Source organism: Strigops habroptila, chromosome 1 (assembly GCF_004027225.2).
Source record: "Strigops habroptila isolate Jane chromosome 1, bStrHab1.2.pri, whole genome shotgun sequence".
In the NCBI taxonomy this organism is placed as follows: Eukaryota; Metazoa; Chordata; class Aves; order Psittaciformes; family Psittacidae; genus Strigops; species Strigops habroptila.
The window spans coordinates 56,849,886-56,920,053 of NC_044277.2; the positions used below are offsets into that span (position 1 = coordinate 56,849,886).

The 70,168-nt window shown below is 37.6% G+C and overlaps 1 protein-coding gene across 4 annotated transcripts; it reads right to left on the bottom strand.

The window, feature by feature from the left end:
• Positions 1-27,750: 27,750 nt before the first annotated feature.
• TMX3 (thioredoxin related transmembrane protein 3) lies at positions 27,751-54,845 on the bottom strand. 4 transcript variants are annotated; one of them, XM_030497348.1, is made up of 16 exons: positions 54,770-54,845; positions 54,464-54,518; positions 50,871-50,910; positions 49,490-49,613; positions 45,726-45,771; positions 44,022-44,102; positions 42,574-42,673; positions 42,249-42,326; positions 40,057-40,123; positions 39,056-39,154; positions 38,469-38,526; positions 37,578-37,631; positions 37,202-37,258; positions 34,230-34,359; positions 31,946-32,106; positions 27,751-30,799 (listed from the first exon to the last, which is right to left on the bottom strand). In XM_030497348.1, exons 1-15 carry the CDS (start codon positions 54,813-54,815, stop codon positions 32,077-32,079), a joined length of 1,065 nt encoding a protein of 354 aa, XP_030353208.1. In that variant the 5' UTR covers positions 54,816-54,845; the 3' UTR covers positions 27,751-30,799; positions 31,946-32,076. The 4 variants fall into 4 exon arrangements, with proteins under 4 accessions (XP_030353208.1, XP_030353215.1, XP_030353199.1 ...); XM_030497355.1 differs by lacking the exon at positions 45,726-45,771 and having other exon boundaries at positions 31,946-32,014; positions 54,770-54,842; XM_030497339.1 differs by lacking the exons at positions 27,751-30,799; positions 31,946-32,106 and adding an exon at positions 33,055-33,639.
• Positions 54,846-70,168: the final 15,323 nt, after the last annotated feature.

A 70,168-nucleotide genomic window follows, 5' to 3' on the forward strand; every position in this document is an offset into this window, starting at 1 on the left:
TTAATAATGATACCACAGAATTCACAGAATTACAGAATGTTTGAAGTGGAAGAGACTTCTGGAGGTCATCTGGTACAGCCCTCCACTCAAGCAGGTTCAGCCAGAGCTGGTTGCCCAAGATCACATCCACATGGCTGTAGAGCTTCTCCAAGGATGGAAACTCCACAACCTCTCTGGGCAACCTGTGCCAGTGCTCAGTCACCTTAAAAAAGTGTTTCCTGCTGTTCAGCGGCAACCTCCTGTATTTCAGTTTGTGCCCATTGCTTCTTGTCCTGTCAAGCTATTGTAAAAGGGGGGGGGGGGGAGGGCGGAAAAGGGAAATATACGACATCTCTACTCCATGAAGAAACCAAATCAAAACACTGGCTTGAGACAGTCTTGAACTTGGAGAAAGAAAAAATTAAAAAAATAACAAAACAAAATCCCTTCCTGTTTCTGTGACTCCATCCCTTACTTATAAGCTAAGTAATACGTATGCTCAACATTTTTACTCATCACTAGAATTTTTCTTAAAACTATGTGATCATCACTAGAGTTCTTACCTGCACACCAAGGGTTAAAAAGGACATAAAAATCTCCAAGACATCGCTGATATGTATGCCCACAAGATGTGATTTGCATATTGAGAATGTAACGGCCAATGCAGGCATTGGAGGGAGGAAACACGCTGATATTGATGCATTTTGGCTGATGAATTTTGTAGGAAGCACTCCAGCAGGTTTGATCTAGACATCTGCCCATTGGGAAGCTACATTTTGTCTCATTTGATTCACAGGGTCTGAGGCCTTTTCAGGAAAATAAATACAACTTTCATCAGACTAAACAAAGCACATGTAAAAAGCAAGTAATTTGTTTAGGCATCATTTGCAATGCAAAGCAAAGGGTGGATTTCTTTTTCACTTGTCACCTCTGCAGCAGAGTGAGAAAACTTTAAAAGTTAGCAGAATTGCCTGAGTTAGGGGAAGGTAGTCTCTTTGCACAGAAGATGCCTGAGCAGATATTATTTGTCACTGAAAACTACTGGGAATATTACATAACAGAAAAGACTGGGAAAGACTACACAGAGTTTGGGTGTAACTACCTGTCTCCACAGTGAAAATGGCCTTGTCCACGGAGTCATCCCATTCCCGATTTTGAAAGCAAGCATAAAAGTTGAAGGCTTGCCCTCTCCTTATTATCTGTCTGTCGGTTCCAAAGAAATGGGTATTATGAATTTGGCAGTTTGAAGGACAGTTCAGGTTAACTTCTCCCAGCTCAATGACTGCAGGATGGAGAAAGGAACACAAAGGAAAAACCAGATAATTGAGTTCCCATCATGGGCTGAGGTCAAGATTACATGAAAGAGGAGATAATGATGAAAGACAGAGATAACTGTTTCAAAAAATTAATTCAGGAGTTTGTTTAAAATTCAGCAACACTGAGATTGACACACACATCCATAAAATTATCCTTACAAGTTCACCACTTCCCTAGCTTGCAGGTGGAAACTTGTTATAGTTCTTTGATTTATAAAACTGTGCCACAAGTTTCACATCTTTTATATAGTACCTTCTTGCTTTATAAATACCTGATGCTGAGGGATGATATTAGTATCTCTACTTGAAAAATTGATTTTGCACTGTAATATTCTTTCCACATTAAAGCACACCGTCTACAGTTACTTTTCAATACCATAGCTAGACAGCAGATGTTTTGCACATACTATCAGTTGAGAGGTTTTTATACAAGTAATAAAATAATACAGTAAATTGAATAAATAAAAGATTTTATAAAAAAATTAGGTGTTTGAAAGCTTCAATGGCACTCCAAATGAGTTATTAAAAAAAAAATAGAAACAGATATCTCCCCCCAAAATTGTAAGTACTGTTAAATATGCATGAAAATGTCTCAATCTGCATGTCCCAAATTCATAAAAGGTTTGCAGACATCTTTGTGGAACTTAATGGAGAAAGAAATATTAAAAAATTAAAAAAATGCTGACAATCTATCCCAAGTGTTGTGATTAGCTTAATAAAAATTTTAGCTGATTGCCCCTGAGGCATCCTTCCTGGGTATCAGTCATTTCACAGGGGTAATTATGATCCTGGTGCCAGAAGGATGGGTGGCAACCCTCATTTTTACCTATTTGCATCCAACGTTTTATTTTCAAAAGTGCTTCGCTCTAATTGAAGATAATGGGAGCCACAGATTCTCAGGAGTTTTGGAAATTGGCTTACTGGACTACAAAGTCTTGTGTATTACTTTAATTATAAAGGGTTAAGTTTGGTCTTGCTAAGATATGGAAAAACCAAACAATGCAACTTCTCTAACTATATAGGCACTAAGATGAATATAGAGTTGGTATTTAGTGGAAACTAATTTTTCCCAACCAGAAACAAGGGTATATCCACATAAAAGGAGAGTCATAGCTAAGCCCATGGGACCAGGACACTTCCAACACAAACCAGGGGAGTTTCCCAGGATCACATCCTGAAGTAAAACATAATTGAAATTAATTGGGAGGGGAGGATGGATAAGAGAAAAGAAGCCAACCAACAACAAAACCAACCAACCAAACAAATAAAACCCAACAAAAAACAACCACAACCCCCCCAGCTTTTTCTGGTTTCGTTCCTTGAATAAAAATGATCTCAATTTTCATCTCGTCATTTAAATGAATTGATCATTCAGCTCTTCAGCAAAGATCAGCAGATAAATGCAGACCTGGGCATTACCCATGTTAAAAACATGCACACCATCAACAACAACCAAAAAATATAGAAATGCATTACATCATTATTACTCATGAATGCATTATACCTGCTGACAAGAAAGAGTAACAGAGCTGAACTGAAAATCTCATATCTCAATGAGATTTTTCAACCATCACACAAAATGCTCTGTTTCAACAGAAAGGATTAGAAGTCGTTATAGCACACATGATGAATTCCTGTGGTCAAGAACACTGAAAGAACCTGGCAAGTCCTCACCCATTCTCTGGAGGCGTTTACAAACCAAGACAACTACACCTCATCCACTCATTAATCCAGCTGAACCAGAACATCAGGGAGTTGACATATTACATGTTTCCCAGGGAATTTCTTTAAAGTCAGCCCACAGTTTGCTTATCGGAGTTAATTATCACAATTGGATCACAAAGGCGCTAACAATTGCCTTCTTGAGCAAAGGCATTTTAGAGAAAATACTAAAGGCTAATCAATTTCACATCTCTTACTGGCTTTCTCTCTCTGGTAGAAACCCAACCTCCCATACCAGTCACTGGGTTTTCTCTATTAATTCACATTTTACCTTCATTCCAGAGAGAATACTTCAGGTATCTATTGTGAAATAATAGCTTCTAGCCTGAGAATACTGAAAACTAGTACTTTTATCATTTATGCTGGAAATTAAATGTATTCTTTTCCATGCTCTTATTCTCAGAATTTTTTGTTGTTTCACCAATTCTTTTCCATGGTTTTTCCTTTATGAAAGGAAAGTTTTTCTTCCAAAATTGTTTTTCATTTCTTTCTCACTAAGTCCAAAACCAAAATCTAAACCATAGAAGTAATTCCTAGACTTGATTCCACACAGCAATATGTACTTTTTTTTTTTCTGTCCTTACACCTGACCATTTAATTATTTCCATTTTCAGTACTGAATCAAGTGATAGTAAAGTTTCAAGACACTCACCTTCCATTTTTCTTCTACATGTACTAGTTTCTGAAGCACAGTACTGGTGGAGATACCCGCTTCTCAGCAAGATGTACTGCAAGGTCTGGCTGATCTCCTCCGCGAACCAACCTAATTTCTTCTCAGTAACATTTATATTCAGAACTACAAGGCTGTCACACATATTGCATCAACAAAATACCAGTTTACAAAGAGGCCCCACCCATGTGTCTACTGATGCTCATAAATGATTCATTTTAACTTCCAGCATTATTAGGGAGAGTCCTGAGGCTGAAGGGAGGGAGAGATCTTGGTACCTCACCTACAGCATAGTACTTTCAACGTCCCACAACTTACCATGTCTCAAAAATATTTTAAGACCAGGATGAATCTAAACACATTTCAGCGTAAGCCATATTTTTTACCATTTAAATTTCCCATAAATCCCAGCTCCTACTGTGCCCTTCTGGCTGGACATCTTCAATCACCTATTTGAAAACAATAAAGAACACCAGTCTTCAGCTGGATTTAGACTCTTTGAATATGATCACCAGTGGACATTTGTATTATAAGCAGAAATCCCAGCTTTCAGAAAGTCTGCATACCACTCCCTCCAAGCAGAGGTCAGAGTAAAATGAGCAGTTGCAAATTTTTCTAGCTAAACTGTAAAATAAACAGAAGACATGCATAAAATATTTTTGAAGTTGACAGTAAAATTTAATCTAAAAATTACAGAATTTATTTATACTTTGTGTATATTTATGTTCTAGCACACAATCAGTTTTGCAGCTTCTTAGCTTACTCCATCTCCCTTCCCCTGAAATCATGAAAACCATTTGAGATTTTTCCAATAATTTGTGTGAACAGAAAACATTTAAGTATTTTGACACAAAAATGTATTATTTTAGTTAGGTTCCAGGCATATTTAACAAAAGAACTACAAAAACGTTCTCTCTGCGCACCCAGTGATAAGTACATTGGCCTGCAAAGAGGAGATATTGAAATTTCCTCTCACAAAACCAGAATGAACATTTTCTATGCTGCCTCATATCTTTCTTATGCCTCTATGCCAAGTTTTACTTCATGAGATATCCTTTGAAACCCTCTAATTTATTCTATTTTGGATTAAAACCCACCCCTCTGCCCCCCCGAAAATAACATCAAAAAACCAACAACAACAACAAACAACAAAAATAAAACAACAAATAAAAACACCAAACAAAAAAATAAAAAAAAAAATACACATTCATTGATACAGAAAGAACACAATGACTGACGTTCAGTGATTTGCATAACTGCCTGGATTCTAGACAGTGCTTTAAGAAATCATAAAATGAAACAGCTTAACTAGCAGTGAAATAACTTAGTAGGCATAACTTAACAGCTCAGGTATTGTGAAATAACTTCACAGAAATTAGAGCAAAGAAAAAAGTCAGCACATCAGCAGCAGGTTTGGAAGAGAGTGGTTAAAATATTTGTATGACTGATGCATATGAAAGTGAACACAATATTCAATGTGTTCATTTTTGAAATTTGTAAATATTTGGTGGCTAGTCAGTAGGTAGACATGAAAAATAAGTGAATCTTACATATTTCATCAATTTCTCATATGTCTGAAAACTTTCTTTTTTTTAATATTTATCATTTGAGTATTAAACTTGAACTCATTGAAAAATGAAAAACAATACTATTCCACAAGAAATAACCTAGAAGCCATAAACACATAATCAACCTTAAATCAACCTGTAAAATAAGAATGGTAGTGATCCAGTCACCCACCGGAGACCTGCCTACAAATGTATGCCCATACTAATATCCAGAGAACAGCACAGGAAAGTACCCAAATTGGTCACAGTTTCCAAGAATAGATTAAAATCCCCTGAAATACCTCTAGTTCAATCATCTGACTGAAATATTTTGGTAAATGAAAGCCTGTGACAAATAGAAGAAAACAAATAAGCACCAGTGAGTGGCTGCACCTGTGGGTTCAAAGAGACTTAATGAAGAGTTTAAAATAATAAAGGCCTGGTTCAGGAGAAGAACACTTTCTGTATGGATATGAGTCACTGACTTTGGTAAGCATGCTTGCTTAGGTCCTTGAAGCTCCTTTGGTGCCTGTCTCTGCAGGATCACTATACAGATACCCAGCCCCAAAGCAAAGCCTCCCAGATACTCAAGTTCCTGCCTATCAGTGTTTGCAAAGCCATCCAGTTGCTGTTGCCAGCTCACAGCTGCCAGACTGGTTGGTCCTCTCATTCAAGCCCAAGTCCCAAGTGCCTGAAGTAAGAATCTTGAACAAGGTAGAAAATCATAGCATACTAACTCTCTAGGTGCACTCATTCTATTCTTACCTCTCTTGCCTTCCAATGCCCTGCATCATGTAAGTCGGACTCTGGTAGTCCACGCAACAGGGCCACCACCCTAAAGAACGAGGCATGGGAGACTGAAAGCAAACAGGAAACAGAGATATGGTTCAAAGAAAGGTTCTACCTCTCACCTTACAGCCTAACTGAACAACTGATGCATCCAGATTGCTGACCTCCAAGAGAGGTTGCTTCCCTCTACCTAATGAGTCTCCTCCTGGGTAGAAACAGTTTCCTGCCCTGCCTGACAGCAAGGTATGCCAAGGTAAGGTTCATAGTCCCTAGGTCCCAACTAGAGGTGCTTTTCCCCTCTGCCTCAACCTTGTTCCCTAACACTTCACTCATCATTCACCCAAGCTGTCCTTTCCACATTACTACAGTATCTCACACATCCAACATTCCCTAAATGTAAAAAGAGGCCGATATCCCTGATGCAGGCCTGAAAATTCTGCAGGATAACACATTTATGAGGATTTAGGCACTTCCAGAATTTAAGCCATTTAGGTTACTAAGTTTCTTTCAAGACTTTGACTTTGGCCCTTATTCGATAATAGTTTAGGGAGGACTTTTTAATCCCTGGAGTAATTGGTACTTACAATGCTACAGATTACATTTACTTTTTACAACAGTTTTGTTTGTTGTTTTTTGGTTTGGTTTGTTTTTTTAAATATTACTCGTATTACAATAGACTGACATATGATTAGCTTGCTAAGGCTTTGAAATCTTCATAGCTTTCAATTACCCTTATGCCAGTAGAAAGGGTGAGGACTGAAGAACAGGGCATCACAATCACAGAACACCTGTGAACAGCACTGATGCAGTTCTGCCGTACCACTCATATATCTGGGATCAATAGAGAAGTTGCAGTAATCAAGCATCCAAGGAATCTTTTCAAGAAAAAAGAACAAAATGAAGCTCAACAAGGGATAAAGGAACAAATCAGTAAAAATGTGAATCGAAGTGTTTTGATGAAAGTGCCATCTAGAGAAAAGCTGGTGTAACTACAGTGCTTAAAAAAAGTAGCTACTCAAGTTAAGCATGTGCCAATAGGCAGCCCAAGTTCACTTTTTGCACTTGGTCATATAATTGTATTCCTTTGATTGCTGGACCTGGAGTTCACCTTATTAAAAAAGCTTACAATTTTGTAGGAATAGTAATGAGTGATGGTGTAAAAATTTACCTGTCAAGTTGAAATATTTAAAGTCATTAAATGGCATTGCTATCTACTCACAAGAGTACAGGAATATTCATGTCTAACAAGGGGATAGCGAAGAAAAAATTGGGTGCCATAGGTTAACTCTAAAACAAGCACATTTGTTAGGAATACACATCCAACATTTAGAAACTTCATATTACAAGGGAAATAGGCTGGCAAACTAACATGAACTCTGTTACAGAACACACCCAGAAGTCTCTTAAAATTCATAAATCAATTTGCAATGAGTGTGCCTTTCATTAAGGAACCTGAAAGCACTGGCAGCTACTCTGTTGAGCGTAAGCAACTATTACAACACCCTATTTACAGATGAATTAGGACAAAGAAATGCTTCAAATGAAATCTTAAATGAGAAGCCTGTGTGTTTCAAGGAGTACATGGCAGCTCTGTCTTTCTAGAAGCTGAAGGAAATTAGTAGCATTAAATAATTATAGGTGGTTTCTGACACAACAAAATCACCAGCCTTCATAAAAGAAACCAAAACCTCCTTCAAGGCAGCTCCCATCCATGCTGGTCCATAGGACTCACTTTGCATTCCAAGTTACTTGTCTCTCAGCCTTTTACTGGGTTTCCATCAACTGTGTAAGCCATTTTTTTTGTTCCATTTAATCAGATGGTTTTTTCCCCAATATCCACAGTGCCGATGAGAAAGACACACATCTCTAATGTTGCAGTATATGCAGAATGCAGAAAAGTCAATTACAGGATGCGTACCTCATAAGAGCAAGCAACATCATTTGCGCTTAAGGCAGGTAGTCATCATATTTAGAACAGAACCCAGGTAAAATGCTAGCCTGAATCACACTGTAGGCCTTACTTCAGTACTTCACCTTTGCTCTATAGCACTTCCATAGTAATTTTTTTTTAATTGGTTCTTTTTTAATGTAACTTAATAACAGTAGCAACAGTGACCGGGTTAAGTTAATAGAATAAAACTATAAACATTCCATAAATAGCAATTAATAAGTTTCAATAAAAAGAAAAAATTAATTTGTCTATCAAAAAACCCCAACCAACAACCCCTTTTCACAAAACGAAGCTAGAATTTACAGCTGAGTAATTTGCCAGGTAGCCTACTCCAAGCACAGTAAGTTCACTTTCAAATGAGCTTGTTCACAACTTTATTTAAAAAACGGAAGTGGAATAAACTAGCAGTACTGTAAATTCAAACCTCGGCTCACTGACCAGTAACTTTCCCACACAGAGAAACCTACAAATCACCAAACAGGCCTGTGAGTATAACCCTCCAATCTAACTGCCCAAGCAATGAAGTAGATACCATGGATCTTTTATCTGGACAGGCAGTGCTAATTGAAAAAAATTCAGTTTGAGCAGTATAAGTTGAAAGAATAAAACAAGGAGGGACATTTACTGGGCTGGATCACAGGAGGTTTGGGGCTCTCTGGAAGAACAGCACAGCAGGTTGGCTTCTATACTGTTCATTAATTTAAAGTTTCAACTTTTAATGAAGCCTGCTTGTTGTTTAAAGGAGAAAAGATAAAATACATGTTCTCCTCTAATGCCTATTCATAGATGTTCATTTAAAATGTCTTTATATAAGAGTGGAGCTCAACATCTTGAAGCAGGAGTCTAAGATATAGACCTCCATCCCAGCAAAAAAGTAAGAGTCCTGACTACTGATATTTACAGTGTAAAGATTCCTTGCTTTTATTTGGGAACTACCTAATATTAAAAAAGATGATGAGGAAATATTTTGTGAATATATTTTTTTTTTTAAATATTTTCTGGCAAACTGAGTTGAATACCTGCCTGCTGTAACTTTTTCAAGATTTCTAAAATTTCTCGTGTATTGCTTATTTTGGAGTAAAAAAAAAAAATGTAGTTATGCTCTGTTTTTATTTTAAGCAGTTGGGAATATAAGACTCAGAAGTTAAATTAAAAGGAACAAACTCTCAAAATTCTTGGCCATTTCAGATCTCTGAAGTGAATATCTTACAGATACACAAGCATGGTATACCAAGAAGATAGTATTGTGTATAAAGAGTAAGGAAGACCCCATATCTCAGAAAAGCAAATGCCAATTTTTGTTCTTTTTAAAATATATGTGCAGACACACACTTTCTTCAATGAGAAATAGCATAGTAACTCACTTCTAGGCTCTATATCACATCTGGGTAGGTGCTGGGGGGAGAGAAATACATTTCAACTCCTTTGCAAACTTTAAATTTTTTTTTTTAGATGATTAGGCCTGACAGCTGATGATTTCTTTGCTCATTCAGGAACCATTAGCAGGTTTGGGCAGACAAACTAGCACATTTGCTGGGCAATGACATTGCTCTAATGGTATTTGCCTCAGTTTTCACAGCGTTCCCAAAACTAGGGGATTAGCAATTGGTTTTAGTGAAAAATGAATCTCCGTTTTCAGCAGTATAAATACAGCACAAGACATAGTGTCAAAAAGGGATAGTGAGCTGGAAGTGCTGGTTTAGACGGAGGCAGGCAGTAGTGCAAGTCAAAGGGATAGCTACTATTCCCTCAAGTTGGAAGTATCTTTGTAGATTGGTTTTAGATGTGTAATAGGCTTCACTCTAATTCTGAATTCTCATCCAACCCAAATTCTGCTCCTTCTAGTTCACTACTGTGTCATAAGGAATCGGCAGCTCAACTCAAATACATATGGCGATGTATGAAATGTCAAAACATAAGTCAGGACTAGCATGAAGACAGATGTATCTCAGTATGAAGGAGTAAATACTTAGAGCTCCTGTACAAGCATGGCATACAAACATAATCTTAGAATGATGTAGCAAATAGTTCCAACTCTTTTACAAGAGCACCTGTACAAACACAGGTATAAGTGCCAACACCTTTCTTTGAAGGGCTTTGTCTCCCTTTACTAGAAGTTCCTGAGCCAGTAGGCTTTCTTTACTTCAATGAACATTCTTGGCTTGCTTTGAGATCTCTGCCTTTTGGCAAGATGATTCTTGATGTGTCATGTAGCAACTTAATACCTAGTGGCCATAATCAGATTTTTAACAAGACCATTCCATAGTATTTTATCTTTTCTACAATAGGTTCTGATATACACTTCAGTTTATACTTATTAAGCTTTACTAAGCTTATCCATTAACATATTCTATAAAGGCTATATAGGTGCTCCCATCTTAAAAATGAAAAGATATCATAATGAAAGGAACTAATCTAGCTTAATTTAGATTCAATACAGCTTTCATTCCATAAATATTAGACATAGAAAAGCTGTAGTACACACAGTGCAAATGGTTTGGTAAAATATTGTGGCAAAACATCGTGCAGTTATTCTTGATTCACCATCAATTTATACTATCTAAAGATATTTGAGAGTTCAAAAAAAGATAGCTGGTTTGGTTGGTTGGTTGGGATTTTTTTAGCAGGATGCAGTATATACTGTCTTTATGCTCACTGGACTGAATTTTGAGTAAGTTAATGATCTAAGTTAAGAAAAGTGTAAGGTGCTAGCTTCATTTAGCTATGCTTTGTTTTGTTCTGAAAATTAGCATGGACAATTTGCTTTCGCAACTCTTAATGAAATTACTTCACACATTATAGGAAAAAAAACCCCAAACCAAACAACAAAACAGAATGGGACTGATTACGCATCCTTTTATACCAAGATGACCAGTAATTCAGATATGACTGGCTAAGTACTGTTTCCCTTTATCCATAGGCAACTTCTTCATCTAGCGTATCTGAACAAAGCTTCACGTGCTGAATTTTTTATGTACTGAATTATTTTCAGTAGAAAATCCAGAGTAAAGTTCTGCTTTCAGTTACTTTTGTAGTTGTTTTAATACATTTCTAAGTGCACAAACCTTCCAAATTTCAGCTGATACACAGCAAGAAAATTCAGCTCACACCTTTCTGCTTGGCACTTCACTATCAGAACAGCGAAAAATACTTCATTAACCCAGTAAAATAAAGTGGAATGACAATTTATTTGCATCATGAAAATAAGCATGGAGACATCTACACACCCAGGTATCACATATTCCAAGCAGCACCTTCCAGTTTTTCTAGTCAGCTTTTAAATAGGACTATATTTTAAGGACATATTAAAATGCTTTGGGCTAGTTTATTACATAGAAGCGCGGATTCTCTGCATGCTGAAGTCACAGTAGCCGTAACCTTGGTTTGCTGCATTTTATGCTGAAGACAGCTGTCTTCAGTAATGTCTTTGCCTAATCCTGCCTTCAATTATGTTTTAAAATCTGTTTTCAATATCTTTTCACATTTTCTGTGCAAAGAAACTGAATATTCACAAGATCTATTGCAAATAATTTTGCTATGCTTAGAAATCAATAAGAATATCAAGTCTATTCTTTGCTGGTTTCGAACACCACACATTAAAGAGTGCCATCCTAACATCCTATACAATAATCTGAAATTAGTTTTTTTTCATAAGCACACATTCAGCTGAGCAATAATTACAGTGAAATGTGCTGTCATCTTTCCAAAGAATAGTAATTAGAAATATGAGCCTGGACGTCTTGTATGCTTATGGAAACATTTTTTCTTCCCAGCTAATGATCTTCTAAATAGTAAATCATTAAAAAGAAAATGGTAAAAGGTGTGGATAGTGGCTGTCATCAGCCTTGTGCACCAGTTTCAAACTCTGTCCTCTTATTTTGGAAGAGAAAGCATGATGATGCAAAAGTTAAAATTCTTCATGCTTCTTTGGAGAAGAAAACAAGTACAAGTAATTTATCTTCTTATTTATTATTGGTAATACTTAAAGACAAATCTCCCTTGTTTCTCTCCCTTTATTCATCTGGGAAAACATCTTTGTATTAGACTATCCTTATTATGCGGGTCAAAAAGAGTCAAAGACCATCTCATACAAAAAGTAGTTGTGCATCTTTGATTATTATAATAATTTAAATCAACACCTAAGTGCACAAGCATGTAAGTAACTCTCTGTCTGAAACCTTAGAATCATCACCAGCTTTCCTGCTTCTAGTCAGAACAATATTCAATACATACATGCTAGTATGAACTGATTGCCAAGAGAAATGAAAAAGATCTGGGCTGTATCACTGCCGCATTGCACTGGAAAAAGGAATCATTCCTGTTACGTACCTAGGTAACAAGTACTTAATGAACAAGAACTTGGAGCTCTTTTTTGTTTAATGTCTCAGTGTCAAATAAACATTTAAACAAAGTAATTACTACCAACTCTTGGTATTGTTTTTATTACTTTTCAATTAACACCGCAACGGTAACTGGTACCTTCTTTGTAGTTTTCTGAGTGACACACATCAATCTATCTGTTTTATGACCGATGCACCAATAACAATAACATTTTCTTGCGTCTTAGGAGAACCATCTTCCAGAGATATAGGAGAAGCTACTTCAAACTTGAGTAGGTGTGACTTTAACTCTTATCTCCCAAATCATATGTGATATAATCTTAAAGCCCTTACAGCAAATTTTTCTCCTCTCCATTTAGGTGAAAAATCATAGTGTTAATTAAATAAGCTCCTCTTGCCCCTCCCCCTGCCCCTTTTTTTTAACCTCAAGTGCAGCAAATTTCTGAGCATTTCCCCCTCAATGAGTGAGCACATACCAATGAAAACCATTATATTCTACTGCTAATTTTTAACTTGTTCAGGAAAAAATTTTTTAGAACATAGGACAAGTCAGCACTGAAAGAAACTTTGATAAAAATTGTGAAGGAGGCAGCAAAGCAAGACTGAAAGGCTACTGTTCAACTAAAAAATGCTCCCTTCTTTTCCAAATACTTTGACCAATTTTTTTTTTTGTTATTTTTTTATTTTTTTTAACAAGTAAATGTCACCAAATCTATTCAGACTTATTCCCCTATCAAGTATCTGGTTTTTTCCTCCAAGCAATAATACATTTCAGGTTTTGCACTTGTTAACCAATATGCTGCATACAAACCACACGCATGTTAAGACACACAGCAACACATTAGATTTCATCAACCTCACTGTGACAAAGCAGGTTCATACAAATTCCTGAAGCGTGATACTGCCTACTTTGAAGAAATTCCAAAAGTGTTATGGCTGCTACTCATGCTCAGGATATAAAAAGTTTTAAAACTGATAATGTTCCACAGCAATATAATTTAAACAAACCACCAGTAAAATATTATAAAATATAGAATACAAGATTAGAACAGTAATGTTTTAGGGCATTATGTAAGGTTTACAAACACCTTAGTTACAACCTGCATTAAGCACTACAAGCAAGCTAATAATACACAGCTCATGGTTTAATCCCAACACAATAACCAGAGATATATTTTTTTTAAATGTTTGATGTTTGACATACTAAACTATAATTATAGGGATATTCCCATTTACCTGTGCGTAAGTAACAGCGAACACTTTATAAAAGCCTCATGCACCAAAAGAACAGGCCTAGCAGCACTTCAAAGAGCATGTCTATCTAACATTTGTCATTTACAACAAATCACTCTTGTAGAACAGGTTACACATTTGTACTGAAATTCCACTGCCTTCATTATGACATCAAAGAGCTTCCAATCTGGGAAAACATCAGGTCTGATCTTAATCTCAGAACTGGTTTGTCCTTACAACAGTATTTTTCTTTAACCATTTTTATTTTAATGAACAAATATGTATCATAAATTACATATTATATGTTGTACTAGGAAAGATATACACTTTACCAATCTTTTCTAATATTGAATATATGCCTAGCTCCCCCATTGGCCTTTTTCTGCCCCTTTTGTGTAGAAAAGTTCCAACAGATTTTCCACATTGAAAAATGGAGATTTATTAGATCTTTAAATTAAGTAAATCCAATACATCCGTTAAATTCTGCCTATATCCCTGACCAATGAATTCTTCCCATTATTTTTCCCATACACTTTCAATTTGTATTTACGATTTCGGGGAAACTATGATGAAGTTATACTCACTTGTTTCGGAGTCATTTATAATCTGATGAAAATTAGTAATGATTTCCTATGATTCAGTGCTTATTGATACAAATTAATCTTGCTTATATATCAATCCTTATTTATACCATGAAAATTTTGCTATATTTACAAAGCTTTAGCTATATCTGGCATGTTAAACACCTAACATTCTGAAATACTCAGCTGAAACTCAAGTTCATTTTAAGAAATATATTCAGAATTTCTTGGAGTAACAAAAGTAAAAATGACAGGAAAATAGCATTATTCTTTACCAGGCTCCTTAACCTGACTGTGATTTTCCCTTCTCACATAAGAGAAATTTCAACAGATTAAGCAGTCGATTTTTAAAAAATATAAGCTATTCCATTAAACAGAAACCCCCACATGACTTTAATGATTATAAAGATTTTCATGTTAAATGTACTTAAAGTTAGAATCTATGTCTAACTTAACTGAAGTAAAATACCTTTTCTTAAAATGTCATGATACTATAAAAAAGGTTCATTATAATCAGAAATGCAAAAATGTAGCCAAGTGAGGTACATATGGCACATTGTTGAATCTTTTAAAAAGTGACTTCTTTGTCCACCATTAATTAGTTAATGTACTATTATTTTTAAAAGAAATAGGCAAAGAGTAATCATAACTCAGCAAGTGTATTATCGGGTCCTGGGTTTTTTTCTTTTCTTTTTCCTGTTACTGAAACTGGCACAGAAAAGATACATTAAAATAGCAAATGTTGGGAGGGGGGACATAGAATCATAGAATAGAAGGGTTGGAAAGGACCTTAAGATCATCTAGTTCCAACCCCCTTGCCATGGGCAGGGACACCTTGCACTAAACCATGTGGCCCAAGGCTCTGTCCAACCTGGCCTTGAACACCGCCAGGGATGGAACATCCACAACCTCCTTGGGCAACCCATTCCAGTGCTTCACCACCCTCACTGTAAAGAACTTCCTCCTTATATCTAATCTGAACTTCCCCTGTGTAAGTTTGAAGCCATTACCCCTTGTCCTACCACTACAGTCCCTAAGGAAGAGTCCCTCCCTAGCATCCTTGTAGACCCCCTTCAGATACTGGAAGGCTGCTATGAGGTCTCCACTCAGCCTTCTCTTCTCCAGGCTGAACAGCCCCAACCCTCTCAGCCTGTCTTCATATGGGAGGTGCTCCAGCCCTCTTATCATCCTCGTGGCCCTCCTCTGGACTCGCTCCAACAGCTCCATGTCCTTTTTATGTTGTGGACACCAGAACTGTACACAATACTCCAAGGGAGGACTCACAAGAGCAGAGTAGAGGGGCGGGATCACCTCCTTTGACCTGCCGGTCACTCTTCTTTTGATGCAGCCCAGGATATGGTTGGCTTTCTGGGCTGCAAGTGCACACTGGCAGCTCATGTTAAGCTTCTCGTCAACCAACACCCCCAAGTCCTTCTCCACAGGACTGCCCTGAATCTCTTCTCCACCCAACCTGTAGCAGTGCCTGGGATTGCCCCGACCCAGGTGTAGGACCTTACACTTGGCTTGGTTAAACTTCATAAGGTTGGCATCGGCCCACCTCACAAGCGTGTCAAGGTCCCTCTGGATGGCATCCCTTCCCTCCAGCGTATCAACCGAACCACACAGCTTGGTGCCGTCAGCAAACTTGCTGAGGGCGCACTCAATCCCACTGTCCATGTCGCCGACAAAGATGTTGAACAGGACCGGTCCCAACACCGATCCCTGAGGGACACCACTCGTTACAGGTTTCCAACCGGACATTGAGCCATTTACCACAACTCTTTGAGTGCGGCCATCAAGCCAGTTCTTTATCCACTGAGTGGTCCATCTATCAAATTGATGTCTCTCCAATTTAGAGACAAGGATGTCGTGCGGGACAGTGTCGAATGCTTTGCACAAGTCCAGGTAGATGACATCAACTGCTCTGCCCCTATCCATCAGTTCCGTGGCTCCATCACAGAAGGCCACCAAATTGGTCAGGCAGGATTTCCCCTTAGTGAAGCCATGTTGGCTGTCACCAACCACCTCGTTGTTTTTCATGTGCCTTAGCATGTTTTCCAGGAGAAACTGCTCCAGGATGTTGCCAGGCACAGAGGTGAGGCTGACTGCTCTGTAGTTCCCTGGGTCTTCCACCTTCCCCTTCTTGAAAATGGGGGTTATATTACCCTTCTTCCAGTCATCAGGAACTTCACCTGACTGCCGTGATTTTTCAAATATGATGGACAGTGGTTTAGCAACTTCATTCACCAGCTCCTTCAGGACCCGCGGATGGATTTCATCAGGTCCCATGGACTTGTGCACGTTCAGGTTCTTAAGATGGCCTCAAACCTGATCCTCTCCTACAATGGGCCTAAGGTCTTCATTCTCACAGTCCCTGCAACTGCTTTCCAAGACTTGGGTGGTGTGGTCAGAGCATTTGCTAGTTAAGACTGAGGCAAAGAAGTCATTAAGAACCTCAGCCTTCTCCAAACCCAGGGTAGCCGGTTCTCCCGATAGCTTCCGGAGAGGGCCCACATTGTCCCTAGTCTGTCTTTTATTTGTTATGTACCTATAGAATCCTTTCCTGTTATTTTTCACATCCCTTGCCAGATTTTTCAAGAAGGGGAAGGTGGAAGACCCGGGGAACTACAGACCAGTCAGTCTCACCTCTGTGCCTGGCAAAATCTTGGAACAGTTTCTCCTGGAAAACATGCTAAGGCACATGAAAAACAACGAGGTGGTTGGTGACAGCCAATATGGCTTCACTAAGGGGAAATCCTGCCTGACCAATTTGGTGGCCTTCTATGATGGAGCCACGGAACTGATGGACAGCGGCAGAGCAGTCGATGTCATCTACCTGGACTTGTGCAAAGCTTTCGACACTGTCCCACATGACATCCTTGTCTCTAAATTGGAGAGACATCAATTTGATAGATGGACCACTCGGTGGATAAAAAACTGGCTCGATGGCCGCACGCAAAGAGTTGTGGTAAATGGCTCGATGTCCGGTTGGAAACCTGTAACGAGTGGTGTCCCTCAGGGATCGGTGTTGGGACCGGTCCTGTTCAACATCTTTGTCGGTGACATGGACAGTGGGATTGAGTGCGCCCTCAGCAAGTTTGCCGATGACACCAAGCTGTGTGGTTCGGTTGATACGCTGGAGGGAAGGGATGCCATCCAGAGGGACCTTGACACGCTTGTGAGGTGGGCCGATGCCAACCTTATGAAGTTTAACCAAGCCAAGTGCAAGGTCCTACACCTGGGTCGGGGCAACCCCAGGCACTACTACAGGCTGGGCAGAGAAGAGATTCAGAGCAGCCCTGCAGAAAAGGACTTGGGGGTGTTGGTTGACGAGAAGCTTAACATGAGCCGGCAGTGTGCACTTGCAGCCCAGAAAGCCAACCGTATCCTGGGCTGCATCAAAAGAAGCGTGACCAGCAGGTCGAAGGAGGTGATCCTGCCCCTCTACTCTGCTCTCGTGAGACCCCACTTGGAGTACTGTGTACAGTTCTGGTGTCCTCAACATAAAAAGGACATGGAGCTGTTGGAGCGAGTCCAGAGGAGGGCCACGAGGATGATAAGAGGGCTGGAGCACCTCCCATATGAAGACAGGCTGAGGAAGTTGGGGCTGTTCAGCCTGGAGAAGAGAAGGCTGCGTGGTGACCTCATAGCAGCCTTCCAGTATCTGAAGGGGGTCTACAAGGATGCTGGGGAGGGACTCTTCCTTAGGGACTGTAGTGGTAGGACAAGGGGTAATGGGTTCAAACTTAAACAGAGGAAGTTTAGATTAGATATAAGGAAGAAGTTCTTTACAGTGAGGGTGGTGAAGCACTGGAATGGGTTGCCCAGGGAGGTTGTGGATGCTTCATCCCTGGCAGTGTTCAAGGCCAGGTTGGACAGAGCCTTGAGCCACATGGTTTAGGGCAAGGTGTCCCTGCCTATGGCAGGGGGGTTGGAACTAGATGATCTTAAGGTCCTTTCCAACCCTTATGATTCTATGATTCTATGATTCTATGATTTAATTCTAACTGGGCCTTAGCTTTCCTAACCTGGTGCCTAGCTTCCCGGAAAATGCTCCTATATTCTTCCCAGGCCGCCTGTCCTTGCTTCCGCCTTCTATAAGCTTCTTTTTTCCCTCTAAGTTTCCTCAGCAGCTCCTTATCCATCCATGGAGGTCTCCTGGCCCTCCTGCCGCACTTCCTTCTAGTCAGGACGCAACACCCCTGAGCACGTAGCATGTGATCCTTGAATATCAACCAGCAGTCTTGGGCCCCCCTGCCCTCTAAGACTATATCCCATGGAACCTTACAAGCAGGTTCCTGAAGAGGCCAAAGTCTGCTTTCTTGAAGTCCAGGGCAGTGAGCTTGCTGCATGCTCTTCTCACTGTCCTGAGGATCTCAAACTCAACCATCTCGTGATCACTAGAGCCAAGGCTGCCCTGGAGCGTCACATTTCCAACCAGTCCCTCCCTGTTGGTGAGCACGATGTCAAGCATGGCACCTCTCCTTGTCGGCTCCTCTATTGCTTGAAACAGGAAGTTGTCTTCCACACAATCGAGGAACCTCCTGGATTGCTTTTGTCAGGCCGTACCGTTCCTCCAACAGATGTCAGGATGGTTGACGTCCCCCATGAGGACAAGGGCCTGCGAGCGTGAGGCTGCTCCTATCTGTCTGTAGGGCGCTTCATCCACAGAGTCCTCTTGATCAGGCAGCCTGTAACAGATCCCCACCGCAATGTCCCCCATCACTGTTCTCCCTTTGATCCTGACCCACAAACACTCTGTTAACTCATCACCCGTCCCCAGACAGAGTCCCATACTCTCCAGCCTATCACTGACATAAATAGAAACATCCCCTCCCCATCTGCCTGGCCTGTCTTTTCTAAACAGCCTGTAACCTTCCATTCCAACACTCCAGTCATAGGAGCCATCCCACCATGTTTCTGTGATACCAATGACATCATATTCCCGTAACCTTGCACACATCTCTAGTTCCTCTTGCTTGTTCCCCATACTACGGGCGTTTGTATAGAGGCACCTGAGCCGAGCTCCAAATGAAGCCGACTCAATGGCTGGAGCAGCTGAAATATCTCTACATCGCTCCAAGCACTTATTATAGGTGCTGACAACTGACCGGGAGTGTTGGAATGGATCAATGCTCCCCTCTCCCAACACATCTAGTTTAAAGCTTTCTTGACCAGCCTGGCAAGCCTCCTACCAAAACAGCTCTTCCCCATCTTTGTCAGACCAGCTCCACCAGCCTCCAGTAGACCTGGCCTCCCAAATTGAGCCCCATGTTCTAAATAGCCAAACCCCTGACTATGGCACCACCATTCTAACCATTTATTAACCTGCCAAATGCGCCTAGCTTTTTTAAGGTCCTCCCCTTTGTCCTGGAGAATAGATGAAAAAACTATCTGAGCTCCAGAGCCCCTAACCACCTCTCTCAGGGCTCTGTAGTCCTTCTTAATGTTCTCCAGGCTACTGCTATCTATGTCTCTAGCACCCACATGGACCACTAGAAAGGGGTAATAGTCAGCAGGACTTCCTAGAGCAGGCAGCCTCTCAGCAACAACCCCGATCCGAGCCGCTGGCAGGCAACACACCACCCTCGAGACTGGATCAGGCCAACAGATGGGTGCCTCTGTGCCTTTCAAAGTAGAGTCACCTACTACTATGACCCACCGCTTTTTCCTGGAGGCACCAGTAGTGATCCTCTTTACTGGTGCATCAGCAGGATGCTCATTAGGTGTGGTGGGCGCTTTCTCGTTAGCCCCCTGCAGAACTGCTAAGCGATTCTGTGTGGGGACATCAGATTTAGAAGTAAGTCCCTTGCTGTTAATTGTCCTCTTCCTCCTCAGTCTTCCATCTCCAGGGACCATGGTTCAACTATTTCAATGGACCACAGTTTACCAGACCTCAGCTATGGTCCTGCAGGACCAGACTAAAACAATTTTTTTTCTGGGAGACCTGAGCTGGCATAACCTAAACAGCATCATATACAAATCAAACATTTCAGCTTGTTACAGCGGACACAGATAGTAGAAACTACACTAACTAGCAGTCTTAATGCTTAGCTTTAATCATCTCAGGCAAATTAACTTTTAAGTTGTGATGTTTGGGGGTTGCATCGTACAAGACAAAGTTTGCTGAATCATTTTTCCCATTTCATTTCTGTAGGCTGCACAGAAATTTACATCTTGCACAACTAGAAGTTTGCTAACATAATGCCACTGAAAAACAAGCAATTCACACACAAAAAAAATTACCTTGCAAAAAGGTAATAAAGGTAATAAACTACAGTGGTAGAAAGCTTTGAAGAATCCACAGAGATCTGCTAGTTCTGCTGAAGCATAAACTATTTGGACTCATCGGGAATTATTCTTGTGAATAATACAAAAGCATTGGTTATGTCTAAAACAAGCAAAATGAGGTATTTTCATCATGAGAACTACCCACACAGCTTATCAGTTGCACATTTTTGTTTCCATGTTGATATTTACATTAACAAAGAAGGGGGAGGAGAAAGATGTCTCCATGAATACACCTTGGCTAAATAAGCATTAAAGCACCATTATGACATTCTGGAAAAATGAAGAGCATTACTTATGCTCAGTTAAAATAGTTTTGCCAAAAGAACAAATGTATCAACTGCTCTTCAACAGTAAAACCATTGTGTTTTCCACAGACATTGTGCCATTGCATTAACATTATTCATTACTAGATCACGTTATTACCAGCTTTCTTTAGATTTCACTCAAAACTATAAAAACAGGAGACAATGAGAAAAGAAAAGCCCTCTGAAAAAAAAAAAAAAGCAACCCACATTGTTTTTTCAATCTGAAAACTATGTGCTCTGCATCCATATTCTAATTAACTAGACATCTATTGCTGATCCAAAGACTAACTATATGAATAACAGGAGTAGCAGGTAAGTTTGTATCTAAAGTATTTGAATCACAGAAATTAATAATTGGCTAGAGAGAAAGACTTGGCAAGACCATGTTTATCATCTGAAGTCAGGACAAAATTAATCTGCAAATGCTTATCTGTGTGGTCTTCGTTGAAAGGAAGACTTAAATTTTTCACTAACTGTAGTAAAAATTCAAAAGAGACAAATCTAAAGTTCTCCTGTTTTCTAGATACAGGAGTGAAATGTGACAACTCCCAAGCGAAAGGCTCAAAGCCAAGACATTTTATGAACTGCATATAAATTTATTAATCTCAATTCTGTAAGTTAGCTGTAACAAAATTTTCCCTTATTTTAATAATAAAATAGCCTATTAATTTCAACTCAGCCAGTCAAAATTAATGAAGAAATCTATGCAAGGTACCAGAATACTGAACAAGCTGGACCACTAAGGAAATAACATCATTTTGAAACAGCCCGAGAGGTCATGCAGTAGCCTGAATGAAGATTTTTAACTACAGATTGTTTCATCATTATCCAATATTTCCTCTATATTTCCGACTGCTAATATATAGGGAGGGAAAAAAAGGAGAATCAAAAAAAGCTTGGAAAAGGGCAGGAGAAACAGATGTGGTAAAAGCGTTAGAGGGTACAATACAAAAAGAAAAGAGACAATGAAAATTAGAGGAAAAGTAAACAAAATGGGAAACAGAATAAATTAGTAGATATAATAAGCAAATGACCAACTGGTTGAAGAAAGCAGTCTTTACAGCCAACAGGACAGGTCAGGGTTGCCAGCAGTCATCAACATACATCTCTGGCCACTGCTTGTTAAAGATGTCTTGCACTTTTTTGTCAAATTACTAGAAACATAATATATATAGCATTTGGAACTATTTCTCCAAGGTCACAACCACAGTGTTCTCATCTAACTTGAAAAAGTGCTTCCAAAACAAAGCATTGCAGACATTTGAGATTTTCATTTGACGTTCTCTTGCAACAGTTCTCGAAACTGTCTGTCTCATAAAGCTCTAAAGATTCTCATACAGAAAACTACCAACAAAAATTGCAATTGCTGCATGCCAGGCAGTTTAGTCTAAAATTCATATAGTTATCTTTCTCTATACATGAACCAAATTTCTCTTCCAAAATGCAAAACCCCTGACCCTTCCTATAATGTAGGTCCCATTTCTCTCAGTTATTTGCATAGGCAGGCATGCACAAATGAAAAGGATTGCTGAGTCTAGACTCAGACTTCGAGCACTCTCTGGCTTCAAATGTACATTCAGAACTTCACAGTGGAATTTATCTACAAATGTATAACCCAGTGAATCATCATATCATTATGACACTGATTGCCCACAGTTACACTCTGAAAAGTGCATCCTTCCCACTCTCACCTAGTTATATCCTGTGCAAGATGCATTTTGCCTAAAGTGACAAGACTTAAGATTTTTCCATTTCCATTTTAACTGTCTCCCAGCAAGGACAGGTTAAGATACATTACAAACAAGACTACTGCACTACTGAAAGTAGGATTATGGGATAGCAATCCACAGTTTCTTCAGTGAAAGGACTTGGCCAAATCACCTTTGTTTTCTGGAGGACGCAAGCAAAGCACAAAATAAATACTTAAGTCAGCATAGCCATGTTGTCATGAAATATTCCTAAAAATTTTCCCACTTTGCTGCCTCCAAACCCTTGTTGATCTCTCATACTCTGGCATGCTGTTCTGTCCAAAGTTGTATTCCCCTGGATCAGTTCATTTATCCACATATGCTGCTTTTCCAACAGCATATGTGGCCATAACTTGAAGAGCAGCATACAAAGGCATGAGGATAGAAACTGTTTAAGCCAGCACTGTCATTAAAGTTGCAGTATAATGAAACTATGGCCTAAGTAACTTGCCTAAAACTGCACTCCACGTCAAAGGAAAATGGCTAGAAACTGAACTTAATGCTCTATGGCATGTCTACACTCTAATTTAAACATGACAGGGCAAGTTCACTTGCCCAAGGACCAAGAGACACAGACATCTATGATCATGAACTTGCTGTCCCCAAAATGGAGTGCCCTTGTCCTAGCTTCAAACAGGCATGCATGGGCCTGAGCAGAGAAAATACCCCACAGGCTTTTGTGTCTGCTCACTTCTATACCTCATGTATTCATTCTCACCTCATGATACATCATCACAGCGATGCAATGATGACCTTTTAAAGTGTTTAGAAAGAGTCTTTTGCCCTGTGTCCTCAGATGGCCATTAAAACTGCACAGCAGTACACTTCCTGCATGTCAAAGCTGAAGCTCCTGAAGTCTCTGCTTCTGCCACTTTTCAGCCTCATGTTGTGTCCAACTTCCAACTCTTTCTGAAAGCCACTGGGGCTAACCCACACATGTGTGACAAAGGCTACCAGAGGCACTGCTCACCAGAGACACTCCTCTGTGCAGTCAAGCTCCTGCTTCTGCGAAATGACATGGGAAAAGAAACTGGTATTGGAGCTCAGCAGTGCTAGTTCACACCAAGGATCTGCACTGCAGCATTTTTCCTTTTAAAGGGAAGAAGTGAAAAGAACTGCCAGTGCTATGGAAACTTTTCACTGTTTCTTACCGACACAGTGCATCACATCCTCATATAACCTCAGGCCTATTAACACTCTTTTAACAAGACTGGTGTGATAGAGTAGCATATTATTCAAATGTGAATATTAAAAGATTCATTTTATTATGCATTTCCTTTATAACTCTTTCTCAGCCTCCATGGCACCTTAACATGTGGAATAGTCTTACTTTAAGATCATTGTGCCTTTAGCCCTCGTTGCAAACGTCCTTCCCCTATGAGCCTTGCTGCACGTTTCTAGCCAAAACAACACATTTTGGATGCAACAGTTAAGGATGTCACAATGAAAAATTCCTCCCTCCTCCTAACCATTATTTACAAAACTAAAAGAAGGCGTACGGCTTCTTTCTTGAGATTGTTTAAGGCATAGATAATAATTCTCCATTAGCTAACACACAACGCCTGCATTTGATTAATTTCTCATACATGGCTTGAGCCTCTGCAAAGCTAAGTGAGCAACTCAAGGTCTTATTTCTAGTATATCTTAGAATTCAGACTTGTGACAACCGAAGCTGATGCGGTGTTACAGACCACTGAAAATACCCCTTGCTTCTGCATTATACTTGAATTCCAGGTGCTCTCTGGAAAACCCAACACAAATTCACCTGAACGCACTGACAGCTTTCCTTTTCAAGACAGACCACTCAAATTATAACAGCACATGATGCAAAGTGTAAAAATAGAAACATTTCATTCAGGTCAAGACTCATATCTGTGCTTAAATCCTGTTCTAAAACTCAAGTATTACTTACTCTCCCCCTACTAGAAATCCTTCTACTTTAAACCATGACAATGTGATACATGAAGCTCCCAGCTCCTTAAAGATCCATTCCGAAGAGTATTTTTCATATTCAGGTACATCTGCCTCTCAGGGGGACTTGACACTGACCAGCACTTCTGTTTACCTTTTCGAAAATACTTTCTCTTCTTCTTCAATCCACTTTGAAAGCCTTTTGATACTTCTTACTTGACAATAAGATCAGATACATCTTAAAAAGTTAACCCCACAATATATTGCATCATCTCTTGCAACCCATGGCATTTGGGATGTGATTGAAGCATTTTGGGATTTCATAAATGAGCCACAAATAATATTCATTCATTCTGCATTTGTTTTTTAAAAAGTATTAAATTTTAAAAGACGGGGAAGAGAAGGAGGAAGATATGTACCATAGTCTTACCATGTCAAGGTTTAACCCAATTCTCACATGTTTTTTATTTGCATGAAGCATAATTTTGCATGATGGCAGAGCATAATTTATAATTATTTTCTCCACTGAGACTCTGACACAGCTATTAAATGACAAATCTGCTGAAGGCAATTAATCTCTCTCTACAGCTCAGGAGCAACTAATGCTTTGGCAAGGACTTGTCTGGGCCAACAAGTATTTCTTCCAACTTCTCCAGGAAATATGCCCACATTAAATTTTTGTAGTGACTGAAAAGAAAGTAGTCTTAGCTTTCTTCTACTTTATGTAAAAGGAGATCTCTTACCTCAAATGAGAATTCTGTTCCTAGACACTTTATGTTTCTATACAGACCATCTACACACCTTCTCCTACTTGAAATGCATTCTACCATAGGACCACCTTTTTTTCTGTAATTCCTCCTGCTCTAACAATTGTTCTGTTTAGTAACAGGAAATTTATTCTAAAACTTGATTTAAATGTTTGTTGACAAAAAGACTCTCCAAAAATGTCTTAAAAAACTACACTGATACCTTGATAGTTTCTAAGTAGTATCCTGCAAGAAGTGCTAAATAGAAGCAGCTCAACTAGCCCAGTGTGCAAAAGTAAAATTGAAAAAGACGTATCATACAACTGTGAAGAGGAAATAAAGAAAATCAGCCAGTGGTTATCCACAACACCAGTCTGCATTTTAATTTTTCATGTACAGGGTACTGCCAGGACACTCAAACTCTTTCAGAGAAGCATACTAAGAAAAAAGATTAAATAAAAAGCTACAGTCAGTCCAAAGTCAAAATGACTCAATGAGAAAAGAAGAAAAAAATTACTTTGGGAGGGGATTAAAAGCTTAGGTACTGAAGTCCCAGTCTATGAACAATACATTGTCTGCTTTGGATTAAGAGTCAACATTTACTATTTAGGTAAAAAGAATGAAATTGCATCAACTCTTACAGTATTATATTTTGTTATTGTTTCCTTTTTTTAAAAAACCCACTTCTTTAAGATGAAAATACAAATCCTACATTGTTGATTAGATCTCCAAATCCTGATAGCATTAGGACTACAACTTTCCACCTTTGCAAGAATTTAAATACACTCCGAGTTACCATTTCTTTAAAGTAGTGGTGTAGCAACCCAAGATGAAAGCGAGTTGGGTTTTGGTATTTGTTTCAAACAAACGATGAACATGAAAATGTTATTCTGAGTGACTTGAAGCATATGTTTCTGAAGAGAATGGCAAATCCATCCATAAGTAGTAACCTTGATTGGGTAGGAATGCTACTTGCTCTATGTCAGGCAAACTTCTGTCTTTAACGTAAATGGGGAATATAAGATTTCACCTGGAAGGACTTAAAACTCCCACTAGCTATGCAAATGTTAAATGTAGTTGATCCACATCAAGACATAAGACACAGATAATACATGCCCCCCCCTTCCTTTCCCTTCCCATTTCTCCTGTCAACGCATTTTCCTCTCCTTCATGTGCCAGAGTCAGTGCTTACCAAAGTTTCAATCTCTTAAGTTAGCCTAAAACCAGCCACCATTTTAGTCATTAACCCAGTTGAAGACTACACCAGCCTTGCAACTGAGCTACAAAGCAATACTACTCCTCTCGTAAGTAATAGTCTTAAAGGCTTCCTTGCTCTGCTTCAAAGTACCATCTAGATCTTTCAGGCCTTATTCTTAAAAGCCAAAATATTCCATTAAAAAATGCTTTACGTAAAATGCTTCTAGTCTATTTATCCTTTCTAAAAAACTGCAAACATTTCTATACTCCTTGGTGTATAAGCGGAAGGAAATTTGCTAGCAAAAGGAAAGTTGACATCAGCTGCTAAATGGTGGCTTATGTCAGTAAATTGATACACAGGGTAGTAGTGGTAATCTTTTAAAATGGTTAAAATTTCAGAAATCAGAGAAATAATTGTTTCAGGAACATGTACACTGCCTAGGCAGACTACAAAACCCTCGAAAGTTAAGACTTCAACAGAGCATGCAACACAATATTATCAAAATTATCGTTGGTTACAGCAATATGACATGCAACAGCTTTGTATGATTCAATGTTAGCAATGTACTCAGTGATGAGAACAAAACAGCAGCAAGTTGTCATAAGCCCTGAGAAGACCTGAGAGCCAGTACCGCTCTGTCACAGTATAATACAACCAGAAGCTTCTATAGTCTCATGAGATTTTAAAAGGTTAAAGAATGTACATTCCAGTTTTGCAGCCTTTTCAGACTTGAGCTCTCCACCCTCCCACTCGTCCAAGTACAATCACTTCTCCAAACATGCTGACAAAAGAGAAACAGGGTAAACTAGTTCTGGGCTGAAACGGAATGAGCTAAACCTTTTAAATACTTCATGAAAATTAAGCACTTCTTTGCCATCTTCAACACATTGGATATACCAGAGTGTAATCATTCCATCCCTTATGCAGTGAGCACCACAGTGTGGACAGTATCTGTTAAAACGACCTAGGTAAATGAAGGAGTAAAGAGACGGCACACATCCAAGTGTCAAAGCTACTCAAGTTCTTCCAGGAGGAGATGTATACTAGAACAGTATGCCTCGGGTTCCCTTTGCTACTGAAACTCTTGTAAGAATTTGAGAGTATGTTAATGGAATTAATGGGTATTTTAACATTTCTTTTTCAGAAATACATCTGGTTTATACTGCTAGGATGTTCACTCAATAAAAAGAGTTAATAAAAGTAAATATTAACTCCTACATCTACAGAGCATTTTCAAATATTGACGAGAAGGTATCAATAGGATGAACTCATTTTTCTTTTAAAAAGCTACCAGCTGCTTTTCTGTACTGCTTTACTGGGGCCTAAAGTACACTTATAACAAGTGTCCCAGGAAACACAGCCTCCTAACGCAATCTGTAATATCCAAGCTTAACACAGTGTAAATTAAGCAAAAGAAACAAGCTCTTTTGAATATTTTTATTACAGAAAAACAAAAGGCTTACACTTGACTTAAAAAAGCAGCATTATTTTGTGAATTCGAAGTTATTACAGTGAAGTTGCTTCAAGAAACTTTAAAGACTGAAGAAAAAAAATAAAATGCCACCTTTCCCCCTCAGACAGCACCCTAAATTATTTGTATCACCACAGCAAACCCCTTAATTTCACATCACATCTGACACCCAGTCTATGACTTGTACACTTTTCTTCTCCTTGTGTCTTGTTGAATATAGCTGGGAGAAGGATTTGATGACAATGGCAGTACACTTCAAGTTTAATTTCCAACAGTTCAGTACACATCTGATTGATTAAATTGCAGTTCAGAAGTGACTGAGACATGCTTTCCTTCTAACTCTAGCAGTTGTTTTCAGTTTTAACAGATCCCATTGTGATCCATTTCTTACACAGTATTTATCATATTCAGGTCCACATCTCAGATTTCTCAGCAAGTTATTTGGCTACTACTTATTATAAACACAAACAAAAATAATAAACCAGAAATGAAGGCTCACAGTTGAAACAGTTCTTAGCAGTGCAGCAGAATTCAGAATTTATTACACACCATAGAAGGAACAGCAACGTTCCATTGACCACTTCAGTGTTTTTATTAAGTCAAAAGCTGCAGGTTTCCAGCCCGAGCCAAAACTAAATATGTAATTGATCTGCAACTGTAATCTTAAGAGAAAAATCAAGAAGATATATTACTGCCTTAACAGTCCTATATTTTGACTATTAGCACTGAGTTGTGCTAAAGTACAAAGGAATCGACAAGTTTCTCATCTTTTTAAAACAACTCAGGATCTCCACACCATGTTAAAAAAAACTCTTTCTAAACACATTTTTAAGCATCTCACTTTTCAAATATATTTGAAAATATATTTGAATTATTTCTCACCTCAAAGATTCTGCCAAAAAAATAAAACTAAAATCAAAAAGCAAGAAAACTCAAGTCATTATGTACAACTAGCTGTAATGATAAAAAATGAAAAAAGGCAATTTATAGAAGGAAAAAGGAGAAAAGGGGGAAGAAAAACCCCAACCTATCAAACATCTGCTACTCAGTATTCTATGAAATCATGTTTTTTCCTCTCTCAAAAGGAAGAAGGTTGAACTTAAAATAAGACACAGAATTTAAAAAAAAAAAAAAAAAAAAAAAGAAAAAAGGAAAAAAGAAAAAATATTCTAACCTTCTTACATATTGTTTAGACTGTCTGATAACAAAAATCTTTGAAGTCGGGATCTACTTACTGTACTCTGCACTGCAACATGAAGCCAGCTGTTACCAAGTTACTTAAACAGAAGAAACAAGTTTCTTTCCTACAAGGAAAAAGGATGCAATACATTTTCCCTGGTTATGATTTATATCATCATCAGGTTTACTCAAACACAGAACGTCTCTACTTAAGCTTACCCATTTTTTTTACTTAATATTCCTTAATTTAGTGCTATAGCATAGTAATTTCTTATGTGTTAAAGCTGCCTTGTAAGGAGGACATTATAATCTGCATTACAGTGCCATATAACATTAAAAAAAAAAAAAAAGAAAAAAAAAAGAGAGAAAAACCGCATGATAAATACTTATGCGGAAGAGCAATATTAGGGTTTTTTTTTCCATGGTACTCTCCAAGACATCAATGCCAAAGTCTGCTTTATAGCTTATAGTTGAAGATTTCAACCCTGGACACAAACTAGTCCTTTTCAGTGTCACATGATTGTATTAAAAGTGACTTTTATAATGAAACAGATAACAGAAAAGCATTATACTGACCAATCTCTATGAGTATTACACTCTGTTAACTCCCACCTTCAGAGTAGGTAACAGTCTCTAACAAAATGATCAACACCAACTACCTAAAAATATATGTAACAATCTGAATTAAACAAATTTACACCATTCAAAAGGCTTGTCATTAGAGAGTTACTGCAAAATAAAGGGTGTTTGTCTTCCTTTATCAAGTTATACTGCAGATTCAGAAAACTTAAATATCATTTGCACTGTAAGTTTGTGTAAACATTCATACAAAATAATTTAACAGGCAATCATGTTCCAAAAGGTTTATGATGAAGTTTTCCAATATGTTTAGCTGCTAAAGCGCTAACAAAAACTTAATTTAGCATATAACCGTCACATTCCGTATCAAGTAAACATTCTTGACTGCCAGTAATTATATTACTACATGGTAAAACAGTCCTCTAATTCCTAACAATTTACATTTAACTTGAGAAAATAGAAAAGTTTAGGGTGGTTTGGTTTTTGTGGGTTTTTTTTCAAAATTATGTGCAACAAGTATAACACGTGACTTCTTGGAAAATTCTAAGTTGTCTTTAGCTATTAGGCTCCGAAAGACTTTACAGATCTCTTAAATCTTTCTTAATTTTCAGCCTTAGTTTTACATGAATGAGTATTCAGCTGGGCTATATTAGTAGTAGTTCATGACATACACTAAGGTCAAGTAACATTATCTCATTGTTCTGGAAACAAACAATTCAAAACTCCTCAGAATAACAGTGGAGAACTGTACCTGCAAATTTTTTCAGTTTAAATTGCCCTTTGTTAATCTATTAAAGACAATTAAGAGAACATCCATATTTTTTTACCTGCCAATTTCTGAGAAAATTTGAATACATGCAAGTCAAAACTACCATAATATAAACAAAGAGGTCCTCTCATGAAGATCATCAATAAATGACTACCTTCAATAAATAAGTCTATTTGGAAATTCTAGGGAATTCTTTTGCTCAACAGGTTAGTCTTTTTTCTTTTCCATTATGTCTTTCTGTTTCAGTTCTCCATCTGAAAGTTCTGTATATTTTCCATTCTTTTCCTCCTCTTGTTCTTCCTCACTGCCTTCGTCTGTGAGCTCCCGATCACCATTTTCCTTTTTAGCTGCCTCATGTTCATCTACCCCTCCATCTGTATCAGCTGTGCAGATTCCATAACACATAATGCTGATGACGCCCAGGGGCAACCCAAACAGAAAGCATCCCAGAAGTGGTGAACTCTTGAACACAGACTGTTGAAACACAAATTTGAAGTAAAAAACACTTTCAGTGAATATAAAAAATTACCACATTACTTCTCTTATTACTCAGAAACATCAAAAATTACAGTCAGGTTCGGTTTTGGTGGGGTTTTTTTGTTTGGTTGATTGGTTTGGTTTTTATTTGGTTTTGTTGTGGTTGTTTTTTTGTTGTTGTTGGTTGCTTGGGGTTTTTTGTTTGTTTCTTTTTCTCCTCCCCAGAAAGGAGGAGTTGTCCTCATTTTAACAATTCCTACTATAAGTTCATAAAAAAAAAATACTTGAAGTGCAAATATTACAATCTTGCACTGGGACAGCTAATGTTAACATGCCAAATGTATATCCAATTAATTATTTGACGCTTGAGAAACAATTGCTTTAATGGCATTAGAAGAACACTTTGAAGCAAGCAGTTTCATCTCTTATTTGTGTCTCATTCTCAAAAGTTAGTTTGAGTAATAAGGCATCTGCAGAAACATTCTGCAGCTGTTATTAGACAGCTTTCTATTGAAGAGTAGTTTAATGGCTTAGGAGAATGGACTTTTAGTTTCAGAAACTGACGGCTAAATGCTGCACATTGATAGAAGTTTGGAAGACACTCATAGAAACATGTCAGTTTCAACTGAAATCCACAGGATAGGTCTTTTGCTTGTGTAGAACAAGTGAAGAAATGGATTTGTGTACATCTTCCCAACAGAATTCTGTTAAGCATAATTAACCTATAAGAAATATGATAAAAGTATTTGCTTTAAACCTATACAGTGAAGTATTTAATCCCCTTATGCTCTAGCTCATTAGGCTTAAACACTAACATTTCTCAGAATGTGGAAGTGCTACCAGTTTCAGTGAAAGGATGTCAAAAGAGTCAAGGAAAAGATTTCAAATTCTCCCTGTTCTAACCTTAAAATATGTGTCAGACCAATACAGAAAAGGAATGAAAAATTAAGAAACTAATGTATGTTGAATATTTAGCACACTGGAAAATATTACTAAAAACTTTAATCAAGAAGTTCATTTGGCCTAAACCTAACGTACATGTACCTGTAATATACACACAATGTATATGTAAACAAACTTATCTTTTTATATGCATCTTGATTGACAATGGCACCATCTAGTTTAATGGAAAATAAAACTCACCACTACAGTAGACTTGGCATCATAGATTATTCTCTTGATTCGTTGCAGAAGTCCATCACCACCCTGTGCCTGAAATTTCAAATGGAACCATGTCAAAACTGCTGACACTTTTCAGTTATGATTCCAAAAGTTCATTCTTCAGACCTTGCAATCTTAAGTCCCTTTAGAAGGAAATGAAAAGTAATTATTCTTGCATCTCATGGTGCCCAGATGCTCCAACTTCCCACACATGGATAAACATCTTGGTAGTCTCATCAAAAAATCTCTCACAATTGTTTTAAACAATCAGTGCAAACTTCAGCAGTGGACTGGCACTCCACTCTCTTACCATAGAGGAATACTAACAGAAAGTACCAACTATCCTGATGTAACAATTATAAAATGGCAGAGATCTTCTGAACTTTCGTGCAGCTATTTATGGATTTATTTATATCTATTTATGGATTTTGACAGAAGCTGTTAGAAAAGTCTAGGCATTAAGTAACAAGAAGATAGAAAGGCATAACAAAGAAAACTTGTATCAAGCAATGACAGACTGTACCTTAACTGCCACCTAATTTAGCAGTCTTCAAAATAACTACATGAATCTAAAGCAATTTGTCTGTTGAACAGGACCCGTTTTCACCTGTCTTGAGTTGACAGAGAAACAAACCTACATTTTGGAAGTCAACTGATCTGCACTTGACGCTGATCAAAACACCTCAAATTACAAAAAAGTCCACAACGATGAAACAGGCTCACAGAAGGCTACCTATAGAGAGAGCCTTATAGAAAATCACTCTATAGTCAAGGTGGATAATCCAACACTTCCCAAAGAAGGGAAGAGGAAAATGTTACACTTCTCAGAAATTTCACTGTGGTTCAGAAATGCTGCACCCTGTTACTTGTTTACTTTGAAGACTGTCATTCCTCAACAGCTGCACAATTTCTTGGGCCTGAATGCAGCCAAAGTAGTGCCATTTTATGTCTACAGACACAATGTAGCTTAAATGAAGTCACATTCTGTATTGTCTGTCTTGGATTATCACTTTCATATACAGAGGGAGATGTGAATTTAGACAGACATTTAATCATTCTAGCTGAAATACTGGAAACAAAAGGTAGCAAGACCTAAGTGACACTAAGGCAGAAAAAAAAAGACATCACAAATTAATTTCCTCAAAGTTAAAAAACAGATAAAACAATGTCATTTGTTATTTCGACCTGAAGGATATGTTTAATAGAACTAATTAGGTGTTGATAACATAATTCAATGCAGTTAAATCATTAAAAAAGTGAGAACTGAAGAACAAAGAACCACCAATTAAATTACAGGAATACCTCTCACCTTGCAACTAGAAGCATGGCGAATAATGAACAGCAAAAAAATCCACCTATATTATGTTGTTACATCAATTTGTCAGACTAAATAAACCAATGTACCATGTATAACTGAAACAATCTACAGCATTATTGTCATTACCACCTGATGACCTAAAACTGCTTGGATAATGTAAAGTGGGATTCAGCCAACACAGTAAGCATTCCATATACAGTGAACTGGGGCTTAAATCAACATAGGCTTCTCCCAAGAGGCAGCCAAATGATTTGTTAGCACAGCTCCACTTCGTGCCCCATCACCACACCTGAAAGCTCTGATCCATGATCGCTCTCCTCATCCGCATAACATAGCCTTCTGTCCAACTTACAGTACACTGTGGGAATAAGCACACCCAAGTCTGTTTTGTCAACATTAAAAAATTGTCCAAGCCATCAATTCCGGATTGATTTATTAATTTTGTTGTTTTAACAAAAGACAGCTCATTTTTAGTTTTAGGCAGAAAGAGAGGGGTAAGCTTGTGTCTGTTTATGATATGTAAAGCAAATATACCATTGTTTTTTGAGTCTGAACCTATCACTCATCAAGCTATTAGATTTATTAATTGCTGCCCAAAAGAAATGGTAGAGCTGAATTACATACTATGAAAAAAAAATTTAACAAGTATGTTTAAAGCAAACCAGCAGATGACTAAAAAGTTCTCTATTTACCAATGAGAAGTCAGCTAACATTATGCTATAAACAAAAAAAGGCTGCTTTCTACAAGAGGTTCTGCAGTCAGAACAGCAAGCAATGGCACGCCTCAAGAATTCACAATTCACTGACAGCACATAAGAGAGGAAGACAGACAAGACAGGAAGATAAAATATATGGCATAACAACCAGAGTGACCAATTTTTTTCCCTTCTTTAGCATCTAAGGAAATAAACACCAACCAACATATTCCAAATCACGGTGAAGACTTACTTCAGCAGTACCGTCCAAGATACTGTTAATAAACTGAACCATGTCTTCTGTGTTCTCAATGTGCATATCTGGTAGGAAATACTGCTGATTAGAGGTATTCAACACAACGATAGTAGGGATTGTCAAGTCGCTGAAAACAAAAACAGATAGTTAAAATATTTAAAGAACTACTGGATAAAACACGGCAATCCAAATAATTCCTACATCATTTAAAAGGGTATCCATTAACCTTCACTTCATGTGTGTTCCTTATAGCAGTTCCTTGAAGTCAAGAGCAAAGGGGGAAGAGAATCACCTGAACAGTACAAGCATGTTTCTCATTACCGTTTTTCCCTTCACATCTGTGTCAGTGACACTATTGAATCTTATTGAATTTTACATACCCATAGTGACTGCAAATCAGGTACATAATGACTTACCAATTAGTAAGAGATCACAGATAGTAGCCTGGTATATGTAATGTACTATTAGCACAACACATTAACTATTTTAGTGAACAAAGGCAAAAGTATAATCCAAATCCCATGCAGCACGGTCCAACTGATCAGCTCTATCAATCAACCTCTACCTGTCAAGTCAAAAGAATGAGCCACACCAGTCAACGTTTTTCTACATCTCTTTTAGATGTAGCAGATGAGCTACAAAGCTTTTAAATAATTACTACTCAGCAGTTGACCTTCACATGCATAACCATTGTTTAGTATCACAGAATCAGAATGAAATAAAATGGGGGGGGGGGGGGGGGGGGGGGGGGGGGGGGGGTGTGTGTGTGTGAAATCAACAAAAAAACTTCTTAGAAATTATCTCTGGAGATAAACCAGGATAATCTACTGTTCAAATTAGCCCTAAATTAAAAATTAGATCAGGTTCAGAAAAATTTAATACTGAAAAAGTGCGTTGTTCAGCACGAAAGATTTAAAACACATTAAATAAGGTGAAAAAATCTCCTGTACTCTGCCAATTTTCTGGAGTTCTGTCAACAATGTATTTAAATACTAGGTGGCTTTCTTTCACACAGAAACAATGCAAACCTTGTTTTTCTCCATTTTCACTCTTGTCTAATAGTGCCCCACCCACGTATATTGGTAATACATGTAATACTGATGATGATTTCAGCCTTAACTGTGGCTTTTATTTCATGATAATTGATTAATGTGTTTCTTCAAAGAGCTGAGGAATTAATATTCTACATACACCTATAGTTGACATTCCAATGATGCTACATACCTTAACTTACACAAAGGTGTATCTTTGCTTTCAGTAAAATACATAAACTGTTTTCTTCTTTTGTGCATAGTTTTAACCATATCATTTTTAAACCAACAAAAGCATGTTCATCCTTCTGAAGAGAGATAAATTACAATGTCTACTAATGGAGTTACAGCCAAGTTCAAAAGTGTATGTCTTTTCAAGGACTACTAGTTCTATCCCCACAAATCATACAATATTCTCCCTTGTGAAGAAACAGAATTTGTTCCTATGTGAATCTAGCACAGTAAGAAAGTATTCTGCAGTAGGTTTCTCACTATTCAGGCTTTTTCTGTTTCCACTTGCTGCCATCTGGTGGAAAACTGAAGCCCTCGCAATACAGTTTACTTCGAATTATTCAAGTAGCCACATGAAGAGCAGCTACTTTTAACAGTGAACATATTTTGCTGCATTCTTTTGCTGCTTCACACTTACACTGGAAATGTATACACTCTGTTTAAAAATAATTAAAAGCTTCTGATTACTTTAACAGCAACTTTCCATATACTACAAATTATACAATCAGGCATTTTGCAGATTAAGTTAAACAGTCCAGTTGAACCAATCTTGCCACTAGATCACTACCACTGTAAGTGGCAATTCTATCTTCTTCCCCTTCATTTTCTTCCTCCTAAGGAAGACTTCATGTCCCTCCCCTGCTTCTTTTCACATCAGTTCTAGTACTCAGCAGAATACATGGGAAGACATTTAAGGGTTTTGTTGGATCAGCAAAATAACTCCCCTATTCGCATAGCCAAAAAAATGAAACACTCTTCTGTCAGATCAACAGGCTGAAACAGCTCAGCAGATGCTCTGACCTAAGAGCCTGCAAAGGAGATGCAATTAATGAAGTGAGGAAGGTCTCACTTTTGGCAGCTATAAAGCACTATATCAATCACATCACTTAACTTCAATTGAGAGACAGCTGGTTTTAAATTAATTGTATTCAGGTGATAACCTATAGTAATTCCATAGAACTATAGACCTTGTGCCTCCTGAATGCCCATGAAGCTCCTAGAATTTTTAGGGGCATGAACACAGGCTTTGTTCATTGGAAAACTTACAGAGCTGGCATATTGACTTCTGTTTTTCCCTTCTTTCACTCAAAAGGACAGAGTAGTCAGCTGTAAATGCCAAGCAACTTAACTCTGTAATTCTGCATTTTTAGACAAGGATCATAATAAGGGCAAATGTCAAGCATCTTATTAAATTATTTATATATTTCAAAATGTACCATGTACATATCAAGTGTGGACAGCATCTTCCATGCATTTTATGCTACTTCTCTGCAGAAACATATTTATGTCTTAAAAATGCATCAAGAATGAAATGTGCCTCTCCAGAAATAAAAAAACATAGCTAATGCATAACCATTATTTACATTTCCTGTTACAAACTGACGTAACTTTTAATGTGTCTAGTGCGCTGTAAATATAACAAAAGAAAAACCCACACAGTTCTAATAGAAAAACTTAATGCAGACCTAAAACATAAGCTTTGTCTACCAGCATTATCAGTTTATCAATAAGCCAAACTTCTACCATTAAACTATGCGGTTTAATTTAATAAACAACAGATATTATGTTACATGCTGAATTCTGAAGGCAGCAATTTTTCCTCTAAACCCACAAAACGCAGGAATTCTTCATAAGATTGTTTTCAGTTAAATATACTTAGCAACAAAAACAAGAGTAGAGAGAATATTCAACTAAGAATTTACTTACTCCATTAGTAAACTATTAATGTAATCATTTCCATCCATATGGCCAAACTGGAAATCCCTGTAAGAGAAGCAGTGAAAAACAGATTGATGAAAAGGAAAAAATAGTGAGTTTCAGCAAAAGTTCTTCCTTAAATATTTTTCCCATAACTGAAGATAAGAGCACACACTCAGCAATATAATTAAAAAACTGATCATCTACAAAACAAACAGCATCCCACAACACACTCAGTTAACAGAATGGCCTTATTAAATATCAGTATATTAATATAAAAGCAGGCACTGTAATATTTGTCATGAAAAATGAAAAAAATGACTGCTGTCTTAAAAAGGTTAATGCAGAAGTTTGCTTAAGATATTATAGTATCATGTGTGCCTACCTGTGAAAGTGATCCCGATAATCTCTAGCAACTTCCTGAATAATAGATTTTAGTCTGGAGGGAAAAAAACGTGACATTAATAATCCAGGATACATTCTGTCAAAATACAAACAATAAACATGGAGATTTCCCCAGTAAGCAGCAAATAGTACCTCATCAGCAATTAGGATCCCCTGTTCCATTAACAAAAAACCTCATTGATCTTGCTTGGTTTCTAAGGGTTGAAAGGCTATCTACCACATAGTCTCAACACGAGAAAAACAGACAGACGTCAAGCTGCTTCACTCTATCTGAAGATGCAGCACTTTGAAGCAAATCCGAAGAGGTCTGGGAAAATAGCATACACAGTACTTGAACAATATTTTCTTACTCATCTATGCAATCAGAGAAGGACAGGGGAAGGTATGCTCCTCTCAGTCTCTTTAGCAAACTCCAACCCAACTGAAAACGCCCCTTCTTAATATAAGTTCCACAGACAACTAATAAATAAGCATGACTAAATTAATTTTTAATGCAACTGAGCTGAGGAACAGTCACTTGTTCAAACTAAGTTCATCCCAAAGTCATCTGAACTCAAGTACTCTTGTCTATGATTAAAAGGTGACACAACAGCTTTAAAAAGCTATGCGATCACTGTTTGCTCCTGTAACCTCATTAGCAAATGGCAGAAGAGCAATACAGGAACTCCCATCATCTCATTGAACTCGCATGTTCTTCAACAGAGCCATAAATTAAATAAATTCAGTAGGGTAAAGTCAGAAATTAGAGAACATCCACAAGTTAAACCCATTCATTTAACCCAGCATTTCTTAACATTTAAGAAACTTCCAAAGTTCTCTATGTCATACCAGAACGTTTCTCCCACAGTGTCACTAATACTCAATTCTGTACCTGGTATGTTCCACTGAAGAGTTTTTATCATCAATGACTGCAATAGCCACAAGTTTTCCTAAAATAAGGAATAAAATACTTGAAACCATTTAAAGAGAAACACACATTCTCAGATGGATAATATTCCAACCCAGAAGATTAGACACTCTCCAGGGACGGGAATTAGTTTTAAGTATAAACCAACCTCAATGACAAATAGCGTCTTCTACCTGCCTAAGTGTGGTTTTCTTAAAGTTACTGAAACTAAATTAAGATGTGGCTTAATGCCATACCACATACATTCCATGTAATTTATGCAAAACCTAATCTGCTCTTAAATTGAAAGTCCTACTAATTTTTTGTGACTACTACAGGATTAGACATACTAATTTTTATGTTGTGAGGAAAGGACTAGCATAGGCTTTGGGTGAAGCCTATAGACAATATAACAGGTCTGACCAACACCAAAAAAAAGACTGGCACTATCAACTCTAACTCCAAGATTAATTAATTTTTGAGATTTAAAGAACACATTCTTAGTGCTTTGTAACTTTTCTAAGTGTTAAGTACAAGAGTTGCCAAAAAGCTTAGTGGGAGCAGCATCTCACCTGTATCTCCAAGTTCATACAGCGTGAAGCCATCTACATGAAGATAGCCTTGAAATCTTTCTCTATTTATCCAGGATGACAAATCACCATCTTCATACTCTAAAAAAAAAAAAAAAAAAGGAATAAAAGGAATGCATTAAAAAAAACTCCCCAGATTTATTTATTTCAGCTATAGAGGCAAACACATTGTTGTTACACAAGGCCTCACATATTTCCGGAAATTCCTCTTTAGTTTTAAAACTTCTAAAGCTATTTTCAATTGTCGAACAAAAAGTATTACAGCAAAGCATGAAAAGCTGATCTGATGATTTTTTTTTTTCCCAAATCAAGGATAAACAATACTATTTTACAAGATAACTGTTTGTCAAGTTTCAAAGCAAAGAGAAACAAAAATACAGAAATATTTTTGAGAATCCTTAAATGAAATACAAAGAAATCAAGAAAAATTAGATGCATTAACAGCATTCTGAGTGTAAATTCAGAATCAGTTATACTGAAGGCTAGTTTCCAATGCCAGGTATTTTAACCTGTAATGAATCAAATTCTAGCACATACCACCAACACCACTGTAATTAGATCTTAATCACAAGTAAAAAAGAGAAATGTATATAAACATATATATATTATGCATATATACACACACACAAATGCAAATTAAATAAATAAATTTGTGTTAAATCCTATTGTATAGAATGAATAAATCTATTGTAGAGAATGAATTATCAGTAACTTCAGGATAACAATTAACTGTCCTAAAATTGTAGCAAGTAATTCCTACCATAAAGCTTCTCATAGATCGGCATTCCATTCCTCCACTATGGGGAAGAAAACCAAACCAAAACAGCAGAGAAGGCCAGAGCATTGAAATGGATTTTGTTAAACCTTTTTCTTACAGTAAGCTCTTCATATTTCTGCCCAATCATAACAGTTGCACATATGACCTTATCCAGTCTCTTATACTGCATCTTCGTAACTTGCTTGATTCACAAACCACTGCTTACCATCATAAACAAAGTAAGTTCCATCTTTGAAGACCACAACAGCAGGCAATTCAGGCAATGTCACATACTGAAAGAGGTTAAACCATGGAAGATTAAAAGATTTTTAAACAAAAAAAAAAACCAAAAAAATCTTTAAACATGGAAATGTAGTCCATGGGGGAAATCTCAAAGTACATTTAAATGTTTTCTGTCTGCATTTACTAAAATAAATTTATCAGCTTCTGCATATTAAAAAGTAACTCAACATAAACATTTTTGAGAGGTAGGTCTCACAAAGTTTAAACAAAGTGTGGCTTTTACTAGTATCTACAGCATGAAGAATATTTTATTGGTTGGACATGAACTTTAGATAGGAGATCATAACTTGAGGGTTTTATCAATCATGCCTGCTGTTACCAATTTGTGCTGTTGTCAGCATACCCGTCATATTGTTACTTCTACTAAATGGACAGTCGATATTGTAGAGTGAAATAGTAACACTGATTACATGTCCCACTAAATCTGGGATATGTCCAGTGGTTCAGAATGACAGGAATATAGGCACAGCTTCAGCAGACAGAGCTGCAAATAGCCTTAATTTAGGCAAACAGAACAATGAATGCCTGCAAAAGAGTAGTTAGGATGGTTAGCAGCATACTAAAAAAAAAACCTCTCAGAAATACAACGTGTAGAAACTTTTCCCTTGAAATTTAATCTTTTTCAGCTCATGTTTTCAGTAACTGCCAGAAGAGACATTCTGCATCTTTACTGCTTGCTACAATCCTAAGTTAAAATTCTAATAGCATTTGTGGTTAAGAAAGGACTGTATCATGAGCTTAGTTTTGATGATGATGTTGGCTGAACGGTCTAATTTTCTGATCTGTTTGGAAAACATATGAACAGTATCATGAGTGCTTTTCCAAATGACATGCCTTCTGTTATCATTCTGCATTATCTTTCTCGGAAATAAATGTAAAAGCAGTAGGTTTATAATGTAACAGCTCATATGAATGAGTGAAAAGGCAGTAATTCTAGATGACGCTTCATTCTCTTATTTGCCGAAAACATAGTTTAGCCTCCTCAAAGGGCAAAGCAGGAGGCTATGTACAGCTTATGGCTTGCAAAACATAGCTGAAGCTTGGAGCAAGGTTACCTAAGGCGACAAAACAAAGTCTAATAGTGAACACTGTCATGCAAAGCCTAATTACAACTAGCAACCGCTAATTTCCTAACATTTTTGCTTCTCTCCATAGGATATTGCATACCATCACAACTTCAGTTTAAGTGACATTTGTGGGAAACTACATTCGGTGGGAAAAACAGCTCAGTGCTTACACTACTGTGATCACAGAATCTCAGATTGTTCCAGCCTTTTACACTCTTTCCACCGAACCAGTGAACAGTACTTTTGTTGCTCAGCAGGGGCTGAAGTGCAAACAGCAACTGAGCTAGCTTTTGATACAAGGCTTCTGGAAATCTAACAATACAGTATTTATAATGAGGCCAGTTCCATTTATGATGTTGGAAAATGCATGTGCCTAAAAAAAAATACATTATTCTGGTTCTCACCCTGCTAATACCAAACTAATGTCAAAGTTATGCGTTACCAGGCCTGGAGTAGTTAGGCCACACTCGGAGATAACAATAAATCAAAAAGCCTCTCAACATGCCACATGAGAATTCTGTAGCCAGTAGAGTGGGTGATCAGTCAATCTCTGGGCAAACTAATGTTTTGCTCAGCTGTGTTATACACGGTGAAAATAACCTACCTTTTCACTTCTCTGATTATTAGGGTACCCATGGTACCCCATGCTGCAGACTCCCAAACTAGTTATAAAAGTGTTCTGTGAAAGAACTGGTAGGAGCAACAAGAGCTTTGCATTAGCTAAAAAAAGAAAAAAAAAATAATCAAAGTATCTACCTTCTTAAGCAGGTTGTACGGTCCACATTGAGTTCTGTGTATCTACAGTTTATTTTCATTAATATTACCAAATAAGTAATTTGGTCAATACAAAGCAATGACAGACTGAAACTTGTTTTGTAATTTTTCCCAATATAGACTCAAAAATTAAACGTTTCTGTGTAATTAGTTTGAAATTTATCACAGGCAAATATATTGTGAAAAGCCAGTTCTGTGCCACCAAAACAGCAAAATTAGATGTGAGGAGAACTACTCCATTTCTGTGGAAATGGCGGAAACTGAGACAGCTTACCTCAGGCAGCACATCTTCTGAGGCAGAAAAAAAGTATGTATAAACTATTAGTTCTGAAGCAACTTCAATGTATTTTTCCTGCAAGATACAAACAATATTTTTTAATTTCTGAACTTGTAGTATGCTTCAAACAGAAGTTTTGTGACATACCTCATCTTCAAAGAGTAGTTAGAAAATATGGTTATGACACAAGATTGTAAAAACACTTCAATAAAAAAAAAAAATTGTGCATATTACAAGCATGCACTTCAGTCTACTAGAAGACACTTTAAACTACATCTGTGAATAGTCGAAAGAAGTAACTTTATTCAGTCAAACTTCAAACCTTTAAAGGAGATTCACCACCAACATACACAAAAAGCACATGATGTCTCTTCTGCACATGGTCAAACATATGCTGGCTTGGAAGTGGCCTGATAAGAGGTCTGAGAGGAAGGAAAAAGAAAGAACAAAATCAGTTTCTAAGGTGCAAAACCCAAACAAATAAGCCCCCCATGAAAAATACCATACAGGGTTTGTTTTTTTTTTTTTAAACTAGATTTCCCAACTTATTATTTCAGTTTGAACCAAAAAAAAAAAAAAGTCCCCCAAACCAAAAATCACACACACCCCCAAAGTTCTTATGCTTCCCAAATAGCACACTTAAATGTGAAATTAACATCTTAGTAAAAAATGCTGCTATGATGTAAACATGCAAGCCATTTACTGGGCACAGAATCACAGATTGTGTTGGAAAGGACCTTAAGAATCATCTAGTTGCAACCCCCCTGCCATTGGCAGGGACACCTTCCACTAGACCAGGTTGCTCAAAGCCCCATCCAACCTGCCTTGAACACTTCAAGGGATGAGGAAGCCACAACTTGTCTGTGTTGCAGAGTCTCACCACTCTCACGGTAAAGAATTTCGTCTTTATGTCCAATCCGAATCTACCCTCTTTCAGTTTGAAACCATCGCCCCTTGTCCTGTCAGTACAGGCCATGACAAAAAGTCTCTCTGCATCTTTCTTATAAGCCCTCTTTATATACTGAAAGGCCACAATAAGGTCTTCATAGTCACAATTTGAGAGAAAAAATTCTAAGCACAGCAGGTAGAAAATGTGGTCTTAGAAATAAACAATCCTACAAAATTCTGGTAAATTATTAGAGATCATTGATATTCCTAAACTACAGAATTCTGAAAAATAATTAATATAATGTACCTATATAAGTGCTTCGTAATTATATTTAAGAATGAAAGAAAGAAAAGTGATTCTTTTTTTCTCCTGAAGATTACTGTCTATAACATATTAAGACCACAGGCTATTGTAGGGAAGGAAAAAAAAGCCAACAGAAATTGTTGTGAACAATTCTGTAAAAGCAATTTCCTTACACTGCCAATTGCTACAACTTTTCAGATACATAAGCATATACTAAACTGATATTTCTAAAGAGAACTTTTCAGTTTTAAACAGAGTCATGACATCTATCTGTCAGCCAGCATTTAGGTCAGTATTCTTGTTTCTGGCTTCCATGAGTTCAATTTCTTCCTAGTTTCCACTGCTTTGAAAAGCCCTCAGTTCTTGCACTGTAAAGACGGGATTGGGACTAGCCAGTCTCTACTTACTTTCTCCATGCCACTCACCAACAACCTCACAAGAAACCACATGTATAACACATACTGGCTTTAACTTCATGTCCATCTCTTGTTCTTTTTAAATTACATTCAATTTTTGGCCTGGCTCAAAATCCTATGTTTTAAGTCACCAGATCCAATCTCAGAGAAGAGTATACTTACCCTGCCACTCTATTAGCAAATTCAATTATATCATCTTTGGTTCTAGGTCCCCTGTAGTTGTATGCCAAGTCACCTTTTAAGCTAGATAAAACAGGAAACACAAGAACAGAATTGAAATCAACCTAACTATATCTACACATGTAGAATTACTCAGTGTTCACATGTTTATTACAGTCATCCTTTAGAAAGCAATAAGCACAGTAATTTTTCACATAGATAAAAGAAGTGGTCAGCAAAACACAAAACTCAATGATGCAATACAACACAACTATGGAATAAAAACTTAATTACACAATATCTTATTTACTGACTTTTAAAAATAATTAACATTCTTTTACGATTATTTTTTCTAGCGCACAGCAATCATTTACTTTGTAAACACACAGATCATTTGGAACACTGCTTGTGACCACACAAAAACAAAACCCCACACCCAAACCAAACCCCAAACATTTAGCATTTATAGCGCTCAGGAATTAGGCCTTGTAAAAGACAAGCATAAAGACTTCTATAACGCTTTTTTTTTTTTTTAATAATTGAAAAGTATCAAATGACCTATAAAACTTTCTGAATTTATGTATTAAATTAAGCTTTCATGAAGCGTAGGTCAGTTTATTGTACTCTGCTGACAGGGTATGTAGCACACTTGCATTATAAGAATATTCAAGTAAGTTTTACTAATTCTAACAAGCTTTCTTTGAATCCATGCAGGTTTAGGAAACTCACAGGAAAAAAAGTAATAATAAACCAAATTTTCTACGCCTCTGTATGCCAACGAAGTTTTTCATCCTTAAATATTAACAAGCTAAACATCTCTGCTGCTTTTTTGAAAAAAACTAATTTGACAAGATTTATTATATATTATGAATACTATTTGCTTAAACAACAATCTGCTAACAAACCCAACATGTTAATAGTAAAAAGTACTCAAAATTAAGTCTTTATTTAACGTGACCTTGTGCTGGAATATACGTGTTATAAGCAAGTACATATAGTATTATTATGGACTGGTATTTTAATACAAATTTTGTCCTCCCTTAATCTTGGGTTTGTTTTTTTGTTCAAATACATGAAGAAAAAAAAATCTACATATACTTCTCTTGTCAAACAATTGCTCTCACACTTCATCTTATATAGTAACCACTACGATCATTTACTTAAGATTTTCAGGTACACTGAAGAGAAGAGAGGCAATTAAAAATAAGAAAATGCAATCAGCAACTCAGAAAAAGTTAACAGGAAGATTCAGGTACGCACTTACTGCCTGAATCACTCTAAGGGTGTCAAATCAATGGGTGCATGAAATTCCTTTTAATAATTATAGATATAAAATATATATAAACAAATATATATATATTTGAAATACGTATTAATACACACACATACTCTTAAAAAGTTGCATAGAAAACAGCAGTTAAAATAATTCCAAATTTGCTAACCTGGCTTTAAGAATTCTGTTTCTAAATAAGATGCTTGATTGAGATTGCTGAATTTCAAAGCAAAGGAGTCCAGCAGAAATAAACGATGATGTTACATTGAGATGGTGAAGTATTTTTGTTTGGTTGGTTTTGTTTTGGGGGCTTTTATGTGGTTTGGTTTTTCTTCTTATTATTTTTTAAGCAGAGAGGAGTAGGTTTTTTACTGTCATGAAATCAGTGATAGGATAGGTAATTGTTAGAAATTCAATGGGAAGCATCGACTTACAGCTTAATTGTTGGATAGCCTCGCACTCCAAATTCAGATGCAATACCTGAAAGAAATGTGTTAATGCCAAAGTAAACCAAGATTTTTTTGCTGTCCGACCTTAACCTTAAACATAGTTTAGTATTGAAGCCACATAAATAAACGAAAAATCTACCACTTAGTTCAGCAGGAATTATTTTACTTGCTTTCAAGAAGCTGTTGTTACAAAGCTACCTCATTAAATTTTGGATCTCTTTCAGAGGTACTGCAGAGTCCCAGCACAGGCTCTCAATTAATATGTCAAATGGCATGAGAATCCTCTACATAGACATGCTTGGTCACTTTTCACTTGAAGGTAATATGCATTTAAAATACACATACAAGTGGCTGAAAACATCAGAGACAAAAATTAAGCATCACGGATGTATAGTTGTAAATACTAATGCTTAAAAGAAATATAGAAAACAACTATTTATGTGCTACAGTAATGAGTAACAACAAAATTGCAGTAGTAGCAGTTACAAAAATGCCATTTTTTAAAGCAAATTCTGTAGAGGTAAATGTCTACAGTCATCCACTTCACCAGAAATAGATGCTTTCTAACCATTCAGTTACTTACCTGCTGCTTATTAAAGCGGCAAAAAGTAAGACAATTCCAGATCTTTTTCCCCCACCTCATGTTTAAAATCTTGTATCTTGCTCCCATCAATTGGAGTACAACTTGCAACCACCCCTCCAGTTGTGAACATAGCAACTGCCACCTTAAATTCCGCTTTCCAGTCAATTCAGTGTTTTCCAAAAGTTAAACTAAGTAGTCTTCAAAAAAGGCTAAAAAATATTTTAGAAAAATCTAAAATTCTGACAATACTTGCACAATTCCTATTGAAAAATACCCCTACATTCAAAATGCACCAAGATTCAATACTTTTAACATAAACATTCTGAAGCTACCAACCACATGCCAGAGCAGCACATGTGGGAGAACTTATGTGCAGGGCTCTAAATAACAGTTTAGAAATTGTAACCCTAACGTTAGGTGAAAAACCTAATTGCACAGAACTAAAATTAAAACTAGCAGCTCATGTACCAGCATCTTAGTCAAAGGAGACACAATCTCAGAAATATATGTACTAGGATCAATTTGATTCTGATCCTTTTCCCTTATAGCTGTATCACACAGAACTAGAATGAATTACGACGTGTATTAGAACATTCAATCACAAAAGCTGTCGACTGTTAATTTGTCCTTGTACAGCTCTTGAGCAGAGTCAGGAGATCTGCAAAATACACATTTTTCAATATATTTTTTTAAAACATCCCAGTCATGAAGATTACTAAAATCCTCTCAACATCATGGCAGTGACTTAACATATTTACATCGTGTCCTGGGTTCAGCTGTAGCAGTCATTTTTCTCCTTCTTAGTAGCTGGTGCAGTGCTGTGGTTTTGATTTTCAGCCTGGGAACAATGCTGATAACACCGATGTTTTTAGTTGTTGCTAAGTAATGTTTACTCTGACCAAGGACTTTCTCAGCCTCATGCTCTGCCAGGGAGAAAGGGAAGCCGGGAGGAAGCAGAGACAGAACACCTGACCCAAACTAGCCAAAGGGGTATTCCATACCACAGCACATCATGCCCAGTACATAAACTGGGGGGGAGTTACCTGGAAGGCCCAGATCGCTGCTCGGGTCAGGCTGGGTATTGGTCAGCGACTGGTGAGCAACTGTATTCTCTCCCCTTGTTATTTCCCTTATCATTATTATTATTGGTGGTAGCAGCAGTGGGTTTGTATTATACCTTAGTTACTGGACTGTTCTTATCTCAACCTGTGGGAGTTACATTCTTTTGATTCTTGTCCCCATCCCTCTGGGAGCGGAGGGAGGAAGAAGGCGGGGAGTGAGCGAGCGGCTGCATGGTTCTGAGTTACCGGCTGGGCTTAAACCACAACACATCATCACCTCCACTTCCTGATATGAAGAATGCATACATGTTTTTATAGGCAAACAGGAGCGATTATGTTATTTTTTGATCACATTTGGTGGACTTCTGAGGCTAACCCCCACGAAAATTCAACAGATACCACACCAGGTGACTGTTCTGTTGCTATAACTGCTGTATCCTCCTTCCACACAGCTACCAGGGGGAACACTTTTTGGATGCTTTATCTGTTCAGCTGTGACCTCAACGCTCTGATGACAAGCTTACCCAAAGTTCATATTTTTCACACTACTTCACATTCCTATTAGGAACAGAAACTATGCAGAGTCAACCATTCAAGTTCCTTCCTAGTTGCGCATGTGCCCAGCTGTATTTCCTTCTGATATTCTCAAGACTGAATTACTTTGATTTCAGAGAATCTTTAGACTGGGAAGACATTAAACAGAGTTGACTGAGGTTTTCATATCTAGATGTAAAATCTGCAGTTTGGAAATAAAAGCATTAAACTATTTCAAAAGATTTATTGGACTCTATTATTCCTAAAACTGGTAACGAACCTGAGAAGAAAAACATTTTCATGGCATAAAGGAATCTTTGCAGGTTTTAGTTATTTTTAAATATGCAAACGTGAATTTTAGAACAAAAACGAAGAGCCAATTCTATTGTAGGTATCAAACACACAAATTTAGTATCAGGATGACATATGCAAATATTTCAGGGTAAGAGTTAATGCAATTCATATAATTTAGATTTTTATATACATGACTGGAATGTTAGAGATCCACTAAATCTATTCCCAATTTTGAAGTTACCTGGTTGCATAATCTTGTTATTTTTAATTATTAAGACTTATTTTTCTTTAGCAAATATGTATCTTTAAGATGAAACATGAGGTAAAATTTTTGTTTTACAGAAAAGCTACGTACAATAAATTGGTGTCTGAGACAAGATCAATTTGATCTCAAAAGACCAAACTCTGCTACATGTATTCACAGAAAAACTAGAATATCACTGAAAAAAGGCATTTTGCATAATATTTATGCAAATATAAAAACCCTGAATAATCAGTTTTAACGGGTATTAGCTAAAAACATTACATGTAATAACAGATCTTACTTGGGCCACACTGCTCCCCCTACGCCTTCCCTCTTAAACACCCTCCTGGTTTAACATAGATTTAAGTGAAAAGACATTAAAAAAGCATGCTAAAACTAAGAAAATTCTGTTAAGCACGCAACAATCCTCTTATGTCTACTCAAACCACCTATCTGAATACCTAACAGGTTTTGGGTTTTCCCTGAAAAGGTCAGTACAATATGAAAGGCATCATCAAAAAAGAAAGCATTAAAATAGCTGAAATTGGTTTTTCAAGAAGACATTTACAGAGTAACATGGGGAGAAATTGGCTCGACACTGATGTAATGACTTCAGTGATTTAAGCAGGCTTTTGGTGTAACATCTTAAGGACCGATTATCTGAAAAGAATAACAGCAAGAACACAAGCACTCCAACAGTAACACAGGGAACCTAAAATTGGACGCTGTCAAGAGACACACCACATACAGATGCTTGTATAATGGTACTTTAAGAAGCATATCAGAAATAGATCTTTCAAAAGCTTTTACCTTCCCTTTGTCAGAAAGAATGCCCCACACAAGCATAAAGAAGTGTGATAAATGCACACTACAGCACACTGTCACTTTTAGAGAGAAAAACATCAGGAAATAGTTCTATGATACAGAAAAATGACTTAATTAAAAAAAAAAAAAAAAAGAAAAAAAAAAAAAGGAGAGAATAGTATCAAAACAGAGGCTGTCATGAAATTACCCCTAACCAAACCATACTTACTAGAAAAGGAAGTTGCATCCATCTTCCCAACTTTTACTGGAGATCCCATGTTTCTCATTTCTATACCCACTTCATTCCACACAGGTTCCAGTTTCTTGCAGTGGCCGCACCAAGGTGCATAAAACTGAGAAGCAAATATATTTAAAGAAGAAAAGAGAGAAAAAAGTTAATTAAGAGAAATAATTACGAGAAGTTGATTCCATGATTAACCGTCAAATACATTAGCAAGGATTATTTTCTAGTCATGGTGTTCTTATGAGTCTTAATAAAACCGCAAGTTAATTACAAAGCTGGAGTGACAAACAGAACTGTTATGATTTAGTGCTACTTTTAATATGAAAACACAAGTTTGAAAAGAATATATTCAACTGCTGTCCTACCATACAATTTCTTATTTAAAAACAGACTGTGTGATAACATACTTTTTTAAGAAAATATCTTTGTGAATATTTTCCTCTTTTTTAAAAATGCTATAGAATAAATCTTGAATTTATTTGCCAACAGGGGAACACTATTCTTTCAAAGGAAAGACTATATATATGTATGTATACACACTTCTGCAAGCTGCCCTCTGGATTTCTATTCTTCAGCAACTACTTTTATACAAGCACACTATAAAATTGATCCATTTTCTCAGGGCCAAGCAGAACTCAAAGGCTTCATCTCATCTTTCTGACTATGTCTTGCTGCAAAACCTCACTGAAATAAATTGGGAAGGTATCAGTGTTTTGGTACAACAAGCTCAGATCACAACTTGACAAAGTTAGAAATTGTTTTTCTATACAGTACTGATCAATTCTGAATTAGCATATATAGACTTCCTGACTGAAAAAAACCTCAAAAGTGAATTATACAATTTGGGAATTTCAGTTCCTATTTGAGCTGAAAAGAATTTTATCTCATTCCCAAACACGCTCAATCTTCTTAGTAATTCCCTGCTTCTAAAACCAGGACCACTGAATCTTTTGTTAGAGAAGCAAAAGAAGACTCTCATATATTTGATGCTGTAGTGCTAGAATACAAATGTCTAGAACACAGATTAGCTGGTGTAACTAGAGAATGGAACTGTAAGAATTCTGAACAGAGGTTATCACCTCCTGACTGTAAGTGTCAGGTAATCTGCTTTCCTTTTTAAAGGACTGTAAAATATAGGATAAAGCCTGTCTGCATCCAGAACTCAGTATAATTCCTGATTCATCCTGAACAATAGGGACAGACTGTTTATCCATTCTGTCAGAAGAATTAGTGTCATGTAATCTTTCTGCACCATGTACAAATGATTTTCCAAATGATGGAGCAGCCTTACTACAGACAGTGTAGCACTGTACATTTTGTGGTTTGACTTCCACTAGCAGCTATCCCATTTTTCTCATATACTCACATCTACAAGCCAAATATCATCTTTACGGCTTTCTTTAAACCTATAATGGGAAAAAAAATGAAATCAATATATTATATATCTGAAAATAAATAAGTGCATGTGTGAAACTGGCAAAATATACAATTAAGTTGTTATAAAACTATAGGTATAAAAATCCTGGTTTGTTTCTTTTTTTGGGAGTAAGGAAAAGGAGGAAATAGTTATATTTCAGTATTAAGATTGCCCCTGCACCTACTGCTACATACACAGTTGTATCAACTACATTTCTATAACTATTTGCCAAGACAAGAAGCAAACAAAAAAAAACCCAAACCAGAAAAAGAGAAATCAGAAAACACACCAAAACACACAAAAGATATTTGATTAGGATATGTAACCTAAGGCGAAGAAGTATTTTGCAGCTGTTCTAGTTACATTAAATACTGTTGTTGACTAGAAAATGTTGCATTTTTATAGATCAATCCACTGGTAAAGTCAAACCTTTTTTTGTTTTATTGATGGCATACCAAGGTTGCAAAGCTTGTACAGCAGAAAAGGTATCTGCAACAGCTAACACAAAACTGCTATAGGAAAGGAGCATTTTTGAGTCACAATATTGCCTAGTTGAACACCTCACTCAAAATTCACTGCCCTAAGTACTACAGAGATAATGAAAGAACTAGTTACAGTCTAGAATCTCTTGAGAACTCTAATGAAGCTCCAGCTAACTTCTAATTACAATGTCAAATAATCAGTTATGATGCAAAGGGCAGAAAGCAGCTACTGAATCATCAGATCCTGGGCTGTGCTTCAACTTTGAGTATCACCTTTGGTTTGTAAGAGAAGAATTTACAGTGAAATGTTATCCTCTCCCTGCCACAGTATGACTGTTATTGGGAGACTGCAAAGATCATTAAAGCACTGAGAAAGGTAGACCAAAATCTTACAAAATCGGCACACAGCAAGAGAAAGAAAGTAAACATCTGGAAGCAGAATATTCCAATGGAGTTTAATAACTTTGGCCTAAGATATTACAAAAAATACTGTAGTTTGCACAATGTTAACTGCCAATACATACCACCCATTACAAGCACCTACTTAATCAACTTTCTCAGAAACTAAAATGTGAAGTGTGGCAAAAACCAACTATCTAAACTCATTCTAGTTTTGGTAATGTCAATGATTAAATTATTAGACAACATTAAGAAAGTTCAACATACCACTGAAGAAAAATTAAGATCTCTCTACAAATGGGTATTTTAGGATTTTCTGAAGGTGCTGTTTCTAGGCTCTGTAAATATATTCCCATCCTTAAAATTTCACTGTCTCTTTTTAACTGTCCTATGCAGTCCTGTCTGTCAGCTGACACAGTGACAATCATACTGGTGGAAAGAGAATCCTCTATCAATATTACAAGAAGATAATACAAGATATAAGGATACAAAAGTATCTTTATATCAACATTATTTGTGTCAAATACATATAACTTTTCAACATTTGGCACTACATGACCAAATGTTGCCTCAATCTCCACTTAATCCATGAATCCCACTTTATCATTAACGGTTAAAAGAAACCAGCATGAAACAAACCAAAGGCCACAATTCAGAGGGCCTTCAATCAACCTAGCTGCCATTTCTATTCCTCCCTGCCTCCCTTCTCACCCCCTTGCATAGTTTCTGATGCTTCGGATCGTGGGTTGAGCCACCAATGCATCCTCACAGACAGAAAAGTATTTCCTTTTTTAATTAGGTTACTTACCAGTTTCATTATCAAACTGGAACAAGTCAGCAAGAATCGCAAGATGAGTACTGATCGGGGGCCGCCAGCAGCCAGATCAGCATAAGCTGAACCACAGCTCTTACTTTGCATCCCTTCCACAACCCAGCTGGGTGATGCTGGGTAACTTCCACCTCTGATAGTTCTTCTCTGCTACTTGTTTTCCTATATCTGTAACTTAGCACCTGTAGTACCTTGTTCTAATAGGCATTGTTTGCAACTACCAAAATTCATATAAACCCCAATGTTCTCAGCAATAGCAAAACTCCATAATGTTTAGGTATCTATAAAAATACTCACATCTATAAAACAGAAAACTTGAAACTTTCACCAGTCACGGCTCCCAACTTCTTTTAAAAATTGTTTCCCTGACCATTTTCATCATTTGCCTATTAGCTACAAAGAAAGAAAGAAAAAAAAAAAAACCACGCAAAAAACACATACACCCCCTCCCACAAAACAACAAACAAACAAAAAACCTCAAATCTGTCCTGAATAACTCACCATTCAATTCTTACTCCCAGTTGCAAATACAGGCTGGTTTGTAGTTGAAAAAAATCCAAGTGCTCTAAAACAGGATTTTCTTTTATCAGCTATTTCAAAAAAGTTATGTGACTACAGAATTATGCTGCTTCACTCCAAAACAGCAATTACATTTAAATTTACACCTGTGGAAACGTGATATGCTACTTCGTTCACTTAGTCTCTTTATCCTCAGTCCTTGAAAATGTGAGGCATGTTTCAAAAACAAGCTTTGAAAATCAAGCCCAAGCAGTTTTGTGCTTCAGTCACTTTTTCACTACACACTGAACACCAGCCAGAACTGCTGATGTACCCCTACCATACGCTCCCATTCCCTCCCTCATAATTCCACTGCACCTCATTTGATCCTCATTCGATGACTATCTGCTCTAGCCGAATAAGCAATATGGTAAAAAGGTGAATGGTTTTCTGACTGTTTAGCTCTAGAATGTAATTTATCATGAATTGAACCCTCATAAAAACATTGCCTTTGACTCACTTAAATTTACCATAAAGCAGCCATCTAATGCCATCTTCTTCTCTAACAGCTAGTACTTCCTATACCTCCTATTTCAACTCTAATAACTGCACTGCTTTGTAGAACTTTAGATCAACTAGCTAATCTTACAAAGAAAAAAAACTTATTTTCATTTTCAGAAAGTCAGCTTTTATTGGGAAGAGAAAGCATGTAGCCATCAAACTGCCAAAGCAAGGTAGTTCATGAACAATGACACTAAATGACCAAGCTAAGGGCAGGACTACCTATTTCAACACCTCCACAGTATCAGGGCTAAATCTGTCATCAAAGCACGTTTTTACACTGAAATATAATTGGCACTTCAAGCAGCCATGAACTAGTCCTTCAGGCCTCCTTCTCCCTTCCTTTTCTGGCCATGCATGAATGCACTTATAATTGTTCTCCCAATTCCCTGTGGCAGCTACACAGCAAACTCTAATGAAGAATTTGGTTAAATGCAGTCAGCTTTTATTTGGGGCAAACATCAATCCACCAAGATATTTACTCTACCAAGAAGAAAGATAGAGCAAGAAAACTTGAAAACTATTTTGGCAACAGCATCTGTAATAACAGCTTTAAAAAAAAAAAATTGCAAAATTAACATGTTCCTCAGCTTCACAAATTGCACCTACTTAAACACACACCACAATGTTCCTGCCGTTCCTGCCACGAAAAAGACAAACTTTTCCAGTGTAGCTTTCCTGACAACCACACTGCATAAAGCTGTCAGTTTGGGGCCTTTCTCCCACAACAAGCCAAATATTTAGGTAACAAAGCAAGACACCCCAGTACTTACGACTCATTTAGATCCTCCACAAAACCCGCACCTGACGCCACCACATGTGCAACCACTGCGAGGCAAGGAAAAGTGTTCCGTGAGCGATCTGCAATCCAAACTGGGGGTGCTCAGCCACTCCGGCTGACGGGCTCACCGCCCGCGTTCCCTTCCCCCGCTCCCCTCACGCCTCCGGCTCTTCCCCACAGCCCCAGACTACCCACACCTTCACGCCGCCCGCCGCTCCCCTCGGCCCGTCTCCCGCTTGCGAAGCCCACCGCTTCTCCCCGCTCCGCCCGCAGGCCACAGCAGCCGCCCGGCGCTTACCTGCCGCCCAGAGCAGCCACCGCCGATGACTGCCCCCCGCTACCATGTTGACAAGAGCCCCGGCGCGGCCGGAAGGGGAAGCGGAGCGCCGCGATGACGACCTTTCCGCACTGCGCAGGCGCGGAGGCCCCGGGCCGGGGGCTGTAGCGGCTGCGGGCGCCGGCGCTGGTTGAGGAGAGTTGGGGGCTGGTCGCGGGCGGTGTTTACCGCCACGGCTCCCAGGTTTCCGCGCTGCCGAAAAGCGCCATTGGAAGCGGTTGGGGGTATCTCAAGGGGCACTCTGACTCGGTGGCGGGCCGCGGCGCGGGTGGGCCTTGTCATGTCCCCAGTGGTTTCCAGAGGTGGGGCCTGCTGGACTCGAGTTCAGTAAAATCAGTGCTCTCATTCCTGGGGAATGGAGTTTCAGCAGAACGACGTGTACCATCTGCCGTGTTGCTAGCTGTCTTTCATGGGTAGAGCTCATCCCGCACCACTTACTGATGCTGCTGTGCCAGCAACCCTCCTTCAGCACTTTTGTGAAAAACACGGGCTGGCTCCCTGCTGTCTAATGACTACCATTCTTTTCAGATTTCCTCATTCTTTCAAACCTGTTTCTGTTCTTGATATTTTCAAATGGCTTGTCTGTCTTTCAGTACAGATCTGCGGGCAGGTAATCCAGCTGAGAAACCTTTTTCAAACACTTCAGTTAAAGCAGGTTTGGGACTATTCAGCCTGGAGAAGAGAAGGCTGAGGGGGATCTCAGATGTGTACAAGTAACTGAAAGGAGGGTGCAATGAGGACAGAGCCATGCTCTCTGTCTGGTGTCCAGTGACAGGACCAGAGGCAATGGGCACACACTGAAACACAGGAGGTTCCCTCTGAACATCAGGAAACACTTTTTCACTGTCTCTTCTTCTAATGATAGGGTCTACAAGTGGCAAACGTTGCAGTTGCTTCACTTTTGGGCCACTCTGTGTATGCATGTGAGTGCACACATGTATGTATCTATGTGTACGTAGATACATGTTCTCCTTCTCTAGCAATAAAAATCAACTGGCTGTTCATTACCTTCCTCACTGGGCCATAGCTGGCCTAGTGATGACCTCCCCTTCACTTAATGCTTTGTGGGCAGAGCATGTTGGATTCGTCAAATGATCCCCAGAGTAATCCAGCATTTTGGAAAAGCCAGCTGCCACACCATAGGTTTATTGGCCGGGAAATAGGTCAAGATCTAAAAGTATTTGCCATAGCTCACATTACAATTCAGAAGTATCTGACTCTGGCCTATGGTAGACTTACCTTTTTCGTAGCCACATTTCACTGGAAGATCATGCAGCATGGAGCCAGGAGGTGGCTGGTCTCTTCTCCTAAGTAACAAGCGATAGGACAAGAGGAGACGGCCTCAAGCTGCACCAGGGAAAGTTTAGACAGGATACAATGAAAAATATCTTCACTGAAAGGGTGGTCAGGCATTGGAACAGGCTGCCTGGGGCAGTGGTGGAATCACCATCCGTGGAAGTGTTCAAAAACTTGTAAGATGAAGCCCTAAGTGACAGGGTTTAATGGTGGCCTTGGCAGTCCCGAGGTAATGATTGAACTTGATGATCTTAAGGGTGTTTTCCAACCTACTTAATTCTATGATTCTGTGATTACACATCTTTTGTTTGGTTTTTTTCTTTTTCTTTCTTTCTTTCTTCCCCTGCCCCTCATTAGAGCTAAGGAGCTGCTGACATTGGATGTTAACGAGCTGCTGAAATTGGATAAACTATGAGAATTACTCACTGAATTTCTTCACAGTTAGCTAAGTGGTGTCTGTATGCGTGACAAAGTGAGAGCTGACATCAGTTTTGATCCTCATCTAGCTGCTGTCTAGACTGAGACAATGAAAACAATTTACCCCATCAGTCCTTTAGTGGAAAATCTATACCGGAGAAAATGGGAGTAGCCAAGTAACTATTAAATTAGTATAATCCTGTTCTCTCACTCACACAGTTCACAGTTGGTTTTAAATAACTTTTAAAGTGAGAGAAACATTTATATAGTTTTGTGTAGATTTGAATAAATCTGTTTGCACATCCTTTAGATCCTATTTGTCAACCTTGAGGTTTATTCTCTCTGCAAATAATGGAACACAATTGTTCTAACTTTGTCATTTTGTGAGCCAAAGTCAACTCTTGCAAGACTGCACTATTCTTGAACTATATTACTTTGAAATTGAAGGGGTCACTATGTATTTACTTCTTTGTAACTAAATTTATGTACATTCACATACACAACACTATGCTATATTTATTTACTCAATTTGTAGCACAGCTTTATTGCCTAAAATGTGATATGCATATAAAAGTTCTTGCACTGAAGCCAAGTAACAAAGTACCATGGGAAAGGCATGTGACACGCGAAAGAAAGAAATGGGAGAAGGATAGATGAAGAGATCTAAATAAATCTCAAGGAGGTGTTTTGGGTTGGTTTTTTTTTTTTTTTTTGTGCATGTGTGTTCATATTACTTCTACTATGAACATTGCAGTTGAAAAAATATGAGATTAATTACTATTGATAGATTACTAAACTCACTGGACTTACGTGTAAGGAAGATAATTAGAGAAGAGAAAGGGATGACTTCAGTAAACGATCTGGGCAGGAGGTATGAAAAAAAAAGAGAAGGATAAGATGCAAACAACACAGAGAATACTGTTGAAATCTTGAGACGTACTGCAGGGAGAAGTGAGAATTATGGGGAGATCAGCCAGTGCAACATTGAAAACTGAACAGCCAAGTTCACATACAAGGTTTCAAAGGCTCCTTCCAGTGCATATTGATTTAATATTCCTGCTGCCCTAGAGAGTTCCTTTTTGAAACTGATAGGTGGGAAAATTCGGCAAAGGCAAGACACAACCTTTGCCTTGTGGCCTGCTGAAGGCTGCTTTGCAGAGCTTGTTTGCAGTTGCAAGATTGTATATCTCTTTGGGCAGGTTGTCCACTCTTCTTGCCCTGCGTGAAGGGCAGCGAAAAGGGCTTGTTGGTAACTGTGTCTAAATTTGCACAATATGGACCTATTTTTGCTAGAGTATGTGGAGTTTTGCCTTAATAGAAATAATCTCTTTCAAATAATTTCCTGTCTACAATTTGTTAACATAAACAGAATATCAAGGTGACTTTCAATACACATAGGCATAAATAAAATACTTTTAGAATATAAAAGTTCTTTGTGCACATCTTTATTACTATACAGTGAATAGCATATCTATGACACCAAAGAAAACTTCCCAGCCCGGCAGGAAATTTTACTGTATATTTTTACTTCATTGTGTATTATTTACTAAATTTATTTTCTATTATAGAACATGAAACATGTAAAGTTTACACAATGCTATTTCTAAACATTTACACAAAGATTTTGCACAAAATGTTTTCAAGCTATTCACATTTTCCTTGCTGTCATATGAAATCTGAGAATGTGTGGAAAAACATATATTTTAAATTTCCATAGTAGTTCCAGAATTTTCAGTGCCAGGATGATTTCAAAATTAAATGAGATTTCTTTGTGAAGGTATAGAGAACTATGTTGCTTATTACTTAACAAGGTAGAGGTGTTCTGGACTCGGAGAGTATTCACCACTTTGTTTTATCAAACATTTACCTTTTATCAAACAGTGCTCACAGCCAAGAACTGCTGTTAAAGACATGTTAAGCAAAACAAAAATAGAAATAAATGCTTCTTAAGTTAGGTTTTCACATAAACCAGGTAGACTGTAGCAATGAAGGGGAAGGGAGGATATGTACTTGAATTTGAAAGTGGTAAGTGCTCATTTGTGAACAAATGCTTCTTGCATTGTTACATTTTTACAGAATACATCTATGCACTCTTAAAAGTACATGCTGGCTACAGAAAGAAGTGTTTGTCTTGGTGTGTAATACAAGACAAACAAGAATATCAGTAATTATATCATTTGGTATTGAATTTTGTAATAGGCAATATGCAACATTATACTCCTATCAGTAGTTTATGTTAGTGCTGTTTAATTCTTTTCCATTGCAGGAATAAGCTGGACTGATATGGAGTATCTTCCCATACTGACTGCATCTATGATAGTGGGTTTGTGCCACTGTGTCAGTACCTTTCTATAGATACGACCTAGATATCTATAGATACAGATAAATTGAACTAAACCAGTAAGACAGTTGTCATTAATCACAGTTAAATTCAAAGTTATGATAAACTTGTAGTGGTATAATTTTGTGTCTAATTAGAAGAACAGATAATTGCACATGTTCTGGTACACTTTGGGGTTCTTTCTAAATGCTTTGCATGAGAATGCTTGGAGTTTTTGCAAAGCACAGCATAAAGTAGAATCTGAATTAAAAACATGATTGTGATGGCCTTGGTACTGTTGACACTGGCAGCAGAATTCGGCTGATCTTGCATTAGCATTTCACCTTTCTGTACAATTTAGTTTTTGGAGCAGGTTGAACTGAGCCTTGGGGGTATGGGGGGGATGGTGGGTTGGAGATTGATTTAAAAAAATAAAATTACATTTTGACATTGCTTTTATCACAGAGACACCTGGTGGTCTTTGGGTATATTTACAAAAATAACGTTTTCCTTTTTTTTTGTCTGAGTTTACTTTAAAGTTTGCTTTATCATTTATAATATGTCACATTTAGAAGTTCCTACATTATGGTACTACATCATTTGAAAATTAAATTGAGAACATTCAAATATTATCCAGTACATACTGGATATTGGTTCTCATGGTTGATCATGGGTATTTTTCTTGCATCTTCCCTACCAGAGCAATATGGAGGAGAGATTTGGGTGTCTTGTAGGCTAAGTGAAGTAAAATGTATTTCTTCCAAAAATTAATGTTAATCAGTGTTTGATTCTCATGTTTGCAGCATTCAGTTTTTGTGTTTTGTTTCTGATTTGTCTGTTTTAAGAGGTTAAAATGATGACCAAAAAGTTATGTCAGAACTAGTTTAATGTCCAGATCAACCTGTTAGTACATTAGTTAGTAGTGGTTTCTACTCTAGAAACACTGACTGACAAGATCAGGGCTATGTCACCACAGAAAAGTTATATAATACTCCCTGCATATGGAATCTTATAAATAATAGCTAATTACAGGTAATTGCACAGCATAATAGGTAATTACGTGGGATACTAAAGTTGGATCTCTTCTCACACCATGCCCAAACTGTCAGACAGACACAATCAGATCCTGGAGCAACGCCTCTGGTGTTACCACAGCTTCTTCCAGTTTCCATCCCTGTAGCCACCCTGCCAGGGCAGCTCTAGGCACCCACACACAGCAGGGACCTGCTCACACAGCTCCAGCAGATTCATGACTTCCTCATCATGCAGCTGGGCATGGCCAGAAGCAGCTGCAAGAAGGTGGGCAGGCACTGTCATCCAGCTATGGCTGCCAGAAAACTTGCCCATCGCTCTGTATGAACCAGAACAGATTCATGGAATTTTGGGGCAATCCAGAGGAAATGTAAAGTTTCTCCTGAAGTACTTTCCCCACAACTTAGCCACATCATTTTCTAGCAAAACATTCAGCATATAGGAGGAAAGAACAAGAGAACAAAAGAAAATATGCTTTAAATTAATGTTATTTAACATAGCTGGTGGTGTAATGTAAGTCAGAACACGGTAATAGTGTGGTCAGCTAAATTTAGAACTATTCTTGGTGTGCATTGGATGCTACCTGGCAAATAGGAACCTTGTAGTTTGAGTCAGCAGACAAGTAATATGTTGAAATGACATGTGGACAAAGTTACTAGTGAATTCTCAAGGACCTAATTCAGAGTAATTAAAACGAAGATTACTTCTACATTACTTCTACCTGGCCTATAAAACTGAATGCCTCTATTTGCAAGTTTTGTGTTTCTTTAACAGAGAAAGATGGTTGCAGCCAAAGAAATAATGCTTTTGGAATTTACATCAACTTGTTTGGCAAGTTCTTCTTTAACTTGTTGGAACTGTCCAGAACCCAGGATCTGAGAGCAAGCTTCCATTATCGTCACTGACTTAATAAGGGAATGGCTCCCAATGGTATGGAGTGCATTACATGTCTCATACCCACACCAGGTGGGAAATTAAACTAGAATACACTTTTTCATTAAGTTTTGTCCTCATATTCCTTTTGTTTCCTACTTCTTACCAATCACAAGGTCCACATTGGCCTTTTCCAAAGCTGTGCCTACAGTTTCTTGGCCCATCAGTCAGCAGCTAGAGGCTTCTGGTCCTTGGCATTGTCTCTGTTACCCCTTTTAGTGACCAGGTTTGTGTCTTCCTCTTGTTTATGGTTTCCCCCTTTACTCATTATTGGGTAAAGAATGACCAATGCATTGAAAAGGTCCTTGATCAGATGATGACCTTAATGAAGCAGGTGCCCTCCCCTTCTACATGCCCTTACATCAATCTGTTTCTCATCATCTCTGATACTGCACAGCCTGGTGACCTCCTCCTGCAGCTTCTTTGCTCAGTCGCAAGATGACCAGGCAGGCAAGGAGCCCATCTGCACTGGCCCCTGCCCCAGCCAGAAGCCCCAAACATCCCTGCAGCCACATCCCTGCAGAGCTGCAGCTTCTTTTGGAGCTCTCTCTGGGTTGAGGCTTCTTCTGTGCGGGGGTAATTCCTCTAGTGGATGTTGGGGACTGTTCCCTGTGGGCTGTCACCACCACTGTTGAGCACAGGGATCTTCTTGGCAGAGCATATGTCCCTTTCTGCACGCCCTTCAATGACAGCTGCTGTGTCTGTTGACTGCTTCAGTGGGCAGCACCCTGTGTCTCAGAGTGTCCCTCACTAGTCACACCAGAGTGGATCTTTGCTGATCATGAGGTCAAGAAGTAGATACACTAGATTAAGGATTCCAGTTGTGGCCTAAGAACAAATCAGGTAAATGGAGAGGGTTACTGTGACTAGTGCCATCAAGGGACTAAGAATTCTTTAGGGCTAAATCTAGCCAGATGACACATGGTAATACAGTAACAAGCAGGGAGTTCTGAGATGCTGCCTCTACAGAGGAGTGCTCTGTCTGGACGTGCTACAGACTGTCCTTGTTTGTTTATTTTTAAGACCTCTGTATAACAGTTTCATTAATCAAAACATAGCTGCCTTCTGATGATGAAGTTTACGTGTTTAGCTTATGTTTTAGATGCAGAGAATATTTCAGATTTTCGAGTTTCTTGCTTTGCCCCACTCCTTGTTCCCGTATAAGTAATAATATGTAAATTCTGTAAAGCAAAATTATCAGAAAATCTTAAAGCATTTTCCTGTTTTGGAGATGGGGAAACTGAGACACACAGACAAGAAAAAAAAAAAAAAAAGTGAGGTGCCTATGCTCTGCAGCTTTAAGGGGTAACCCAGAGTCTTGTAATAAAACCATGTCAGAAAAGCCAAAAATAGCACCTGGAGTGCAAAATAACCAGTTCTAACAAGTAGCCATGCAGCTACATGTTTGGGAAATATACTGCATTGGTCAAGGAAAGATAAATGCAAATGAACTAGGGGTGTCTTACATGAAAGGGAGAGATCTACAAAAATGATGCCAAAGGTCTTTTGTGATAACTACTCTGCCTTGAAAACAGTCACAGCATATGTTTAGAAATTTCCTATATGTGTCTCAAAACTAATAACATGCATTTGAAGTAAAAAGACTACATTTTTTAGTTTGAAACACTGCATTTTGTTATATATGACTTTGTTCTAGCAACTACTCTGTAACATGGTAATTTTGCTTGTGAAGAATGCGACTAATAATAATATTATTTTATATAATTTTCATCTGAAGAAATTACTTATGCCTGTACAGTCAAGGAGACAGCTTTAGTATCAAAGTAGCTAGTAGAATTTTCAAATTATTCAATTTTTAAATATTGTATCCACTGTAGGATGAATAATGAGCTAATAATTTTCATTTTCAATCAATTTGCTTAAAATATATTTCTACCAATTTTGAATTAATTTATGTGCCAAATTTAATTTTCATAATTACTCATCAGTAAGTAAATCTATATAAATACCACAGCTATTGACAGAAAATGTAATAAGCAAGCATTTGTATTGTAACTTGAATTTTAATTTTATTTGATCCTACCAGCCAAAGTAGTCAGTTACTATTCACAATTAACTGTATGCTCAGAATGCAGACTAGAAATTGCATAGATACAATTTTCCAGTTATGTAAAGGATAAATAGACTGAAATATTTTGAAGGAAACAATTGCAAAGAAAAGCAAAGGAAGAATAAAAAATTAAATTTACTTTAAATTTACTGTATTGAAATAGTTTACTATAATTTATTATCCTGATACTGTGAAAAATCTGATTGCACCTCTCACTAGGCCATGTTTCATGTATGTGGAAAACATATTGTCAACAAGACACTATCCAACATTTGCAGGAGGAATTGGGACAAAATATAATTATAGTTATTCTGTAGCTTACTTATTCTTTCTTCAGCAACTCCATGGTTAAAATTCCTTACAGTTAAAATAGAAAATTATTTTGCAGTTTCAGGTTAGGGTGCCATATCAGATTAAATGTGAGTAAAATAACTAATACCGACCACTGTAATTTTAGTACCTATAGATTTCATTAACCATGCAAGAATAATCCCATTTAGTTTATGCAAGTTTGTGTGAGTTTTATGCATATGATGACCACTACCCTTCTTGAATTTAAACAGATTAATTTGTTACTCCTGGTCTGCACATGTCCATGTGTCACTGGATACCTAAGTATTTTCTGTCTCCTTCTAATGAAGGGGTTTTATAGACATACAGTAGCATGGGCTGTAATAGGGTTGCATGGTGAAAAAAAATTAAAGAAAAATTAATAAATTAATTTTTATTTAATAAGAACAATGCCACATTGATTTAGATGGACATGCAAGCAAATTTTTATTTGTAATGATTCTGACATTTTTGCTTCTTCAAGAGCTCTTTGACAAAGAGGATGATTAATTCCCAGGGTTTTTTTTTCTTTGGTGAAATAGTTTCTAAATTATAGATAATAGCAAACATCTGCAGAGTTCTATTTGTAGAGCCAACAGGATGTAAGTAGAATGTGGGGTGCTAATGTAATAGCTATGATAAAAAACAGACACTGTATTAAAGAAAGCCAACCTCTTTGGCTGGTAACTATTACAATTTCTGTACCGTAACTTTCTCATACTTTCTGCATAAGAAAAGATGTGTTCTGTTTAAAGAGAGGCAGTATGTTATGCAGAACTTAAACCATGTTACATTCACAATCTTTCACACAGGACATCTTTCCATGGTTGCACATGGGCAGAGGAGCTGAAGAACATGCCACCAAGACATCCACCAGCAGCCCAAGCCTCTGAGACTGCAGAACACAATGAGAGAAACCCTTCGGCCACTGCTGAGGTTGGTGGCCCTGGGGTCCAGGAGGGCAGGGGCTCCCTACAGGCCCCAGGGAAGGGCCTGGCAGCCAGGTCCTGTCCCACCTCGCAACCAGGGCCAGGGCAGCCAGAGGCACCAGGGAAGCCCCAGGCAGTGGGCACCCCCCTGGGCTGGTGGGTGAGCAGGCAGAGCTGTGCGAGCTGGGGAATGGCCCTGCTGGGGCTGGCAGCTGCAGAATGCAAGTGGGACCTTTGCTCTGGCCTAGCTTTGTGATCTCTCATTGTCTTGAGGTTGGAGGCTTAGAATTAAAGTTAATGTTTTCCCATGGTTCAAAAGTCAGATTTATTTTTCTTTAAAGTAATCTGAAAGTATTAACATATTATCCATCCCCATCCCTTTCTGGTTTTGAGACACAATTGCAAAAATTTCATTGTTTGCCAGTCAAGAATTTCTGTAGCAACTAGATTTTTAGGATTCCAACCTCATGTAATTGACAGAAGTATAATTACAGAACAATTTTCTAAACGCTGTCCCAAACTACCAAATTTCGAAAGGACACAGTCGTCAGGAACATACCTGCACAAGGTACAGAATTAGGTAGGTAATACAATATACATGAATAAAATATTACTGGTTTATGTATCTGGTAGGGCACAAAAATGACACACAGCTGTACGCCAGGCTGAGACCCTTAAGAAAAACTTTCTCAGCCTATTTTTTACAGTATGTGTAGAAAACAACCCTGTTGCCAGATGCTTTGTTGGAGTTAGATCTGTAATATCCCCTCTGGAATGATGGCCAGCATCCTTGTAATGAACAGCTTAGCTTATGCCTTAGCTTTCCAACATCCCACTGATTTTCACAGAACTCTATGTCCTTCTTTTGAGCTTTGAAGCTGCAAAAGAAACTTATTCTTCCTTGGCTTGTGAATCAGTCTGTCAACATCTTGGGACTGTAAATTGCAGCATGCTTACTACGGTTTGCTTGAATTGGCAGAAACTAGTTGTACATATGTCAGCATCCTGTGATTATTAGCAGCAGCAGAAACTGGAGGAGCTAACATAATAAGGGACTAAAAATGTTTTTGAGGGTTCCTGTTACTCTGTTCTGATTCTTCCATTCATGTGAGAAATTATTCTGCTTTTATTGATCTGAAAACATTATGTTCTGGTAGGCAATCATACAATCTTGTTTGAATTGAAAAAAAAAAAAAAAACTCCCATCATTTTTATTTATACTCTTTCAAATTTATTTGCTTGCTTTGGCACTTTCTTTTTCTCCTATATCTAAGAACTGGGTTTCTGCACATTTTTTAAAGATTCTAATCTGACAAAGTCTAGGAGTCTGAATTCCGTATAATCTGTCATTTACTTCCTGTGTCACATACATTGTGTGCATTTGCTTCATATGCATCATAAAGTTGTGGGATCTAATGTTTGTATAGCACACTCTAATCCTTTCCACTGAGAAGTCTCACGAGAGAAAATTTATGCTGTTCAGAACATTAACTCTGAATAATATAAACATATAAACTACACATATAATTAAAAATCTCACTCTGGCAATATTTACTTTGGCTTTGAGTTAAATAGTTCTATATTATGTATGATCCATAGATATTCCCTGCATTATAACAATACCGATATGAAAAAAGTATTAAGGAGTTGAAGTTTTTATACAGTAAAAAGGGAATGTGGGAGAAGTTGACATATTACATGAAATAAAGCTTTTGTAATTTCTGTTGTTCCTTTATCCCAGATATTAAATTTCCCGTTATCATTTTTAGTGTTTGTAATAGCATCTGTATTTATAAGAAAAGTTTTATCATTAAACCTTTGAGTACAATATGGATGACTTTGAAATATCCATGAATATCAAGGAAAATGTGCGAGGCAGGAGTTCCAGGTGAAGTCTGGAGTAGGCTTTAAAAGAGAGAATTTATTAACCTGCTATTCCAGGGATTTTCTTTCTGAGAAGTCACTGTGTCTTAGGGTCTTAGTTTCAAGAAAGGGAAATAGCATGCTAACAAATATTTGCAAGAATTTATATATTCTGAGGATCTTCTGTTTCTAGCTATCTGCAGGAGTTTCTTAACAGGATTTAATCAGGTTTGTGTCACTCTGTGCTGATTTAGATGTACTTTTATTAGCTGCTTACATTGAGAACCTGGGTTCCAATAACTGAAAATTAGTTTCTGTATGGATTCTTCCATAGTGGTGTTGGATCAATACATGGTTTCTAAAAATAGAAGTTTCTAGATCTGTCAGGCCTTAGTCTGCTTTGTTTTAATGGAAGACCCACACCAAATCCAAATCCAAATAAATGTTTGTCAGCAAAATGTTTTTCACTGAAAATGTCTATCAGCAACAAAACTGTTGATGCAGAAGTGTTGTCTTCAATTAACATATCATGGGTGCAAAGAAAAGGTGGCTTACATTCTAAAAATTTGAAAATTAATAACTTTGAAAATTAATAAATATCCTTTTCAGTCATTATTTTTGAATTTTGAGATGACTATATAAAGACATTAAGTGAGCTTATTTTATCCTTTCTAAATGTTTCCTCTGTGTTTTTACAGTGGATTGTTAGAAATTTCTGGATAATAACTGCTTTTTAGTCCGCTTTCTCGTAGGACAGTAAAACATTTTGCTAGCTGTACAATAGGCACAGCACCCTTTCTTAGAAGCTGTAAAGCCTCCTCTTTTTTCACTTTGTTTGGGCAGCTTTCACCATGAGCAGAGACTCTAGCAAGATACAACCGAGGGGTATGAAGGGATTCTTTGTTGGGTAGTACCTGTGGTGAGAGGCTAGAACTATGAAGCGCTTAGTGCTTGCAACTGCTTTGAGAACGGCTGAGTCTTCTCAGGTCTGACAAGCTGTCGGTTGGCTGGGGAAGGGCCAGGCTCCTCCAAACAGGCTGACCTTTCCTGCTGCTGCTGCTGAGTTACTGTCTTCCAGTTCTCTGGAGCTGGCAGGAGGGAAAAGCCATGCAGTTTTGTGTCAGTACTTTCCCCTTTGAGTCCTGGAGCTGTTAATTGTTGTTGGTTCGACAGTTGCACTTCCATCTGTTTTTACTTTCCTTATCTGGCCTAAGTTTAGCTCGCCTGCTTTCTCACACCTAAACAAGAATTTTCTCAGTGAACTGGAGCCAAGGTCGGACAGAGGGGCCATACGAACTAGAGCTGTGGATCTTGGATGGCTGAACCCCACAGCAGAAGGGTCACACAGCAATTAATGGGAGAAGTTACTGTGAGAAAAGTACTGGTACAGAAGTCCAGAAGACAGTGAAACAAAAAAATCAAAGACAGAGATGTGAAAACGGGCAAAAGAGCATAGCATACATGGTTTAAGGCACTGGATTCTTCACATGAATATGATCTATTCAAATTCTAGCTTTGAATTTCATATTCTTGATTGCAGGTATGAAGTCACGGCCAAGTATCGAGGCATAATGATAAAAGATAACTGTTAAAGGTATCAAAGACAATTAAATCTTTGTAAATCCATATATGGAATTGACTTCTCTAACGCATGTTTGGTTAATACTGTTTTGTTTAAAAATACCTGTTATTGACTGAATTGGAAAAAAAGACATCGTTAGATCCCTTGTGTCATGGTCCTAAGGCACTGCCAGCTCTGCCTGTCCCTGCTTACTCCCAGGGCTCCCCCTTGTCCTGCCCCTGCCACCATCCTGGCCCCTGTGGTGCCCTGACCTTGCATGAAACTCTATTCAGAGAATATTAGCAGTAAAATGTCCTACGCACAGGACTGTTCATCAAGGCACAGGATGTCCAAAAGAAATGTTGCAGTCTCATAATGAATATATTAGTATCCATTCAAAGAGCAAGTGAAATTTAACCACAAGGGAGATAATATAGAACAGTTAGTACTACCGCATTGATGCTCAGGACATTATTTTCTTTTTTTTCATGGTTCTCCTACTGAGATGGTTGTAAGTATGATAAAGTCAAATAATTTTCCACCTAGTTTCTTTATGGGAAAATGAAAATAATGATAGTTTTGCTTTTTTGAAATCTGCTTTATAGAGATTTATGTTTGGTTGTTTTTGTTGTTTGGTTGGTTTTGGGTTGGGTTTTGTTTTTTTTTCCTGAGGTTTGTGGACAAAGGACTGAGATCTACTATTCCATACACATGCATGGTACACCTCAGCCAAAATCTGCAGAAACATTTTCCATAACTGTTGTGCTTTGCAATACACAGTTTGAATTTTTATTCAAATACCTAATTTATTCTCAGTCTTATGGCAGGTTCAGGCTGTGTAGAATTCAGTAAGACCATTCATCTTCACTCTCAGTGTTTGCTTGCAATGTTCGTTTCTGGAAAAAAACCATGCAAGAGTTCTGACTTATTTATGATGTGCTATTTGATTTTTAAGCTTATTTTAACAGTACAAATGCTTCATATGATCATAGAGTAATGTTGAGTTTGGATACTATAGCCTGACTCAATGCCTAAGTTACATTGTGTTCCACAGAACAGCAAAACATTGTTACTAATATTTAAGTCTTGTAAACATCATTATGGATAAATAATTTACAAAGTTGCTTAACTGTTTATCAATATTTCCTTGGTACCCTTCATTTGAAACAGGTTATTTTTAAGCCCAGGTGCCCGTACCATTGTCTCAGCTCCACTAGTCAGCTCCAAACAGGACCCTCTTAATGAAACCATAAAAAGTTTTAATGAAACTGATATAGGAGCTGATTTAATCTTTTCCCATGCAGGAGCCACGTAAATTCAAGTTGCAACAGAATATGTTTCTAACTACATGGAGACATGTATCCCTCCTAGAATGTGGACAGAGCAAAAACCATCTGAAAATACCAATATGTGCATGTCCAATCTTCAAAAGGTGGCAGAACTGATGTTTTTCACGTTTGGAAATGATAGCACATGTGCTTAGAATTGTCCCGGAACATTTTTGTTGCTGAGTCACTTTTATTGCGAAGTTAAAAAAAAAAATCCATTTACAACCTTTTTTTTTTCTCTTTGTATTTTGCCATGGTGACAAGAGACATCATTTTAATCTAACTATAGCCAAGGGGGTTTTTTTGTCAGAAACTGAATCTGTAGTTTCATACCTTACTAGATTTATAAACAATGACTTCTGCAGCACAGTTATTGCTCCAGAAGCAAGTATTTCCTAGAGAATATTTGGCACTATCATAAAAAACAAGTACAAATAGGAAAATAGATATTTTTGAATATTATATTAACAATAATATAAATTAAAAAATATTCTCAAAACCTCTAGTTGTTTCCATAACTCAATACAGTTAAATTTTGCAAGCTTGCAAATTATTTGTATCATAGTATATACAGAAAGTTTTATACAAGCAAAGATATTCTTGATTTCAGCACAATTTTGTATAGATAACATAATCTCTAAACTGCTTTATTAGCTATTTCTATTAAAATTATCCATTTCTCTTATTCTAGAATATTAATATTATTAGCAGAAAAAAAAATCTGAGCTAACTGTGGTTTTGTGCTCACAGGGAAAAGTGAGATACCAGGATAACTTCTAACGTTAGTTGTAGTCTACTTCAGGAAACCCATATAGAAAGCCTGATTGGAACCTTACCCTGTTTAATATTAGATAACCTATTATCTTTCTTAGTTGTATTCTGTTGACTTTTCAATTTATGTATTTATTTATGCTAGTGTGGTAATTGACACATCATAAATATATTAGGAGAATTATAATATATAGAAATTAATAAATATTGAGTAAAAAAGACAATATTTGCACAGGTAGTTAACATTTGTATTAGACATTTTTACATTACTGCAAAAAAAAAAAAAAATCACCTTTTGGAGCAAGCTTTTCTAAAATATGTTACCTCTCACAAAGATCTTGCTTCTTTCATACATTTAGGTGATCATGAATCTAAGAGGCCTTTGAGGAGAGCCTGAAATCTAATTGGCAAAATGCAAAATTGTTCACTGTCTTCAAACATTAAAAATAGTATACTTAGGTTAAAGAGGAGCAAGCTGCTGCTACTTCTTTGGTTCTGTACATTATCCA

Bases quoted from the DNA above. Each gene is read 5' to 3' on its own strand.
- TMX3 (XM_030497339.1), bottom strand. From the start codon at position 54,815: ATGGTAGCGGGGGGCAGTCATCGGCGGTGGCTGCTCTGGGCGGCAG. The intron at 49,614-50,870 runs GTGAGTATATGA...TTTGCTTCTCAG, and splicing joins ATGATATTTGGCTTGTAGAT to TTTTATGCACCTTGGTGCGG. The intron at 40,124-42,248 runs GTAAGCTGTCTC...AACCTCTTTCAG, and splicing joins CAGAAGATGTGCTGCCTGAG to TATGTGACATTGCCTGAATT.